The sequence below is a fragment of the Amphiura filiformis genome, chromosome 12 (genome assembly GCF_039555335.1).
Source record: "Amphiura filiformis chromosome 12, Afil_fr2py, whole genome shotgun sequence".
Classification (NCBI taxonomy): Eukaryota; Metazoa; Echinodermata; class Ophiuroidea; order Amphilepidida; family Amphiuridae; genus Amphiura; species Amphiura filiformis.
In genome coordinates this window covers 50,919,480-50,991,568 of record NC_092639.1, presented here as the reverse complement: position 1 = coordinate 50,991,568, position 72,089 = coordinate 50,919,480, and the positions used below count along the sequence as shown (strand labels likewise).

Below are 72,089 nucleotides of genomic sequence, written 5' to 3'. Positions count from 1 at the left end.
ATAATTATGTGAAAACGTGATTTCTCTTCATATAAGTAATGGAGAAAAAGGGCAAGAGAAAGAAATATGGACGGGGGAGTAAGAAAGAAGGGCTTCAGTGCCCTACAAGAAGTAAAAGAAGCCATCAAAAAGATGAACATAAATATTCATGTTCCACCATCCTGACCATCCCCTTTTAATCCAAAAATAATTTTGTCTCCATTCAGCCGTCTGTTGACAATCCTCAACTTTTCAGCATACTTACAGAAATAAAATTCAAAAATCTTACAGGTGACCAAAATTTACAAATCAGTCCATGAATGATAGAAAACAGATTTCAAATTTATTATGTCCACTATATCATCCAATTGCTCATGACAATTTTCAAAAATATGTTATGTGCCCTAAATGTGGGAAATTGTATCTATATTCCATTCTCACAGGAGTCAATCACATATAGTGAAATGCATAGTCCTTGAGTCTAATCGGAAAAAAGTTGCATAACAAAGCAGTACTATCTCTTTTACCATTATGTCCGTAGAACACAACAGTGAACTGGTCAAGACAATGGTGACCAAACTGAGTGACAAACAACCACCGGTAGATCAGAGAAGTTTACAGGAATATGTGCAGGTGGCGACGCCCGCATAACCAATGACACCAATGACCAGAGGAAAAGGTCATCCATTTTTTTAAACACACATAATTATGTGAAAACACGATTTCTTTTCAAAAAGTAATGGAGAAAAAGGGCAAGAGAAAGAAATATGGACGGGGGAGTAAGAAATAAGGGCTTCAGTGCCCTAGAAGAAGTAAAAGAAGCCATCAAAAAGATGAACGTAAATATTACCATCCCTTTAAATCCAAAAATAATTTATGTCTCCAATGAGCCGTCTGTAGACGATCCTGAAAATGGATTTCAAATTTATTACGTCCACTATATCATCCAATTGCTCATGACAATTTTCAAAAATATGTTATGTGCCCTAAATGTGGGAAATTGTATATTGTACCATTCTCACAGGAGTCAATCACAGATAGTGAAATGCATAGTCCTTGAGTCTAATCGGAAAAAAGTTGCGTAACAAAGCAGTACTATCTCTTTTACCATTATGTCCGTAGAACACAACAGTGAAATGGTCGAGACAATGGTGACCAAACTGAGCGACAAACAACCACCGGTAGATCAGAGAGGTTTACAGGAAAATGTACTGGTGGCGACGCCCACACAACCAATGACCAGAGGAAAAGGTCATCCATTTTTTTAAACACACATAAAAAAATGTGAAAACACAATTTCTTTTCAAAAATGGAGAAAAAGGGCAAGAGAAAGAAACATGGAAGGGTGAGTAAGAAATAAGGGCTTCAGTGCCCTAGAAGAAGTAAAAGAAGCCATCAAAAAGATGAACATAAATATTCAGGTTCCACCATCCTGACCATCCCCTTTTAATCCAAAAATAATTTTGTCTCCATTCAGCCGTCTGTTGACAATCCTCAACTTTTCAGCATACTTACAGAAATAAAATTCAAAAATCTTACAGGTGACCAAAATTTACAAATCAGTCCATGAATGTTAGAAAACAGATTTCAAATTTATTACGTCCACTATATCAGGCTCATGACAATTTTCAAAAATATGTCATGTGCCCTAAATGTGGGAAATTGTACCTATATTCCATTCTCACAGGGGTCAATCACAGATAGTGAAATGCATAGTCCCTGTGTCTAATCGGAAAAAAAAAGTTGCTTAACAATGCAGTACTATCTGTTTACCATTACGTCTGTAGAACACAACAGTAAACTTGTAAAGACGATAGTGACCAAACTGAGCGTCAAACAACCACCGGTAGATTAGAGAGGTTTACAGAGAAATGTACAGGTGGCGACACCCACACAACCAATGACCAGAGGAAAAGGTCATCCATTTTTTTCAAGCACACATGTGTGAGCATGCAATTTCTCTTCAAAAAAAAATGAAAAAGGGCAACAAAAAGAAAGATGGAAGGGGAAGTAAGAAAGAAGGGCTTCAAAGCCCTAGAAGAAAAAGAAGCCATAAAAAAAACTAGCATAAATATTCAGGTTCCACCATGCTGACCATCCCCTTTTAATCCAAAAATAATTTATGTCTCCATTGAGCCGTTTGTTGACAATCCTCAACTTTTCAGCATCTTACAGGTGACCAAAATTTACAAATCATTCCACGAATGATAGAAAAAATGGATTTCAAATAAGAAATCACAAGAGAGTGAGTAAGTCAAATTTTGTGTGAATTAGTCTTCACCATCTTCATCTTTGGAGTAATCCCTAATAAGCATGTAATATGGACTGATGAGCAGACGATAATATTTGTGAGTACATTTAGAGGTGTGATTGAGCAAAACAAACCCATTTCCATAGGGTTTATAAAAGAAGCTTTGGGGCATGGACTAGATGGGAAAACCGAGCAGCAAATATGGACGATACTGTCTTTCGGTACATTGGCAAATGTGTTTTCCACCATCAAGTTGTCTAAGAAATCACAAGAGAGTGAGTAAGACAAGTTTTGTGTGAGATCAGTCATCACAATCTTTTATAATTATGTAATATTTTGTGTTCTAAGTCATCAAAAACACAGATGGACAGATGAGCAGAAGCAAATATTTGTGATTACATTTAGAAGTGTGATTGACCAAAACAAAAGTATTCCCAAAGCGTTAATAAAAGAAGCTTTGGGGCATGGACTAGATGAAAAATCAGAACAACAAATACGGATGATATGCAGTCTTTTGGGAAACTGTGTTTTCCACCATTGAGTTGTCTAACATTCAGAAGTGTGATTGACCAAAACAAAAGTATTCCCAAAGCCCATTTCCAAAGCGTTAATAAAAGAAGCTTTGGGGCATGGACTAGATGGAAAATCTGAACAACAAATACAGACGATGCGGTCCTTTGGTACATTGGAAAATATGTTTTCCACCATCGAGTTGTCTAAGAAATCACAACAGAGTGAGTAAGGCAAATTTTGCGTGAAAGCTATCAGTTCGCCAAGGCCAAACGCAACAGATTGCCTTCACAGTTACAATTTGTTACTTTTGTAGTTGAGGGTAACATCGTCGTTGTTTTGCACCCTTTTTTGTTGAAAACCTCCAGCTATGACATTGTAATTCAGAATTGTAGCGGCAATCAATTTGGCTGCATCGGGGCTTTCGATTCTGTCAGTTTAAAGAACGAAGTCGATGCCATTTCCTACATAACAATCATCTCATAGCCAATACAATGCATTTCTCCCTAGATGTGCTTCTTCAGCGGTGCTGGGTGTTCTCTCTACTGTCTATGATTGCAGCTACAAGTACAAGGCAACACATGCACACAACAGTAAGGACAAACAACCACTTCTTTAGTTGCAGCAGATCTCTAGTACTTCCGTGGTTGCAGGTATGTCAGAATCAGTTATTTTCTTTGTTTTGTATTGGCTTTATTTGGTTTCATCACCATATCATATATATTTTTAATAACATTATGCCATGATGTCTGGTGCACCATATGTCACTGTCACTTCCCATTAACTATACAAGCAAGTGTGCCAATTTACACGCTTCGGTGCAAGTTCTTAAAACATACATCAGGACATCCACCTGCCACCAGGATACATATATTATCAGGAACAGCTAGATACACGATAGAGTATGTGGAGGAAGGTGTTGAGTACGACCATGCACATTCTAAAGTTACCCAAACCATCCCAACTCATCTAGTAACAATGATGCCCCTATACAGGCAGTAGATGTGCTGGAAGGTATGCATGGGAATGTATCCTACCCCTAACTGCAAAGGCATGAAGTACCCTTATGCAGATATCAGAGGATCAGGAGCTGATTCTACATTTTGAAGAATGATTGCTAAAGCACAATCTGGATATCAATGATCCAGACATCATCCTCCAAGTCACCATCAAATGATGGAATGGGGTCAGTGTACCAGTATAAGGAAAAAGCGGATCACCTAATACCAGACAATGCTTTTCGGTACACATTTGCTATCTCATAAATTACAGCACATGTCAAGAATGACAGGTTTGATGTTATGTAGCAGAGTATACCAACTCCATTAAGGTGGTTATGGAGGCATTATAAAGTGCTCTAAGCATGTTTTAAACAGATTAATTGAGTAGAGCAAAGTACACTGATCAATATGCCTTTTGTTTGAGTCAATTGGACATACGGTTTTCAAAATATATCAATTTATATTTTCTTTGTATCTTATTGTTTTTTATCAATAATCAATAAAGTTAATGAGCTAAAATGACTGGAGAAGCTCATTAACATATAATTTTTAATATTTTGCTAAAAATCCATGCATAAATTCAGGGTACTTTTATTTTGCATACTTTTGCCCTGAAACTTGGTCAAAGTGTTTCTAATATGTTCTAATGTATTATATAGTGAAGCCGCTCCCTCATTTGCATATTTGCATAATTAATTAGCATTTATGCAAATTAGCTCATTAATTATGCAAATATGCAGCTACTTTATATAATACATTAGAACATATTAGAAACACTTTGACCAAGTTTCAGGGCAAAAGTATATGCAAAATAAAAGTACCCTGTACATTTATGCATTGATTTTTAGCAAAATATTGGCAAAAATTACATATTAATGAACCTTTCCAGTCCTTTTAGCTCATTAACTATATTGATTATTGACAAAAACAATAGGATACAAAGAAAATATAAATTGATGTATTATGGAAACTGTATGTCCGATTTGCTTCAAACAAAAGGCATGTTGATCAGTGTACTTTACCCTACTCAATTAATCTGTTTAAAACATGCTCAAAGCATTTTCTAATTTCTAGAAAATGCATCCAATACCACCTTAAAGTGAATAAGATTGAACTGCAGGCAATTGCTGATGACGACAGCAAAGCTACCTTCACCACCCTTATGACACCAATTGAAGAAGAAAGATATATATATGTCCTTCTTGAAGGCATGGGTAGGTGCAGGTTTGTACAGGCTGTTTAAGATGAAGTTCTATTTCAGTATGGTTGACGAAAACCGAACTGGTTTGACGGGAGTGGCTCAAACTTCATGTGTACCATGTTGCTGTGTTTTTTCACCAGGTGAGGCCAGGTTCAAAGTTGGTGATTTTATAATCAGCAGGACATATGAAGACACAAAGAAAGCAGGAGAGTACAGGAAAGAAAGCAGGACAACCCTAACAAGCTGTCAGCAGCTGGCCTGAAGAGGTCAGTCATTCCCGGGCATAAACTCAATTCCACTCATTCGAGAAGAGAAGACGCCAAGTAGAAGGGGATTAATGCAATACATGCTCATATCAACTTAGCAGAAGTTTTCTACAAACTTATATGAACACCTGCTTGTCCTATTTGTAGAACATTATGCCAAGATCTATGGCAGGGAATCATTGGTTTATAATATCCATGGTCTTCTACACATAGCAAATGACACTCAAGAGTTCAGGCATCTGGACAGTATATCAGCCTTTCCATTTGAAAACTTTTTGGGAGGGTTGAAAAAGATGATACGAAAACCCGCCTTTCCATTGCAGCAGGTAGTCCGCCGTATTTCTTAAAGGAAACAACCAATGAGACGCAATACTCATATGCCTATTGATGCATTAAAAGAAGAACATGACAATTATGGCCCAATTCTCCGTAGATATGCTGCAGGTCAACAATTCAAGAAAATGTGTGTAGATTCATTCTGCATCGGAATCAATGCACCTGATAATTGTGTGCAGATTGAAGATGATATCTATTTGATCTACAACGGTTTTGTTTATAATGGGATTACCCATGTTGTGTTCAAGAAATTCAAGCAGAAAAGCAGTCACTTCGACTACCCTCTTGATTCACAGACTCTTGGTATTTTTCGGGTCTCAGAGCTCAGTGATGAGCAGAACGTTGCATTGGTTTCCGATCTCGATTTAAAAAAAATATGTTCTACTGTTGCAGAATGGTACTCAGCTTGCTGTTCCGTTGCTACATTGTTTCTGAATAACCATGATGCAATTGTCGCAGCTTAAGGGAAGTGGCAGGTATTCAAAGCTGGAGAGCTTCAACAGCCATCAAACCTATACTCCCAAGAGAGAACTTGTTGGGTTAGAAACTGGATTTCAAGAAGGGAAACACTCGGATGCTAATAACGCTCGCCAGCAGGAAGAGAGGATCCGAAATCTTTCAAGAACTTTTTACGAATGGACGTACAATCATTCAACAAACTTTTGGGGAAAATTTCACCAATTATTTCAAAAACTCTAACACAAATGAGACAGCCCATTTCTGTAGCAGAGAAATTTTCTGTGACCCTACGATTTCTAGCATCAGGTAGACCTCATTCATTTTCAGTAAATAACTAACAATTTAACAAAAATTGTCAATACAGTACATTAATTTAATTTTTCTTTAGGCCTGTTTGTTCATTTGTTTGTTCTCTCCTCTTCTTTCTTCCTTCCTTTCTTATTTTTTCTTTTATTTACTTGGGCTACTAGTGATTACAATATTGCAATGATTGATTTGGTCTCATCATGGATGAATTCTACATTTTGTTTTGTGATAAAAGTTGTGTCCAGCATCTGATGATCTGTAGACATTGATTACAGTTATCAGAATGTAATCATCTCTGGGTCAGGCAGCATCTCATCATGTGATGCTATACCAGCAGCATCGTATGAGCTAGGCTCTTTGGTTTCAATCTTCTCCAACTGTGTGTCTGCATATCTGCATTTGAAAAGCATGGAGTACAAAATTGGTGAACAGTTGAGCTTCTTGGATGTGATGATCGATGGGCAAGAGCACTCTTTAGAGGACAAGAGTTTTGTGTTGATACCAGAACATAATGTAGTGGACATTATAAAGCTTTGCATCGTGATTCAAATGAGAAGATAGTAAAAGATGGTGTGCATGTCTATGCCTACCCTAGTTAATTGAAACAGGTTGAGATTTCGCTAATGCCTGGTTTCCATAGCTTTCAGCCAATATCTCCAAGTGATATTAATTGTCCTTCAGAGAATCATTTAAGTGATGCTGAATGCTTTTGTAAGATAAATATCATGTTTGGTTTATGAAATCATCCTGCAATGCCGCCAAATATGTATGGGCGTAAAGATACGATAAAGCACTGTAGTAGCAACGCTTTCTGAGTTCCAAGCATTGATTGCAGAATCCTGAAAAGGAATCTCTGAAAGAGTGCCATCAGAACCCATCCCAAATGACTTGGTGTTTGATGCATATTTTAAGGTTGGGGCTGATGGACTTAGTGAGGTGAGCCAGAAGAAAGGGAAAACCTTGCTCTTCCAAAAATCAGTAAGGTTTAAGTTTAGGGTTAGTGTTAGGTAAGCTTAAAATTTGGACTAGTGGTGGTTCAGACTGACAGGGTTTTGGACTGACGTGGTGTATCCGTTTGGACCAAATACAGCAATAGGTCCCACTGCCTATCAGATCAGTTTAAAAAAAAGTTAGGCCAAAGGAACTGGTGGATGACCTTCAAGGAAACTATAAGAAGGACAATCAATCAGACCTATAACCAGCCCAAAATGGATAACATCAGACTACTCCAGTTGAAATCAACACACCCCTTACAGAAGACATGACTTTAATCTCCTTCACAGGGGGTGTAGATTTCAAATGGAGTCGCCCATTCAGGTAACCCCATTTGAAAATCACACTCCTTGTGTGGAAGATTCAAGTCATGTTTTCCATGGAGGTGTCTGGATTTCTGGAATAGTCAATTTAAAATTCATAGTGTTCTCTTAAGCTTGTAATAAATACACAAAGACAACTGTATGTGAAGCATTAAGTATAGTTCTTTATTTAAGTGACCATTATAATGAATGAAGTGCAAGTACAAGTGGGGGAAGCACAATATATTTTCCCTGCCGATGTGCTAGGTATCAGAGGAAATTTCACATCAGCAAGACTCAAAATGTTTATGGTAAATTTTCTTGAGAAATTACAAAGCAATGATGCAGTTACATCTAGTATATAGTGGGGGCAAGTATGGGGGATCAGGAGCTGTTTTATGATCAGCTACCTCTCCAGTCTTATCTGGGCATTATTGAAATTTCTATACATACAACATTTTACTTTAATTAAACCAGTGGGGTTTTCAAAACTATATAATCTACTAGCCCAACCATATGGTGAATATTATCATGCACTTTTAAAAAAAGCATGCATTGTCATGCTTAAAACTTTGCAATATGGATAGCATTTCATAGTTTCAATCAAATGTCCATGAGTAAGGTTGATGCTCATTGCTCATTAACATAACTGGGTGTATAAGAGAAAAAGCAAGCAAAATCACACAAGCTAGAAAGTAAATCATAATGCATGTTTGTCAATCCAACTAAGCTCAATGATATGTGACAAAATTAAAAACAGAATTCAACAGATATGATGATCACAGCAGAATATTACAAGTCACCAGATTATGATGTACAAGAAAAATAGTGAAGTTAGAACTTTTATGTGGTATATGAGGATATTTCTGGAAATCAGGAAATGCTCTGAGAATGTTTTCAATGGATTAATTGAGTGGGGCAAAGTACATTTTACATTTTGGATCTTATTGTTTTTATCAATAATTAATGCAGTTAATGAGCTAAAATGACTGTAAAAGCTCATTAATATGTACATTTTGACACTATTTTGCTAAAAATCCATGCATTTAATGTTCGTACGAACTGAACATTAAATGCATGGATTTTTAGCAAAATCATTGTTCAGGGTAATTTTATTTTGCATACTTTTGCCTTGAAACTAGGTCAAAGTGTTTCTAGTATGTTCTAATGTATTATATAGTGAAGCTGCCCTCTAATTTGCATAATTGCATAATTAATGAACTAATTTGCATAAAACTAGCTGATCACAGCATAATTATTACAAGTCATCAGATTATGATGTATAAGATAAGAAGTTAAGTTACAAGTTTAGAGCAAAGTATACACCCATATGGCGGCAAAATGAAGTCAAATCAAACACAAAGTTGGTTGTCAGTTAACAAATCATAGAAAACAGTTGAAGATGACATATGCTGTGTCCTTTTAGCAGAGATAAATGCAAATTAACCATCGAGAATAAACTAATAAAATATACACGTATATGAGGAGGAACAAATTAAGACTGTTAAGTCAAGGCAAGTACAGTGGTTTTTAACAAATCAAAAAAAAAGACCATGCTCTACAAACATTATGATTTATTTGGATAGTGTTTCATAGTATTGTAATAGTTTCAATAAAACTTATGTATGCTGCCCCCTACCCCCATGACAAGAAGCCCCCCCCAAGGTCTCATTTTCAGGGCAAAGACCTCCTCATTTAAACAACAAATTATTATAAAGGGGACCCCTTTTTCCTGTATAACTGTTTAACTAGCCCACAAAGGTCCATTAGTGAGGAAACCATTCATAGTCCAGGAAACTAAATGATCACAGCATAGTGTTACAAATCATGGATCATGTTGTATAAGAAAGTCAAGTTTGTAAATCCAACTTCGGTAGAGAGAAGCTCATGCATGTGAAGCTTAAAACACAGCAAGGAGTATCAATAGCCCGACTAAATCGACAAAAAGGGCCACTTTTCGGGACACTTTTTGGGACAGACTTCCAAATTCAAAGAAAAATATTAAGGGGACCATTTTTTCCTGTTAAATTGTTTGAGTAGTTCAAAGGTCCATTTTTAGAGGTAAAAAATTCCATTACCATGCAAGTGAACAGTTTTGAAGTTTCACAAAAGAGAAAAGACAAGCTCGTAAAAAAAAAAAAAGTAAATCATAATACATGCATGTTTGCCAATCCATCCACATTCATTAGTAAGCAAATTAAAACAATTCTTAGTCAAGGAAACTAGCTGATAACAGTCACAGGATTACGATAAGAAATTAAATTAAGTTGCAACTTCAAAGCAAAGAATAAACCGTACCATTGTTGAAGCAAAATCAAGTCAAATCAAGTGCAAAGTGAGTTCTAAGTTATGAAATCAAAGATAATAGCATGCTCTTCATATGGAAGATGATATAATGTCACAAACCTTTATGCAAAGGAAATGCAAAGAGAATGAACTATTGAGAATAGACTATAAAGTACTCATTTGAGGAGTGATAAATTAAGTCAAGGCTAGTCCAAAGTGATGTTTTAAACATAATCAATGAAAAAAACACGCTCTACAGATAAGGGATTTATACAAGAGATTTAAAAGCAACACGGATATCAAAGAAAATTTATTTACATTGGATTCTTCCAGTTGAAATCCATATATGTGACCATCCACCACAAACTGGTAGTAAAGTCGGCTCTATGTCATTTTCTGTTTATTGCAGATTTTGATAGAATTCACTGTCAGCTTTAAAATGACACCTCAACCAGCTTCATCTGACATCTGAAAGTGAAGTTATGGTTAATCAAAGGTCAAATTCCTAATATATTTTACATAGAAATCCATATACTGTTTTTGATTTATCTCAAAATGGAAAATGCCGACTTTACGACCAGTTTGTGGTGGATGGGCACATATCGTCAGCCTGCTACGCTAATTGACAAAGTCATTTTTTGTAATTTTGAGAACAAAGAACAAAATGTGTTTCAAGCATGCATCATAATCACCCTAATTATTTAGAACTATTCCCTTTCATTTGTTTCATTATCATTTGTTCTTGTGCAAAGATTGGTGAATAAATATGTTTAAATGCATGCTTGAACCATATCTTGTACTTTGTTCTCAAAATTACCAAAAAATGACTTAGGTAATTAGCGTAGCAGGCTGACGATATCCCCTCTGGAAGATATGATTTCACACAAGGAGTGTAGATTTCAAATGGAGTTGCCCATTCAGGTAACTCCATTTGAAATTCACACTCCATGTGTGGAATTTTAAAGTCATGTCTTCCATAGGGGGTGTAAGGATTTCAGCTGGATTAGCCAAAGGGTCACACGTTTTTGATTGCTACGTACGAATTACACTTGACTGTTTCATACTAGAATAACAATTTGGTTTTTTTTGCACAGCAAATACCGATCTTCTAAGCTTGATCATTATATACAATACATTTTTACTAATTTCCATCACCGATTCATAACATAAAATAGATTTGAATTTTGAATTCACTTATATTCATCTCTTTGTTTTCAACATGATTTACTGTAAATATATTTCAGATTATTTCTAGCACATTGCGTATCAGCTTGGTTTGGTTCATATTTGGTAACAATTTAATGGCTCCTCTTACACTTATTAAATGCAAAGCTCTGAATTTTGAATTAAGCAAAAGCTTTAGAAATTACAATCACACATTCACCTATGTTTTTAACATGATTTACTATCATTATAATCAGAATATTTCTAGCACAGCAAGTATCTTACAGTTTGGTTTGGCTGATATTCTAGAAACCTTGAATCCCTTTATCTTTACTATAATTATGCATATTTAAAAATGCTAAAAATGTTATTCTCCAAAGTGTATAATAACCAATTTTAACGCAAATATTTCAATATTTTATTAATTGATTTGAAGCATTCATGATTCATTTCTTTCAGTATTGTTCATACAAGGTCATGTGTCTTATGGTGGGACCACAAAATACCTGGTGGCGTTACATTTTTCTCTCCCCTTTCTGATTTAACTTGTTGTCACAAAGTTATTCTTTGTCCAATTGCATCAAGTTTGGGCTCATTATACAGCTTGATTATTCTAATTTTCAAATATGTTTCACAATTTGGAATTCCAATTCGTTTAATTAGTGAAAAATGTTAAAATGTTAACGAAGGTAAACCTGGTGGATAAGTGGTAGAGGATAAGTGGTAGAGGAGTATGTACAATCTCTATGGCAAATGCTTTGAAGACATGAAATCTTTTTGACTTTTAATTATATCATTGTCAAATTGTGTGCTATACATGCAAATCATACCTGAAATGAAAGCTTGTTTATTCATTATTCATATTCAGCTATTAATTTCATCTAATTGTGTTTACAAGTATTCACTGAGAACTGCAAGTCACAAGAACCACAATTTTTTACTATTCACTTACACACAAATGCCAAAATTTTCAGTCACAACATGCGTTATGGCTTTCAATTGTTGTATCTTGAGAATTATACACCCTAAGATAGGAAAATTATACATTTTTGGAAAGCTTTTTACCCCAGGCATCTAAATATGCAGTTAAAATAAATGTAGGATACACTCTAAAGAAAATATTTTCAAAAATGTAATCAACATTTTGTGCATGAAGTTACGTATATTTTCGCACCCTGTATCACTACTTTGGTCAATCGTAACATAGCATTTTATTAAAGCTCATAGTGTCGCCTGTCACAAAATTAGATTTCATTTGAGGTATTCCATATCAGTAGCAAATGCAGTAAATAATCAATTTACTAGTATAATTAAATTTTTTCATGATATCACCCTATATATTTTCTTACGCACCCTGTATGTATACCAACTTCAAATTTGCATAGTTGGATTCCTTGGAACATAAGCTTTCCAAAAATTTATAGTTTTGCTGGTGTGAGATGTTTAGTTTTAGTCATGTATCAATTTTAGTGAAAAGGAAGACATATGATCAAAATTAGTGCTTGTAACGCAAATGTGCCCCACCATAAGACACATGACCACAAGGGTTTAGCCAGTATCATAAAACTGCCAGTCCACATGCACACCCAGTAGTGGGATTTAAGCTTGCAGTAAGAGCGCCACCACATAGCGAATTAAGTGCATGTCCTTTCATTAAGTTGCAAAATCAAAATGGCGACTTAAACTCTGATCAGGCTGTGATAATGTATCATCTTTTTATAGACATTCAGAGGCTTTGAGCTGTTGAATTTAATATAAGACTTTTGAAAAGATAATGTTTATCTCATCAGGATTTTTTTCGGACAAGTTACATGAGAATTTTCATGTGGCCCATGTTTGCTATTACCTGTGCAAAACAGGGTCGCTGGCTAATCCCTTGTGTTCGTACCAAAATCAGTCATTGCCTGCTACTATTATATTATTTTTAACACCCTGAGCACTACCTGCTGATCTAACATTGCCTCTGATTGGTCAATTACATGATATCTTCATTTTAATCACCAATCAGAATGGAGCTTTGCAAATAATTCACCCAAATTTTTTGCGTGGTGGAATTATTCTAACAATGTTGCAGGTAGTTCTCATGGGGTTAACATTCGAGTCATTACTCGATGCATCACAAAATGCGACTATCAAGTTTCACGACATGACTATTTAGCATGCATATTACTATGAAACCTATCACAAGCTGAAGATATGAAAATATGTACAAAAACCCAAGAAATATGTTTATCTGCTTCTGTACTAAGATGTATCAGTTCAAAGTTCAATAACATGACATCCGATTCAATAAATGATATAATGAAAGAAAATGAGTTTTAGGGTTTCCATTTCAAGATGTTTGAATTTGGAGTTATGAGGCAATTGTAAAACCATATTCTTGTAACTATTCCTGACGTAGTGCATACATCATACCTTAGCTACTGGTTCACGCTTATTTTGCACACCTGTTAGCAACCAATGTGATCAGTTTGATTGTGCTCCCAAACACAGACAACATGAACCAGTTAAAGTCACACTTAAACGGCGAATGTGAAGCAAGGTCATGCTTCAATAGACGATATCAAAATGCACCATGAACCTATATGTTTCTGCCTTTAGTGGGCGACAACCATATGATACTTCGGTAATGTGTGTTTCTATGCAGTACTTGGAATAAGCCAAAATCTTGGCCTTAACCCTACGATCTGCTGATTGGCCAAAATGAATATTGTGTCCACTTTTGAACCAATCAAGGAGGGTATTAATAAGATCATCTGCAAATGCAAGATCTGCAAATGCAAGACCATAAATAGTTTAAAGCCTAGTCATAATTGGCAATTGAAATGAGCATTTCAAGTTATCAACCAATCAGAAATGCTGTTTGTTAGATGACCATCAATTTTCACAGGTCCAAACTCAATTATGCAATTGTAATGTTAATTTGGTCCACATAAAGTGACACTTTGCAAATCTCCAGACTTGCAAATTCAACAGTACAGCTAATACTACTGAGTAGTGACAATGTCTTACTGACTTGGGCATGCTTGATGACAAAATTTCACGGTCCCTGCAGTGATTTATATAGGTTTATGGCCAAAGAGTCCATCTTATTTCAAGCACTGCTTACTATGAAGATGCTTGGTTATAAGCCCTATTCACAGAAGCATTTTTTGCATTGTACATCAGAAAATTCCCAACGCAGTACTCTAAAGAATGAAATTATCGTGTGCATATAAATTTTCACAAATTTTGCAAGAGCAGTAGATTCACAAAATCTTAATGTTGCATACATTAAAATCTTTTCTTCCTATAGACCTCTAAGGAAATTAACCAATTCACAAAAAATTTGTGTCGCAGTAACACGGGTTCTCTCCAAAACGTGAAAATTTAATGCTGCGAAAAAATCATACTTTACAGCATGTTTTAACTTTACCTGTTACATTGGCAACTGCCACTGGTACATTCATGGCTAACATCTAGATGAATCCGTTGGCCATCTCACCTATACAAGAATGCTCTATTCCATCATACATACCGAGTTTAAAAGTCAAAAAGTGCTTCATATTCCACATAATGTATCAAATAATGCATACCTACTACTTCGGAACTTACAAGCAAGGCTGCACTACCATCAGTTGTCCTATACCACTTTACGAGTTGACACATTATTTTCAGTAGGAAGCACTTTTGGACTCCTAATCCAATGAATAACAGGTCATGCAGGTAGGTGGTAATGTATCTTGAAGTTAATCTTTTTCATAAGCAAAATGATCCGAGAGCAAAAATACCATTCATGATGCAATACATGGTTGTAAATGGGCTATTCTATTTGAAATTCATACACCCCTATGAAAAACATCCCCCCGGCCCCACGGGTACTACCGGGTAGTGTAAGTTTTCAAATGGAGTTGCCAATTCAGGTAACCCCATTTCATGTGTGGGAGATTAAGGTCATGTCTCTGGGGTGGATGAATTTCAACTGGAATAGCCCAATGTCTCCCTTTATGATCAACTTTCATCCAGATACATTGCCACAATAATCTCACCTTTGGTCTTGAACTGAACTTCTGCTCAGAACTTGTTCCTTACACACTGGGCTGGTAACAGAGCTGGAAATCTCTACTGTATATTCTGGATATTAAGTCTGCCATTCCCAGAGAATGTGCAGGTAGGAGGTTGAAATTATGTCCTTGTTAACATCAAACACAACTCTAAACTTTTAAAAGCTGAATGCATGCAAGATCCCAACCCTCAAGTTTCTTCCATGACTGACAATATAAGCTTACATACATGATACCTTGCTTTTTGATGAACAATAACACCGATGAAAATATTACAATTGCATCTTTAAAAGAAATTTAAAACTAGCTATACCAAAATATATCACAACACCCTTTTGAAAAGCACACGCCATTGCCATTAAAAACAATTCCCATTTGAAATTTAAACCATTTTGAGTCCAAAAACTGTCAAATGTTTATGTGCTGTTCTTTTAATACTGGCTTTCAGCTATGTGCTTTCCAGAAGGAGTTGCTTAATATTTCAATCTAGATTTGAAGCCAATTATTTTGAGCTAGGAAGTAATAGCCTAAGTATGCTGCCTAACATTTACAACTGTACAGCATTTTCACACATTTGCAATTACTCGATAACAAATCAGTTTTTTGCACAATTTATCAATTCATTTTTTTAAAATTATTTTTGCACATTCCAAGTTTTTTTGGTTTGTGTTTAGTTTACTTCTGTGAAGCTGGGATTGAAACTTTGGCTATCACAGACACTGAATAGGGTCCAATTTCACAACAGGTTTTGTGTTTGTCAAGTGGTCCTTGATGTGAAACTGGGCCAACAGTTCCAAACATTGGGTGCAATCGCTCATTAGATGATACACGATTCAGTCAAATTTCAGACCAATTTGGGGAAACACACAGGTTGGTTTGAGTGATAATACATGAAGGACTAACATTTAAGCACTAATCAAAAAGATGTGTACAGCTTGGATCACTCTGGTGCTCAACTTATCCAAGCATTCATGTACTTAAGTCATGGGGTAGGAAATAATTGGGCTTTTCCAGTTGAAATACATACACCTAGATGGAAGACATGACCAATATCTCCCACACAGGGAATGAATTCGAATGGAGTTACCCATTTAGGTAACCCCATTTGAAATTCACAATCCTTGTGTGGAAGATTTAAGTACATGTCTTCCGTAGGGGGTGTATGGATTTCAACAGGCAAAGCCCATTCACTGTGTGCTGCCCTGCTATTGGCCTCACTATTTAACTATGGCTTCTTCTTCTTTTTCTTTTTTTAATTGAGGGTGGGTATAAAATATTGAACTCAAACACTGAGAATCACACTGATATATCTGAAAATAACATTGAAATTGATCAAATAGAAAGGATCAGATCTGTTTTAGGTCTGCAAATGTTGTCGAATCGTACACAAATGAATTGAAACCAAAATCACTCTAAAGGAAATGACTGCCCCAGTCGATCATTGGCTATTGTTGCAGAGCAAGTTATCCACTATATTGCACCACCGGAAAACACCTCTGAAAATATTACTTCCATTCCGGCGATTTTCAGCGTTACTCCATGTTCAGTGTGATTATCAGTGCCAGAGTTTCATAAACGCACTGACTCTTTCAGGAAAGAGCATAGTGTGTCATATGATAAAATTTAACATTTTAACTCTGATGGTAAACAATAGATAAATACAGATGACAGTGTTAGTGTGCATGCACATGATACACCTTTTTCCCTATAACCTGTCATTAATGATAGGGTAATAAATATTCTCACCTCCAACCATGAGCTTGAGCATGATTAGCACAGAGGTAAGTCTAACGTGACATTCCAATTATGAGAATATTGTGATCAGAGGTACCCTCTGAGTGGAGCTTTGTTGGAGTATAGGGAAAAAGGGAAAACTTGTTATTTATGATGATAATAGTTGGCATTTCCAGGTAAATTCTGACTATGTTACACTATATCCACAATTAATAAAAAGTGTTTAATAAGTACAGCTTGTCTGTACGCAGTGCGATAATACTCATACATATGAGGCCTGTACTATTAAAGGAAGAAGAATATATTAGAATTACCTAACACTATATAGGAAGACGTGAGATAATAACAGATCAGATATTCATCCAGGCTTACAGCTGGAAGTGTACAGTCTTTAAAAATCTTTTTAAAAAAACAAAAAACATTTGTCTTACAAATTTTAATTTCTGTTGAAATATTCTGTTGAAATATCAGAAAGCATGGTACATTAAAAGGAAGATACGTGCATTCATTTGTAAGTCTGTAACTTGATTTCCACTGAAATGTGCATGCATTATTTGGATTCAATTTCCAGTCATGCGCATCATGTATGGACCATCAGCATTTAATTTCTGACTAAAATTCAATTCTTATCAGTGTCATGAATTTACCTGGAAATGCTCAAGAACTTGGGTAATAAATATTTTTGTTTAAAATGTGAGTCTTAACTTTATGAAATCTTAACATGTAATATCGATAAATGGCACTGCGCCATTTTGTTTTTAATATCCGTATAAACGTAATTAACATCAATGAGTTAGTTACTTCAGTTAGTATGTGTAATTAAGTAGCGATTAGAAGATACCGTGTGCAGTCATCAGATCGATTGCCTTTTTTGCTTGCTTGAATCTTGAATTCTTGTCCAAGCTTGAAATCTTAAATCTGAAACGTGTCCATGGTTCAGCTATGGCGCGGTAACCGCTCTAGTTGATTCCGGTATTCACATGATTGTCATGAATTTCAGTTCTAATTAGATGATTTCTTGCAATCTCTATATACAAATAGCATTCATACCTGTGAACAAAAAGAAATATTTTATAAAAAAGAAGTTATAAACTGTGTCAAAATCTAGTGTTATTTCCAGGGTTTGGAAAAGAAAAGATTTTGGGACCAGGGTTTCACTGATTCATGAGCTTTTTCTTACAACCAGAGGCTATTTTCAGTGTGCAAGGGGCTATCTTTAAATAGGAAACAAAAGAAATTAACATGAATTTCCAGCATGCTCATAATATATTCACAAAGCAATGATTTCAACAATAAAATACATGTATACATAATTTGAATCATGTTGTCTTATAAATTAATTGGCAAAAATTTCACATTTTAAACTTTCAATTTGAAGCAAGATTCCTGAATTATGAATTGCTTAAAAATCGTACGCCTTAAGGTATGGTCTAAACAACATGCATAACAATAAACAAACTTCATGAAATGGGATGGGATGAACATTTGCAACAAAAAGACACTAGTACTATGCATACAGCCCAAACTGTTTAGAGAGCTGGGACACATTATATTTCCGTAAATTACAGGAAGAACATACATTATGTCTTTAATGCACAGTTTACACGGTTTACACGTTTACTGGAAATTTATTTCCAGCAAGGGAAAGTCCTCCTGTATATTGGTAATTTTGCCAGGCAATACCCTTGGACCTCTGACCTTTCATAGTTTCCTCAAAATAGAACCCGGGCTATTTTTTCAAGACAGTACTACACTCTCCAGAGAGTTTCTCTGAATGTTGATGGCTTTTGCACGCTTTTGTTATGTATTTACCTGGTTATGGTTTTATAGGTCACATAGGGGGGCCCAGATATAGTTGATTCAGATCATATTGCTGGAAACAAATGTCCCCATGTAAATTGCATGGCCAGGGCAAGTCATCCATAAAAATCAAATTTATGGTTATTATGTAAGCAAGGGTAAAGTCCTCATGTAAATAGGCCTTAACAGGATCAAGTTCAAGATATCTCTTTCAAAGTATTAGAGCCCTGAACCTTGACATTTCCCTGTCCAGTACAAAATATAGGTCAGCTGTAATTCTATAACACTATTAATGGCTCCAATGACAGATGGGTGTTGTGATCTAGCTGTGTCCATGTGAATATCACATGCCTGTAACATGATTTACTATATGCTGAGCAGTGAAGGAATGGGCCAGGGTTCCCACTACATTACATTGGAGTCTTGGGATCTCTGTAAAGCCAGGCCTGGAAAAAAATAAGCAATTCAGCAATCTCCTTGTCACTGTCAGGAAATTTGGTCATTTTGAGGGAAATGTTTGCTTTTCTGGATGAAATACACCCAGGAAATACAAGAAATGGTAGAAAATTCTGCTATTAAGTTGCCAAGAAATGTATCTCACTTGCCAGATTTTCCAGGCCTGCTGTACACAGAGTAAAATCCACATTTTTCAAAATTTGAAAATTACCTGGACCCCATAATTTGTGACTAAAATATTTTAACAGTGTCAGAATTACAGCTGGATCCTGTAATATTTGGACCTAGCAGGGAACCCTGATCAATGGATTATTCCACATCCACATCCCCTCCAAAGATGACAATGGGATTTGATTTCCCACTCCTTGAATTGAATGGAAATTCCCATCATCAAAATGCTTACTTTTGCATGGGAGATTCCATCATGCAAATACCATTGCCTATGCAATGCATGGGAATTCTAACATGAAAAAAGAACTCCCATGGATCATCAAAATGCAGAGGAGGCTTAAAGGCATTCCTACAATGCACTATGATTGGGAAATTTGATCAATATAACCTAATTTTAAAGGCAAAGTCCCCATTGCCACACACACAAAATGGTCATTTTAAAACTGCAGCCAACAAGCTAATAGTTGAGACTTAGGACTGATATTTGATTTTCTTACAGGAAACATTCATATTGTCCCACTGCATTAATTTTATTCCTAAGTCTCGATGTTATGAATGTTAAATAATAGGATGAAAACACCAGATATTTGCACACAATTCCAATGCAAGGCATGATCAACTGTACCATATGTGTACAAAAGCCAGACATACAAGGTCAGAAACCCCATTGGGTTGTGGGAATGTCTTTAAACATCCTCTGATCAAAATGCCTATAGCCCAGTTTTTAGGAGGAAATATGCCTATGACACGGTTTCAGATTTGAAGCAGGTTTGACTGCCAAAAATGGCAAAATACAAAGTCTCAAAAAATATAGTTTTAAATATGTTTTCTAGACTGAAATTTTGTGCAGAATTCATTTCTGAAGTCAGAAATGCACAATCTGTCATTGTTTTCCTGATATGAGCATTACAGTAGAGGCATATGCTTTTGACGGAAATAAAAATATGAGATCCATAAGTGACAACATCATCACAACATATTTGAACTCTATTGGCACACTTATAAAGGCTCTGCAAGGCTCACATCATGTTGTAGTGCAAGTGACAGTCTGACATCTGATTGGTGCACACACATTGAATATAGGTCACATGATTGCGCAATATTACAGGTACTAATTGTTCCCGATTTTGCTCAAAAATGGGATGGCGAGTCAATTTGAAAAAAAAATTAGAACTCAAAAAATATGCATTTTAGCACAAGTTTGATACTATATCCCTGTAGTACTGTATCATGGGAATAACTGATAAGTTTTTCTGAAGTCAGAAATGCAAAATCTGTCATTGTTTTCCTGATATGAGCATTACAGTAGAGGCATATGCTTTTGACGGAAATAAAAATATGAGATCCATAAGTGACAACATCATCACAACATATTTGAACTCTATTGGCACACTTATAAAGGCTCTGCAAGGCTCACATCATGTTGTAGTGCAAGTCTGACATCTGATTGGTGCACACACATTGAATATAGGTCACATGATTGCTAATATTACAGGTACTAATTGTTCCCGATTTTGCTCAAAAATGGGGTGGCGAGTCAATTTGATAAAAAAAATTAGAACTCAAAAAATATGCATTTTAGCACAAGTTTGGTACTATATCCCTGTAGTACTGTATCATGGGAATAACTGATTAGTTTTTTAAACATGTCACCCTCATATTTTTTTTTTGCGATTTTTCGAAATGCCAAATTTTACGTAATTTACAGATGTCACAAATTGATAAAAAAATTAGAAAAGAAAATTGAGAAGGAATGGAAAGATATTAATGTTATACCCAAGTAGGAACTTATACTGTGCATAACTGATTAGTTTTTCAAGCCTATAGCTCTTGTAGTTTTCTTGTAATCCCGATTTTTATAAATGGCGGGAATTTTTACACACATCAAAATTTTAAGGGGTAGGGAAAACATTTTTACATTTTGCAAGTCTTTCCCTTAGTTAAAATGAACAATGTTAGGTATCAATTGAAAGCCCATTAAATACCGCATAGACTGGTAGGTCAACCATCACTGTAGCACCTTCCTATCAAGAGTTATACCTGAATCCATCAAATAGTACCCTCAGCTGATATGTTAACATTTTAAAGGGCCATATCTATGTATATTGTAGACTCTATGAGTATACAAAGTTGACATGTGAAAATTTTTGTCACCCAAAAGTGCGTTTTTCGGGCAAAATCGGCCACAAATCAACATTTTGTAGCAAAACGATGTACGATGCACGCGTTTTGACAAAAAAATCATGTTCTACAAACAATTTTACCCTAGAAAAGATACCTCAGAAATTAAACATAGCTATTTTCACTCTGGGGTGAATTTTTACACACTTTGGCAGTGAAACCTGCTTCAAATCTGAGACCATGTCCTATATAAAAATCCTATTTTGATCAATGACTTGTCCTAGCAATGTAATTTACATGAGGAAACACCCCTCCCCCCACCATTTAAACAAACAAATTATGATGGAAAAAATGAATGTTTACAAGTAAAATATATAAATTAACTTGGCACTACTCCCCAAAGCTATAAGTAGAAGCTATAGGCCCATTTAGAGAACAAACCAAAAGTTAGACCATGCCCTCAAACAAAAGTGCTTTTGTTTATAATTTAATGAAAGTGAAATTGTTAGCAGGCTGACCCCTTCCTACCTCCTAACTGAAAATTCCTCCACAAAAGATGAACCTTGACCAACATTTGTTTTTTACAACCATAATCGGGATTTTTGATCCCCTCCTTCTACCGAAGGACTTTCCTTTACTAGGACGTCATCCAACTTTTGGTTTGTTGCTTTGTTTGTTTAATATTCATTATTTTTATAAATGTGCACTGCATGCAACAAGGTACATCATGAATACATATGCTACATTTTACAAGGAAGCACCAAATTTTATACGATAGGCCTACCTGCCTCGTGCTGAGGCTGGACAAATATAAATTTTTGGTCACCCTAGTGACCCTACCCAACTCACCTGAGTGAAAATATTTATCGAGTGCTAAAATGTGAGCCAAGAAAGTCAATAATTGCATAAATTTATATTCCATAGCTCTTGTGGTTCTTGAGTTCAAACCAATTAATGCATCAAAACAAGAAGTTTTTGGCTTCAGTATTCCCCCTCCCAGAGCATGCAAAAGGGGTGGAAATGACACCCCTTATAATCAAGCCTTGAGACTACCTCCTAAAATCATTTTTCTTGCAAATCAGCTTTATTTGTCTCAATATTTGAGTGCAAACACCGCTAGGTCATGCTACCCTCCGACACACCTTAAACACCTTTAAGCAAAAATTCATGCACAGCTGCACCAATCACCATGACCACATGCCATTCTGGGGAAGGTATAGGAGTATTGTCCAGCCTTAGCAAACTGTTTGTAAATAACAATGACTCAAACACCAAGAGAAAAAAAGCAGGGCCGGATTTAACATTGAGCGAGATGGGCTCCAGGGCTCCCAACATTTGGGGCCCCCAAAATTGCCCTGTGCATGTTCCTTTTTAGCCTGAAAACACAATGTTTTGGACAGAAATATGGTAATATTACAAAATTTTCACTGGCCCTTTTCATAGCAAATTTCACCTTCATTTTGGGCTAAAATAGTCTGAAATTGAAATTATTCTCACGCAAATGTCTTAACTGTGATGCTTCCACCGCCACTGTTGATTTTATAGCAGGCACCCCTATTTGTAAAACTGGGCCACTTGATTGCACATGCATTACTCATGGTGAGTTTGGGGGCCTCCAAATTTTGGCCTGGCCCAGGGCCCCCCAAAAGGTAAATCCGGCCCTGGAAAAAAGGATAGGAATCATGACAGTACAAACTATACCCCCTGTACTCAAAACTATTATGGTTACCATGATTACTCTAAATGTCTCAAAAATTGTATCTTTTTCACACAATTGAGTTGTAAAACAAAAGAGTAGGACCTAATACTGTTTAAGTGTAAAGGTTTGTGGAACATACATGTTTGCACTTTTCATGCTTAATCAGCTACCACGAAAATAAAAATGTGCGAGTGTGTACTTTCATGTACACATCTATATAGAATAAGGAAACTCAAAATTGTAAATCAAAAATAAACGAGCAAAATAGTTCAAAAATCAGCAAAGGAAAAACAATTATACAATATACATGTATGCAAAAATTATGACTTATTACAAAAATTATGACTCCAATTATAAGGCAAGCTTCTGTAGGGAAGAAGACTAATTTCGAAAATTTGGTAACTTATGTTTTAAGCTATAAATGCACTGAAATACACAATTTGTGTGTTGAAATTGCATGAACAAAGCGGTGAATTTGGTGAACATTTCAAGAGTGATGCGGATATCACCTATAGTTTTGAGTGCCGAGATTAGCGGTGAACTCAGCAGTAGCAGTGCTTGTGGATAACAGATGAGCCAGAGCTGTACAGATGACTTAAGAATATATGTGACATGATCTGATCCATGGAGGCCAAGGGAGCAAATTTGAAATTGAGATAAGGGCAATAATATGGAGTAAAAAACAATAAAATACAAAAGAACATAGACCTCACAAAACTTCAGAACTTAGAACGAGGTATCGTAGACCTTGGCTGTTTAGTATATGATAGTTTAATGTTGATAAAAGTTATAACAAAGTATTCTAGTACATTTAGAAAATATACCTCACAAAACTTCAGAACTATGAACAAGGTATGTTAGACCTTGGCTGTTGAAGTATATGATAGCTTTTAATGTTTGTACATGATAAAAGTTATATAACAAAGTATTCTAGCTAGAATATAGCAACTCAATTTTCAAAAATGCCTCCTTTGGCCTCCATGGACCAGATCGTGTCACATATGAGGACGAATGAAAAGAAAGAATAACAATTTAAAATCTTATCGTACTAACTTTAAGGTGGCACACAATTGTGTTATCATGGGCTTACTCTCCAGTTCATTGTGGCAAGGGAAAGTCCATGGCCCACGGTCGTTCCGCTTTCTTTTTCTTCAAGTTGTATTTCTCCATACCTCCTCGGAAATGACGCGACCTGGATAAACGATTAACAAACATTTACAAAAAAATTGTCATTTTCAGTGAATTTTTATGTTAGCATATTTGGTGAGGAACCTACCTGCGAATCAGGATTCAGGAGTACACATTATCGTGCGATCGCGCCTTTACATATCCTCCGCCAGGACGCTTCGATTCAGACTTTTTTAGATTGTAGTTTTCTTGACCTCCATCGATGTTACAAGCCCTGGAAAGTTTTGAAAGTAAATTTATAGTTAGATAGTTCCCAGCCACCATCTACCTTTCTACCACAAAAGAGGAAACTGATGCTGTTAGTGAACACACCTCTGTCTGCGACTAATGAATATGGCAAGTTAACACACCAATGGTTAATTAGTCCTGTGGTTAATGCATAGACTATCTGCATGTTTCTACTGAGGGCCAAATTCCGTGCCATGCCATGCCGTGCCGTGCCGGGTCATACCGGGTAACAAGCCCAGTAGAAACGATCTGGGTAATCGGTTGCCGTGTCATGCCGGGTCATGTGCTCGCCTTTCGAGATCCACCTCTTGAGGTGGATCATGCCGGGTCAAAGCGTGTAATCCGGGCAGTAGAAACGAGCCGTGTGATCGGTTGCCGGGTCGAGGTCATGGGTGTTGCAAAAATAACGCGATTTATATTCTACTTGTATATATAGTAGTAGCCTAGGCCTATAATGTAGTAGGTTCCTTCTTTTTGATATTATATACACTGACATGATGTGTGACTCGCATGAACTTGATGAAGTAAAATGGATATATGACTTTACTTAGTCTAGGCCTACTTCTTTATAGTTGGTTATATTTTGGCTGTAAATTAAATATCATAATAGCCAATTACTAGATCCACTGGTAAATTAATGCAATTTGTATTTTACGAAAACACTAAATTGTGATTGTAGGTCATATGCCATGAGCTGCCATGCGTAGACATTTAAATTTATGATACAACGTTGAACCGTCAAATCTGTTTTCCGTACTTCGGTTTACAGGACAAAATGCCGTGCATCGTGCGAGACACGGCTTTCTGGTTTCAGTAGAAACAAGCTGGGTAACGGTGGCCGGATTATGATTGGTATTTTGTGCCCGGAAAATAGCGGGTCAAAAAGCCGTACGCTCAGTATAAACACGCTGTATTTTGGGCTTTTTGGAGACTGGAATGGAAAGGGAGGAATAAAGAGAGAAAATAAACAAAGAAGTTATTTTCTCTTGGTGGGATTTAAACCCAAGACCCCTCCCATGCCAAGCACTAGGTCACCAACACTAAGCCATGGGTCTTACGCTGGCCAGGCCAGGCCAGCGACAGCATGCCTATCATCACATCGCGATACACGCATGCGCAGTGAAGATGTTTGTCTGTTGTAGTATTTTGTAGTACTCTGGCCGGTTAGGGCTAATTATGCCTAATTTGAGTTTCTATAATGGTTACTTAAACCTAATGCCTGAAGGGCTTTTTGGCAACTGGAAGGGAAAGAAGGGAGGAATAAAGAGAGAAAACAAACAAAGAAGTTGTTTGCTCTGGTGGGTTCGAACCAGAGACCCTTTGTATGCCAAGCACAAGGTCACTCCCCGACACTTACGAAACAAAACAAAAACAAAATGAACAAAAAAGTAAAGAAATTTTTTTTTTCATATTTTTTGTTGTTGTAATTTTATGTAGGCCTACCCGATTACCCACCCGAAAAATGCATTGGGTACCCAGGTACGAAATTACCAGAAAATACCTGCCTTACTGCCCATTCAGCTTCAGCATTTCCTTGTGGAAATTTTGGTGAGGAAACAGTATGGGTTTCTAACTCTTTGCGTAACAAGGTCCTCCATCGCAGGGTTGTAACAGGGCGGTTAAAACCGGTTTAATTAAACCTGGTTTAAACCGGGCAGTGAATGGGTCAAGACCTATTCTGATACTTTAAAAGTCATTAATTTTATGCATTAGGTCAAGAAAAATAACTTCCTTGAAGGACTTAATTTACCAAGTTCATGAACATGAACAGAAAGGAACCCTTACAGATAATACATAATTTGAGCCAAATAGCATTTTGAACAAAGTGACATAATATACAGGCCTACCGGTACATCATGATTTTACTTACATTACAAGTTAGTGTCATTATAGTGTCTTGGTGTAGATTTATGCTAGCGCTTAAGTAGCTACCCAAAATAGTCAATTTTAAAAAGTTCAGGAAATTTAAGAGCAGTACAGACATGAAAACTTTCCACAAGAAACGTGGCATTAATTTAAATAAAGCCAACATTAAGCCTTAAGCTGAATTTATACTCAATCGCCGAGCGATTGCGATTAAACGCTTTTGAAAAGCGATGGGTAATCGCCGAATTTTGGGATGCATCGCTCGTCGCTTTTGCGTTTATACTTATCACGGCGATAGCGATTGCAGACGACAATTAAAATATTCTAAATGCCACAAAATACATTTTTAAAACATCAGTTGCTGTCAATAATTATTGCTTTGAATTAATTCATCACCAAAAATTAATAATCAAGAAAGGTAAATTAATTAGCAAAATAATAGATTCAAATGGTTGTATATGATTGGTTGACGCATTCACGTGTCAAGCGATATATCGCAGGGAAGTTGATATTTCTTCAACTTGCAAAAGCGACATCGTTTTTGCCTCTGCGATTTGAATCGATTGATCGGCTTGACGCTCTGGAAATGTAAGTAAACATTGAGCATGCGTGAAAATCACTTTTCTGCAAAAGCGATCGAGTATAAATTCAGCTTTAGATGCATGACTCTCATGACCAAGGTTTTCTGATGACCACCCCATGACAGATCTATGCTTTGATTCACAATATTTGGCAGTGTATGAGCTTTTAATTTGCTTCATAATGTTACTGTTAAAACTTACTCATGTAATATTTCCTTAGTGCAGCATCCAGAGACCTCGCGAGATATGTACAAAAGCCCATCATGATATTTGCATCAACATGCAACATGCCTAGCTCAAATTGATGCCATTAAACTGCATGCATGATTTCAACAAGTCACTCCAAGGGTGAAAAATGACTAAGCATATAAGCATGTACATGCAAGTATTTCTTGTTTTCAACATGTTCAAGGGCACATTCACAAGTGCTAGCTGATTGTAAATGATTCCAGTATACAATAAATGCAGCTGCCTATATCCACACAGTAGTAGTAATGTAAATTTTGACTTGAAGAAGTCAAACATTGTCTATATCACTTGTTGAATCAATTAAAATATCACATTGTCTTGCCAATACAATGCCAGGCATCATCTGGAGATTCTGTCATGGCTGTACACCATCTCCTTGAGCATCAGACCAAATGCCATAAAGCATTATAATAGTTTCCAAAGCAGGCAATTTGGAATTCAAGGATCAGGGGTTAAATCCGGAGTAATTTGCATAGTTTAAAGAACTAGAATAAGAAACCAGTTCCAGAAAGTCAACCAATGACACATGAGTATGGTATTGGTACTACTGTAATTGCATTAAATCTAAACTAGAGCTAGAACTCCAAAGGTACCGATGCATGGCAAAGTAGACCTGACAACTGAGGGCAACTGTCAAGTCCACCTAATCTGTGGTTTGTCAGAGTGTCAGATGCAGCCCAGAGATGATATTTTACACTGCCCACAATGAATTTCTTCCTTCAGTGCAACATGTGTCGATTCTGGCTCTGTTGGGTTTGTATACTAATAGTAGACTGGAGCTAGATGAATTCTGTGAACTGAAGTATTTCTTGTCACTATCGACCCCATGTTACACAGAATAGCAAATCAGTACGGGAAGAATTGTATTGTGGGAAGTGTACAATATATTCAGGCTATGGATACAAAGTCCATTTAGATGAGGCAACTTGAGTCACTCATGAACAGGGGCGGCACCAGGGTATTTTGATAGGGGGGGGCAAAACAATTTTGGAATTTTTGTATGCAGCGCTGGCCGTCGCGCTTGCGCAACACAGGGGGGTGTCTGAGGGGGGGTGTGCCCCCCTCAGAATTTAGAAAATTTTCAAAATAAAAGCACAAATGAAGCCATTTGGATGCACCATTTTCACCTTTTTTAGGGTTATTTATTTATTTTCCAACCACATATTTTTATGGATTTCATTCACGGGCCCGACTTTCAGCCCATGGACCTACTGAATTAGTAAATCCAGCACCTTTTGGTAACAAAATAAGTTCATGGTACAAGTGTGCACGAAGTGAAAATATGGTGGAAATGTTATATTAAGTTGCGCGAAGCGTGAAAAAATTAGGCACTTTTTAGGCTAAAATGGCCAAATATGAGGTTACTTTGGTCAGAAACCCACATACAGGCGTCAACATTGGGGAATGATTGTATGGACCATCTACCCTATCAAAAGTTGGGGGGATTTATACCCCACACCCGGGTCAGATCTACACCTCTGGTCGCAACGCGCGCGGTGTATGTTATTCAGTTGCATTGTATATGATATGCCGGGTTTTTTTTTAATAAATTGGCACGATAAAATGATATGAATGAGGGGTGTCTTGAGGTTGGAAATATTTGAAATTGAAAGCCGCAATGAAGAGCATAGGCGGGAGGTAGTCGCCCCCTATGATCACTAAAAGCTGAAAAGGTCCACTTTGCAGCGTGAAGCGGCTTAAAAAAAAAAAAAAAAAGTTTTTATGCTTTTTCAGTCAGAAAAGGACAAAATTTGCCCATTCGCGAGTGTAGCGAGCGAAAGTAGTTGGGAGAAGCCAAGAGAGGCCATGTGACTTTTGTGGGGGAATAATTTGCCCAAAATGGGCCCAAAATATAAAACCCAACAACTTTAAAACCGCGTAGGTCAGCATTCCATAAGGGGCAAGATGTCCGAAGGGGAGTTTCCTCCTTCTAACCATGGCCAGGAGGGAATGGCTCCTTTTCTTCTTCTCCTCCTCTCTTTTTCTCCCTCTCTTTTCTCTCTCCTTCTTCTCTTTCTCTTTTTCCTTCCTTTTACCTCTTTTTGAAAATCATAGGGGGGGCAATTGCCCCCTTTGCCCCCCCTGTGGCGCCGCCCCTGCTCATGAATAAACATCTGGGTTTTCAAGATTTATATGACAATCAACAGTTGAGTTTAGACAGTCAACTACCAGAAAATCGCGAAAGGTGTACCCTCAGTATAAACACGCTGAAAGTTAGAAATGGGACAATACCTTCATGCCTTATAAGAAAGGCATTTAATTGGGCAATATCTCTCAAGAACATTATCAGATTATGAAGCTTACCTTTAGAAAAAAACAAATCTAACATGTTTCAGTTAAAATATCATTTCAATGATCTCACATGATGTTTTAACAAGACTGTTATCATGTAGGCCTACATATGTATAAACATAAAACATGCATTAACACAACACTACATATTTCATTTGGTGATATTTTGATATGTGATATGTCCACTATTGTGCAAAATCAGTCAAACATTTCAATTCATTAAGAATGTTATGGTTACTGAACAACAATGACATTATGTTTGCACACATAGAATGAGTGAACGAACATGATCAAGTACAGTTTTTTTTCACAGCAAGTAACAACATGACATTTCAAGGGGGATCATATTGAAGAACCAATCAATATTGAACCAATGGGGGGATGAGGATTTAGAGGGGCAGATCATTCTTGCCAGGGCAAGGAGGGGAACACATTTTCCCTCAGAAACAAGACTGAGTTTATTACTCCATATTTTTGCCTTTATCTCAATTTCAAATTTGCCGCCTTTTGGCCCTCCATGGACCAGATTGTGTCCCAAATGAGATTCATTGAGAACAACTTTTATTTTCAGCCTGTTTTTAAGTCAAGGAAAGACTGAATTGGGGTTCATTTTGAATGAAGAATCTATTATCAGGTGCGGAGGATTAAGTCTCTCACACCCCCCCCCCCTTGTCAATTATTGATTAGTCCCTTCACATTCTTTCCCATATTCCAACATGCACTACTGTGGTGACATTAATGACAATCCCATAAGCCAGACCCAGAGGCCCCCTCCCTGACCTACATACTGAAAGGGTCCCCTTGTCAACACTTAGCCATGGTACCATGAACCTGACTTGACCAGGACTGACTTCAAAATGGGGTTATCCAACAGTACATGATATGGCATGTTATATAAGGCAACGGGCAATCATTTTTGTTCTTTTCAAAAGGTGGAGCAGCAAGGATACATTGGCGATTGAAAAGGGGGAGCCATTTTTGGCAGACTATTCTGGTTAAATTCATCCAGGGGAGCACTAATGGTACCCTTGAAATGTGCATGTTGGAATAAATGAAAATGCCTTGCAAAAACTTCACACATAGCAGCTATTCTTACTTTATGTAGCCTAGTTCTTGTGCCAAGAGCTGGCAGCCAGCACTTCTTAGCCCTTGCCAACTGATGAAGCCTATCTCATCCATGGGACCTGGTTTACGGCGGCCATATTGCTTCTCAAAACTTTCTGCATCCATCTTCAAAGCAAATCCAAGATAGCCCACTGTTGAGTAAATAAAAAAATAAAAAAATCTCTTTTATGAAAGGTCATCTGTGTTCCTATAAATCATGATTTTGATTTACGCCTAAACTTTTGATCCAAACACAAGAAATTAATTCCCACCTCGGAATTTTCAGATCGTACTTTCATCAGCGAGTGACTGTATCAGATTGTGATCTTTATGACCTTTAACCTGATAACAGACTCATAGACTCCTAAAAGTTTGAACCAAAAGTTTGAATACAAAATCTCATTGTCATGTTTAAAAATGTAATAGGTAGTGTCGCAGTTGCGGGATCATACCGCAGTTGCAGCTGTCCATTACCAAGCATATTCAAAAATTAGTCATTTTGCGATTTGTCTGAAAGTTCTACAATTAGGCCTACATTTTTAACACTTTGCTGACAAAATATTTCCACCTTTTCATCATTTCTAATAATAATAAGGGGCCTTGCAATAATGAGCCCCTGAGGGGTAAAATTTTAAAGGGTGTTTGGATGCTTTTATACGCCCAGGCAGTACATTATTAAAAATCCAATTTTATCATTATGTGTTAGATCCAATATTTTCACACACTTGGATTCATCAAAACATAATAATGGAAAAATGTGAGCTGATTTTGGACCAGTAGGGATTTGGGAATATTTATGGTCATGTGTCATATGGTGGGGCACATTTGCGTTACAAGCACTGATTTTGATCATTTGTCCTCCTTTTCACTTAAATTGTTACATCTCTAAAACTATACATCTCACATCAACAAAACTATACATTTTTGGAAAGCTTATGTTCCAAGGAATCCAACTATGCAAAAATAAAGTTAGTATACAGGGTGCGTAAGAAAATATATAGGGTGATATCATGAAAAAAAATTAATTTTACTAGTAAATTCATAATTTATTGCATTTGCTACTGATATGGAATACCTTAAATGTAATCTAATTTTGTGGCAGGCAACACTATGAGCTTAAATAAAATGTATACTTTTGCCATGTTATGATTGACCAAAGTGGTGATACAGGGTGTGAAAATATACATAACTTCATGTACAAAATGTTGATTACATTTTAGAAGATATTTTCTTTAGGGTGTATCCTACATTTATTTTAACTGCATATTTGGATTCCTGGGCTAAAAAGCTTTCCAAAAATGTATACTTTTCCTATCTTAGGGTGTATAATTCTCAAGATACAACAATTGAAAGCCAAAACGCATGTCGTGACTGAAAATCTTGGCATTTGTGTGTAAGTGAATAGGACAAAATTGAGGTTCTTGTGACTTGCGGTTCTCAGTGAATACTTGTTAAAACACGATTAGATAAAATTAATAGCTGAATTAATAATGAATGATCAAGCTTTCATTTGAGGTATGATTTGCAAGCATAGCACACAATTTGGCAATGATATAGTTTAAAATTCAAAAAAATGCCATGTCTCCCATAGAGAATGCACATACTCCTCCACCGCTTATCCTCCACCGCTTATCCACCAGGTTTATCTTCGTTAACATTTTGGTATTTTTCACTAATTAAACAAATTGGCATTCCAAATTGAGAAACATATTTGAAAATTAGAATAATCAGGCTGTATAATGAGCCTAAACTTTATGCAATTGGACCAAGGATAGCGCTGTGACAACAAGTTAAATCTGAAAGAGGAGAGAAAAATGTAACGTCACCAGGTATTTTGGGGTCCCACCATAAGACACATGACCTTATGTACCTTGGGGATTGGGGCTTCCACCCCTAGTGTCATAGCAAATGGAGAAGCTGCCCCCTGTGAGAAGTCTTACTCCCCATGTGGGATGATGGGTCCCATGATTGATATTTGAGATCTTTATATCTTTTTTGTACTTTTTAGCCCTTTTCTTACCATTTTCATTAAATTTTGCCCCTCCTTGAAAGTTGCTTTGCCTCCCTCATCCCCAAGTCTTTGCTATGCCACTGCTCTCCCCTGGCTACAGCCTGCTTTCCCTTGGCTACAGCCTGCATCACTAGGATCCACAACATGCTCATCTATCAGGGCCACAGTTCTTTAACCCCAATACATTTGTACATTCACTGAATGACCTTAGAAAATTTGGGTACAAAAACTCATACTCTGCAACTTGAGGTCAAATTTTTCACTATGATTGTTTAATCGAGGTTATTGAACTATGCCATTGGGATGAGGCTATTGTGGTCCATAGTGCGGCTTGAACACTCAACGTTTTACTTACTTGGTATGTTAAGTGCATTGGTTATAGATCCTTCTTCAACCACCTCCCATGGTTCACGTACATCAATCACATAGACATTATCTTTTTTGATCATCATGCGTAGGTCGTCATATTTCAGGTTTGTCCAATGATCTCTGGGTACACCGTGTTCGTAATAGGTGGGTGGTACAGGTAGGTCATTCTTTTCAGCCCATTCACGGAAACCGCCTCGGAATATCTGCACCCTTTTGAAAACAGATATAATAAGGATATGATTGTGTAACTTTTTTTCAACTCTGATGTGAAAGAAGGTGGTTATCAGTTTTGAGAAGAAATATTAAGTTTACATAGTACAAGCCAAAGTTTCCTGTGTCTCCTGCAAAGAAATAGTGCAAACAGAGTTCGCCTTAACTCGTTATTTTTGCAAAGCAAGAATTGCTATGCAACATTTGCTTGGTATAGCAATTCCCAAACTTAAGCAATTTTTCAAGGCAATTAGTACCACAATACCAATATGTTTTTTGCATCCAATATTAATTACTTGAATGTTTAAGGGATCTAGAATGAGCGTTTATGGCGTTTCGACAGTAATTTTTGTGGGACATGAGAGCACCTCAGACGTATCGAATTGCATTCTGAATATGAAGCATGTCTTTCTGATATCAAATAATTTTCATTTTTTGAAATTCACGATATAATACAAATTTTAAGACAAATTATTAAAATTTGATATTTTTCAAATTTTTTATATAACAGTCCTCAAAATAAATTTTATAAATCTAATGATATATTTTAAAGTGTATGTAGCTGGGAGGAAAAGCCGACGATCAATTGAAAATTTTGACCTTTTATATTGAAGATATGGATTTTTTCCCAAAAAGACCTTTTTTTTTTTTTGGTGTTTTGGAAAAAAAAAAATCCATATCTTCAATACTGAAAGGTCAAAATTTTCAATTGATCGTCGGCTTTTCATCCCACCTACATACACTTTAAGTATAAATCATCAGATTTATAAAGTTTACTTCAAGTACTGTTAAATATCAAAAATATCAATTTTTAATGATTTGCCATAAAATGTGTATTACATTGCTAATTTCAAAAATCAAAATTATTTGATATCAGAAGGACATTCTTCAGTATTTAGAATGCAATTCGATATGTCTGATGTGCTCTAATGTCCCACAATAAATACTGTCCAAACGTTCATACCCCTTCCCTCAATATGGAGTCAATGTACATTGACTAATGAGAGTATGAGACTAATGAGTTTTAATGAGTTTTAATGGAATGTCAAATTAAACAGCTGCAAAAAAGATGTTTTATCATGTCTGTTTTAATTGCACAAGTGAAATTAAAAACAAAATATCAATCAAGATAGTCATGAAAATAGCTTTGAATAATGTGCTCTTATACTCATACATGCCATGACATGTCAACCCAAAAATTTTACTTAAAAAATGAAAAAAAATTTCATTTCATTTCATTTCATTTCTATTTTATTTCTTTAAAATAAAATAAAATAAAATCAGAAAATGAATAAAACTGTCACGAAAAAAATGAAAAAAATTGATCCTTGTTTACTTTCAATGAACAAGTTCAGTCAATAAAGTCACGCCCACTCTTTCCTTATAGATAGCATGACATCATCATATTTGGGTCGTCGCATTTATTCGCTACACATGGCGAAGACAACAGTGACTTTCTTAGGTTAATTCGACCCTGTTCTATCCATTTTTTTTCACATTCTTGGACCCCCTATACCCAAAAATCAACATTGAACGTTGACCTACTTTCAGTATGCTGTAATTTGGCAAAGGTAAAAGCAATCTGGAAGATTCTCTTTGCCGTTCGCCAAGCGATCGATCCGGGCGATCTATGCAGGAAAGCTTTGGGATACATCCGGGCATTGTAGTTACCCACAATGCTGTAGGAATACACCAAAACGATCCATGTTACTGGTGATCGCTGTATCACGTGGTAGCACGAACAATCCTGCACAGATCGATGTGCAGTAGCAAGCATACGATCCCTAGTTAGAGCTTTGATTTGCAACTGAAAATAGCATCTAACTTTCATTTTTTACAGTATATTGTCTTGACTTTTCCTACTGAAAAATCAATCAATGAGCCAATACTGGCAATAGTATTGTATCTAGATATTTATCTCCATCACATTTGAATATGATGCATTTGTATTATTGCTTCGCAAGATTTGAAAACTTGTGTCACATTTTGCGATGCGACACACAAGGTAAATCGAACCCCGCGGCAAAACAAAGCTTGATTCAGGGAACTTTCTTACCACTGTAAGTGATTACCCCCTTCATAGGCAACACACAAACATGGCACACTCTCAGACTGCAGGGGGGTACTCAATACAAATGACCTGCTGGGGACCTGCTTCAAACATGGGCAGCATTTTTGGCCTTTTGGTATATCAATGACCCCTTTTTCTAGGCCAATTTTGGTATTTGGATGTGGAAAATGGCCCAATTTTGCCTCAATGTAGCCTAGCCAAAAATTTTGATAAAATGCTTTACATAAAAAAAAAAAATGTATGCTTTTGCTGATATTGCTTTGACTGCCTTGAATTGAACCGTGAACTGGAATATGCTAACGAGTTACCCAACCCAGTCTAGTTCGTAGTTGCAATACAACTTACTTGGTATAGCCCAACTCGTGGCTAATCCTTAGAGCGCCCTCGCTTCTGTTTCCCCTCAGGTCCACAATTACAATATTATCGTCTTCTTTGCTCGGCTTCGGTTTCTTGTATTTCTCTTTGAATTCCTCTGGGTTCATTAGCATTCCTGTCCTGAAGTGTATGTCTGCAGAGAAAGAAAAGACAGCTAAGTGAATAATGCCTAAATGTTTTGGTAGGCCTACTGTAAAAACTAGTACCAATAGTACAGGGTGATTTAAAATGAACTGTACCCAACTTCAAAAATTAAAATAAGATATTTAACGACATTTAAATAATTTGTGTTTGTAAGCTGTATCAGGATAGTATGTTTCCTACTATTGGTGAAAAAATCATGTCTTTACCTCTAATGGTTTTGAAGAAAAGTACATTCTTAGAAAACACACCAAAAACGATGTTGCACACGAATGAGTATTTTATTCAAACTATCTGTTCTACAGCATTTTGCTCACTCAACTGCCCTCAGACACTTTCAGTTCAACATAAATTCTGCATGTTTATTTAAACATGAAAATAAGATGAATTGATAAATAAATACAATTAAAATTTTACCGACATTTAAATAATTTTATATTGCAAGCTCTGTAATTGGGTAGTAGGCTATGTTTCCTATTATTGGTGAAAAAATCAGGTCTCAATTTAGTGTATTGATATTATACACCAGCACCATTTCTATATGAATTCAAATTGCCCTCTACAAATTCAAGTCAACAGGTCCTTTGTTCTAGATGTATTATGTTATCTTTGCAAACCTTACATTGTAATTGAATATCAATATTATTAATTTAATAATGCGAAATAACATTTGTCTTAGTTTTACTGTACATGCACGTAGTCATGGTAGTTGCATTTTGTTATTGCGGGAGAGAACACGGATAAACTTAGTTCCGTGTGTTGGTCTAAAAATGGGATGATAACTTGAAAATGCGATATCTTCTGACTAAAACCATTTTGCATCAAAATTCAAAATTTCTACTAAAGAACACTTATCACTGCTTTCTATGATAGTTTTTTGATATGTACAATCTCTGCAAATATATAGAAAATTGGATGAAGTTGGGTACAGTTTATTTTAAATCACCCTGTATATGCCCTACATACTGATTAGACTGAAACTTCTAAAGGGAAACAAATCCCTAACAAAATAAGGGGCTGTGCAATAATTATGAGCCCTGGGGGAGGGTAAATTGGGGGGGGGGGGGGGCAAGAAATTTTTGGGAAGCCGAAAGGGGGGGGGGGGGGAAGCAATTTTTGGCCAGCCAAGAGGGGGGCACCTTTTAAATAAAATGCTCTAAAAAGGCTTAAAGGAAAACAGTACAGAAACGCTTTAAAATGCACATTTTCCCACTCGCTACATATATGTGTACGTCCATATCAAAACGATGCACTTGTCGGCTGTTGTACATGTGTCTCATTTCACAAAATAGCTAGGAATAAATACCAGACTCATATCAAGTGTAGGTCACTTCAAATCATCCTCAAGTCAAATTATATAAGGAATGATCAATGTATTCCTAAACCATGTGACTTGGGATGATTCAAGTGATCTCCACTCGAGATGAGTCTGATATTATTCCTAGCTATTATGTGAAATGAGACACATGTAGCAGCCGACAAGTGCGTCGTTTTGATATGGATGTACACATATTGCAACATAATATCTAGACCATTTAAGGTTTGCAACTTGGGATCCCAAAAATTTGGCATGTGTAAAGGGGGGCAAAGATTTTTAGGCGGGCCGAGAGGGGGGAAAGCGATATTTTGGCGGGCTGAGAGGGAGGGAAAGCAATATTTGGCAGGCCGAGAGGGGGAGCAGGCGATTTTGGGCTCATAATTATTGCACAGCCCCAAGTGAACAGCAAGGGATAGTAAACATGGGATGGTGGGATTGTAGACCCTCTCTATAACATTAACAGACAAGTTATCATTGACCTAACTGCAGACCCTATCCAAGCCAGTTCATTGGCCCAAAACAATTTCCAAACATATAGGCCTAACATGCCAGGCCATTGGCCCAATCTGACAATTTGTATTTTGAGATTGAAGATCAGGAACCATTGCCCCCAGGCCTTTGTGTTTGTAACCATGTTCATAACATCATCCACGAAATCACCGTACCCTGGTGCTATATAGCCGGTAACTCGCTCTTCATATTATGTATAACTCGCCATTTTGTTACTTCATTCTTTAACAATACCTCTTTAAAATGGTTCTTGGAAATATCATTAGCAACATCTGGTGTTCATCATGCCATATTCACACAATCTTTCCTCTTGACAACAAACTCCCTGGATAGACCAAATATTTACCATTTCAACCTTCAACAATCCTAGAAACCTAATTGCCATAAAAACAATTTTAGATCAAATTCCCATCAAAATCCCACCATAGACCCTGCCTTTTAAACATGTTTAACCTTTGTTTGGCGCCATACTAGGGGATGGATAAATGGCGAGTTAAGTGACGGTAAGTTATGGGCGAGTTACTGTTAGACCATTGGGCGAGTTATTGGGCGAGTTACTGTTAGACCAATGGGCGAGTTTACTGTTAGACCATTGGGCGAGTTACTGTTAGACCATTGGGCGAGTTACTGTTAGACCAATGGGTGAGTTACTGTTAGACCAATGGGCGAGTTACTGTTAGACCATTGGGCGAGTTACTGTTAGGCCAATTGGCGAGTTATGGTTAGACCATTGGGTGGATAATTATATGCTAAGATGGTGGTGGTGTAGTGTAGGAACAGGGTGGAAAGCAGTTATACTGTAGCTTGGGGTGGGTTAAGGTGTGGTGGGTAGGGTAGAGCGTGGGAGTTGGGTTAAGGTAATTTTGGGGTCATTCAGGGTCATGTGCAGTCAAATCACTATAGATTGTCGTGAGGTTTATGAAATTTGGTGGGAACGAACACTGAAGCAAGACACAAAATGTGAAGGTCATTTTGGGACCATCCAAGGTCAAATCGCCATAGATCGTTGTATGTTCATGAAATTTGGTGGGAATGATTACTGAGCGAAGACAAGAAATGGCATGATCATTTTGGCGTCATTCTGATTATATGACTAAACTAAGCATCAGAACTCTATCAAAAAAACCCAAAAATTAAGTTGTTTTGTGTATGGGGGTGGGGTGTGTGTGCATGGGGGGTGGTGAGATTCACTAAACCCAAATAGTTTCTTGTGTTTTCATGGCACAGATCATGGGAATCAATAACATCAGATCTTTGGAATATTCAATAAAGACTGTAGGCCCCTATATTGGTTTTCTTAGTATCTAGTTCTAAGGAAAAGGAAGTAAAAGATGATATTTACTCAAATTTTAGTGCTATTTCACTACCGTACTGGTAGCTTCTTCAGATTGGCAGCCCATCCTTGTTTTCTGCTTGTTTTTATTATTGAAGACCAAAAAAAAAAGACTAGTTTTCATATGACGTCCTCTCAACTGGACCAAAATGCTGTACTGCGCAGATCAGCAACCCGATCAAGTCGCGCCCTAATACCATGACGTCCGATGCAAACTAGTCTTTTAATTCGGTCTTCAATTATATCAGCAGTCGCCATAGAGGGCATGATGCGTTGGTCAAAGATGTTGTTGAGTTTGCAAGTGTGGAAAAAAGTAAAGGTTGGAAATTTGGATCTTGGTCAGTTCCTTTAAAGCCATAATGTGTGATTTGCATAAAGAATAGATTCCTATTTTTAAAATGTTAGTTTTCACTGATCACATTGTCCTCTTTTAATTTTAAGCCAAACAAGTGAGGCAAAACGAGGAAAATTGCTATTTCATTCCAGCGCCTATACAATGTGTGTGTTAGCTTGCAGATCATCTTATTATCATGAATATTGGCGTAGTTTCACACAGCTAGGATGAACAAACAAGACGTAAGACTAATAGCGATATGCACACAGTTTATACGCCACTGATTGAATGATTCATTAATGCACGCAATGTGTTTAGCCACCACTCGATCAGTGAACTCTGAATAAAACCGGAGATCTCCGGTTTTATTATACAAAAACTTAACTTTTACTGTAATTAAAGCTCTTCCAGGTTAGTCTAAAGTTCACATGCTGTACACCATTGAGTATTACAAATTTACAATCATGCAAAAAGTACAAATTCAACTTCAAAAAATGTTCCCATTTGTAAATTTAAATTTGTAAATTTAAATTACAAATTAAATTCGCCAAATGGTCTAACCATAACTCGCCCAATGGTCTAACAGTAACTCGCCCATTGGTCTAAAAGTAACTCGCCCAATGGTCTAACAGTAACTCGCCCATTGGTCTAAAAGTAACTCGCCCAATGGTCTAACAGTAACTCGCCCATTGGTCTAACAGTACAGTAACTCGCCCATTGGTCTAACAGTAACTCGCCCATTGGTCTAACAGTAACTCGCCCAATGGTCTAACAGTAACTCGCCCTTAACTCACCGTCACATAACTCGCCAACTAACCATTCCCTCATACTACTTTGCTGACAAAATACATGAGGCAATTTGAATTAAATTGCCAGGCCTATCAATTTTATAAATAAGTGGGACAGTTTTAAATAACAGGTGGAAAACAATCAATCAGTGACAGTCACATCTTGCAAATCCTTGAGCAGGGCCTAGAGCTTTGTGCATCAAACCCCAGCAGCTGAAGGGAATACTTTTAGTACCCCATCATGCACTGTAGTGTATCCACTTGCTGCATAGCAAATGTATACAAAGAATAAGTAAGAGGCACTCTAGACAAATGTGCTTTTAATAGGGATGACCAATGAACCATCAACTTGATTAGAACACTCCCATAGACATGCAGTGAGCTCAACTGTGCACTGCTTGCACAGACATTTCTAAATTGAGCTCATTCTTTTATTTCTCATAATTTTTCTGTAAAAATTGGAGATATTAATGCCAATTATGTTTTGTAACTATCCTGCAAATTACAGCATCATAACTTATTTGGTTTTTCTGTAAGTGTGAGTCAAAATTGGTCCATCGCCACAGTGCGCTTAATTGCCAGTGGCCCAGTGCAGCACTGCTCAGAATGGCACAAAATATTTAGATGAATAAGATCAGGTGAACACCTTGACCTACTGAGCTGTAATTTGGCAGAGTTGTCGTTATTACCTCTATCATACCCTGTGTAAAAAGGTTTAAAAAATGGACAAGTAGATCTCGAGTTAAAAATTAAATACCAGCTTCCCTTTGGAATTTCCAAACACCTTTCGAATCATGTTAAATAGACACCTTTCTGAACATAAATGTGAAGTTTCGTGCTAATTTGTTGTATTATTCACCTGATCTCAACCCTAAACATTTTCTTATATTTATACCATCTGCCCTGACTTGCTGCTATACACGCACAGGAGCTGTACTTTTAAAATACGCGCCTAATCAATAGGGGAGACTGGGGTAATTCCGGCCCCCTTTTTGATATTTTGTATTATATTTTTTGAATGAAATAGTACAAATACTTTTCAATATTGTCAATATATAGTAGAAATACATAGGTTTACTGTACAAAACAATTTAGAAAAATAAGACTTCTCATTTGCATACTAATTAACAATATGTAATGATGCCGAGGGGCCGAAATTACCCCGTGGGTTGGGGTAATTCCGGCCCTTGTGTTTATGAGTATTTTTAGAGTCAGAAAAAGCAAGAAATAGTTTGTAAATCAGTCATATACTGTATGTATCAAAATGATTGGTACCGAAGACTTCTCATTTTTTGCCGATTTTTTTCACTATGTTTTGTGCCAGTTTGGGGTTAATTGTTTAAATATTTGTAATTATAGTAGTTTTATCTTTTCTAAGAATTTTAGATCATAAAGATAGCATATTCTATTCAGAAGTTACATGATTCTATAGGAAAGTAGGTGTTTTTACACTTTTCGTCGTAACGCTGGATCAGTAGCGCACCATTTTCAAAGCTCTATTTTACTGCAAATACCTTGTGAGGATGATATGTTGAAAATCATGGAACTGTTTTAATATTTTCCTTGCCTATTTCTTCATTCATAATATATATTAATGTAATAATCAATATTTACTGCTTGAGAGTAATATTATTGACTTGAATAATTTAGGTGGGGTGAAAGAAGTTTGTGTATCAACACCATCCAGGGCGGTAATTTAAATTGTATTTTTGAGATTATTAAGTAGATGGTGCGGTGTGGCAGAATGGCTATAGACTGTAGACCACAGTATTCCACACTTCAGTGTGCATTCATAGTTAAGAATCACTGGTCGACACGAAGCTATGGAGAAGTACAGAGGAGATTTAGGAGACAGTTTCTAAGAGCAAGGCGTACCCCATGCAAACATGCTATAACTTGCAATGCTTCAAAATTTGATATGGACAGTTACAGAATGGACCCATCCCACTTGTTAAGAGCTCTTGAACATAATTTTTTAGAAGTGGCTCTATACCTCAAAAAATAGATTTTTCTGATATTTTGTGCAATGATGCATGTTAGGGTGTTGACTACTTGTGTGACTAAAAAATTCAAAAATCGGCTCGTTGCCATGGAAACGGCCAAAACCCAGATTCTGTCATTTTGGGCCAAATTGGCAGTGAAATTAGTTAAAAAAACATGTTATTTCAAGTGTTCGCTGCAACTAAGCCATATAATGCTGGTACATTACATTAAGTTCTTGTGAAAGGACATCTATTCATCTGATGATCAGCATATTTAGAGGTCAATAAGTTATTCTTAAGGGTACGTGGAGAGCCCATCTGTCAGGTGTATTTTCACTTTTTCATAAAATGTCATTTTAGCACCTAAAATATCATCATGAAAATCAACAACCCGGTGTTGCCAGGACTTTGTCCATTCTAGTGTGGGTAGTACAAGCTAGGTACTTTACATTTGAGTAAAAATCAGCTTGGGCAAATGTTACTTCTAAATACAGTGTTGCCAGAAAAACCGGTATTTTTGCAAATTGACATTTTGTCAAATTACGCCTTTTTGTCACAATTATGTGCATTTTGACAAATACTTTCCTTCAAGGTGAATCCAAGCAACACTTTTTTGTCTCTGTAAATATGTAAATACTGAAAATTCAAAATTAGTGTTGCCAGAATTCTTGATAAAACACCCAATATTAGTATTTTACTGATAGTATGATTTGTTGTTGATGGTTTGGTTGGGAAATGATTATTTCTAATTTTAGATTATAGATATTATAGATTGTTATATGAATTTTTAAACACCTGAGCACAAAGTAAGTGTTGCCAGAATTCTTGATAAAACACCCAAAATCATAATGCCACGATCCAGTCCTCTCACGCTAAAGTTGACAACGTCAAAATTTGGTTTACTATCATCAATAGCTTGTCCTAAAGTTTTGAAAACCCCACGGTTCTAGTATTATCTAGTGCAAAGTTATAGTCAGGGTAATTATGGGTATTAATTTTGTTCTTTGTTTTCTATTGAATTTTGAACTGGTCACTCAAGCCTTACTGGACTGGATCAATAATAATCAAAAATATTGATATCAATTTCAACAATAATTAAAAAATATATAAATATCGTTATCAATAATAAACAAAAATTATTATCATCAATATCAAAAATGTTAACATCAATAATATCAATAATAATCAAAAATATTAACATCAATATCAATAATAATCAAAAATATTAATATCGATATCAATAATAATGAGAAATATTAATATAAAAATCAATAATGATCAAATATATTAACATCAATATCAATAATAATCAAAAATATTAATATCGATATCAATAATAATCAAAAATATTAATATGAATAATAATCAAAAATATTAATATGAATAATAATCAAAAATATAAATATAAATATCAATAATAATCAAAAATATCAATATCAATAATAATTAAAAATATTGATATCAATTTCAGTAATAATTAAAAAAAATATAAATATCGTTATGAATAATAATCAGAAATATTAACATCATTATCAATAATTAGCAAAAATATTAATATTAATATCAAAAATAATCAAAACTATAAATATCACTTTAAATAATAATCAAGAATATTAATATCAATATCAATAATAATCCAAAATATTAATAACCATATCAATAATAATCAAAATATTAATATTGATATCAATAATAATGAAAAATATTAATATCAAAATCAATAATGATCAAATATATTAACATCAATATCAATAATAATCTAAAATATTAATATCGATATCAATAATAATTAAAAATATTAATATGAATATGAATAATAATCACAAATATAAATATCAATATCAATAATAATCAAAAAAATATATATTAATATCAATAATAATCAAAAATATTAATATAAATATCAATTTTAAAATATTAATTGATTATTGTTGATATTGATATTAATATTTTTGATTATTATTGATATTAATATTTTGCTTATTATTGATATTAATATTGATATTTTGCTTATTATTGATATTAATATTGATATTTTGCTTATTATTGATATTGATATAAAAACATTTGTGATTGTTATTAATATTGATGTTAATATTTTTTATTATTATTGATATTGATAGTTTTGATTATTAGTGTTATTGATATTGGTATTAATATTTTTAAATATTATTGATATTGATATGAATATTTTTGATTATTATCGATATTGATAGTTTTGATTATTAGTGTTATTGATATTAATATTTTTGAATACTATTGATATCGATGTTAATATTTTTGATTATTATTGATATTAACCCTAGAACTACGAAGTACCACCCCAAGATTTCTTATCCGTCATAAAAAAAATGTGCGCATTTACGCTCCGACCTAAACTAATCGTAGATCCATTCTTTGCGCTCATATTAGTGTAAAAGTGTTTACCAGCACCTTACCTGGGGGTAGGACCGACTGTCAAAGATGACAATAGAGGGGGGGGGGGGGTGAGGGCCACCAATGGTTTCTACAGTAAAATAAATTATTTTTATTTCGCTCATGTAAAATTATTATAGTTTTTGTAGAATTTTTAGCCGAAAATTAATTTTGCCAATACTTTTGTACATAGCTGAAATTGCATGGGCGCCCTCACATTATGACGTCATAGCGATATTATGAGACGAATGTTTGTACTTATTGGTATCAATAGGGTAGAGGAGACCCATAGCACATTGATTCCAAATATAACGGTATATGACGTTTATAAGTGAAAATTAGGGGGTTGCAACCCCCCTTCGTAGTCCGTATTACAAAACATGGCTCAGTAGTTCTAGGGTTGATGTTAATATTTTTGTTGATTGTTGATAATGACGTTAATATATTTGATATTATTCTTAATATTATTGATGATAGTAAACCAAATTGATGCTAATACTTTTGATTATTATTTATATTGATATTAATATTTTTGATTATTACTGATAATGATGTTAATAGGCCAATAGGCCTACATTGATATTATTATTAATATTGACTCGATAGTAAAAAAAAAATTGAAGTTGGATCGTGGCACATATAAATATATATATGATTTTGGGTGTTTTATCAAGAATTCTGGCAACACTTACTTTGTGCTCAGGTGTTTAAACATTCATATAACATGGTCTCAGATCTATACTATGTACATTCGATGTTTGAAAATTAAAAATAAGCATTTCCTAACCAAACCATCAACACAAAATCACTAAAATGCTAATATTGGGTGTTTTATCAAGAATTCTGGCAACACTACTTTTGAATTTTTAGTGTTTAGATATTTACAAAGACAAAAAAGTGTTGTTTGGATTCACCGTGAAGGAAAATATTTGTCAAAATGCACAAAACTTTGACAAAAAGGCGTAATTTGCAAATTGTCAATTTGCAAAAATACCGGTTTTTCTGGCAACACTGTATTTAGAAGTAACACTTGCCCAAGCTGATTTTTATTAAAATGTAAAGTACCTAGCTTGTACTACCCACACTAGAAAGGACAAAATCCTGGCAACACCGGGTTGTTGATTTTCATGATGATATTTTAGGTGCTAAAATGACATTTTATGAAAAAGTGAAAATACACCTGACAGATGGGCTCTGCACGCACCCTTAAGAATAACTTATTGACCTCTAAATATGCTGATCATCAAATGAATAGATGTCCTTTTACAAGAACTTAATGTAATGTTCCAGCATTATATGGCTTAGTTGCAGCGAACACTTGAAATAACATGTTTTTTAACTAATTTCACTACCAATTTGGCCCAAAATTACAGAATCTGGGTTTTGGCCGTTTCCATGGCAACGAACCAATTTTTGATTTTTTTTTAGTCACACAAGTAGTCAACACCCTAACATGCATCATTGCACAAAATATCAGAAAAATCTATTTTTGGAGGTATAGAGCCACTTCTAAAAAATTATGTTCAAGAGCTCTTAAGTTCTTTCAAGATAGGGCTTCACCTCGCACTGCCAGAGTCGTAAGGCAGGGCCTTCAGGAACTATCTTTTTAAAAGCACATGTAAAGCAATTTTATGTTATGTATACTGAGGTGAGATATTGAAGAATATGTATGCAATAAATGGTTGAAGCAGTGAACCAATTCATCTTGTGTTGTGTAAGTCAAACCATGATTACGTCGATCTTCGTTTAAATGACAATAGCTCCAAGATGCATCAACCTATCAACTTCAGATTAATAGATCAATAAGTTAACATATGCCCCTTTCTATTTATAGTACAAAAACTATATTAATTAGCAATTTTATATTTTTGATATATTTTTGAAAATGTCATATAGCCCGGTACCAATCATTTTGATACACCCTGTATGTAATAAAGTAAGAGTCAAAGATGTAATAAGTTCCATTATGCAAGTTCCAATATGTTTACGGAGAGCAAGATCTGGGTGGCGCCTTAAAAATCCATAAATGCCAGTTGGAACCAGGTCTTCCATCGGTGAACTGATTTGGGATCTTTAATGTTCTGACATAGTCAGCCACAAGATCAAGTAGCTCCTATTTGATGAATCCAAGTCCCCAACTGGCAAGAACTCGAAGACACAAAGCCAACTCATCTTCAACCTCCTTCGACAACACCATACATGTAGGACGTCCTGCACCATATGCTTCCATTTACGTTTTTCCTGGTATTCGTTCCTGAAGAGTTGTTCTGGGAACTCCAAATGTCTTGGATGCTGCTTTTAATCCCATTTCCCTTCTTTGACTGCTTTAACTACTTCATGCCATGTTTTCATGTTGATAAGCATGTCATTTGCCTTTTTTAGGGTTGTATTTACGAATAGTGATCGATTATAGTTGTCCGTAGTCTTTTTTGATCTTCAACTGAAGATTCCAAAGAAAAACGTGTTTCAGAAAGCAAAACTAATTATAATACTAAATATTGATACAACAAAATAGTGTTTACTTATTTGGATAATCTTAAAATGTAAAATTATTTTATCCTGTTGTGTTATTTAGCCCTAAAGTGTGCAATTCTATGCTCTTCCATGAGGGGGCCGGAATTACCCCAAGGCACATGTTGGAAACAACAATCTTCTACCAGAAGAATTTAAAAAAAGATTTGGATTTTAACTTATCACTGGTACAAACATAGGTTGTCTTTACAAATAAACACAAAGAAAGTTGAAATTACATTATAGTTTAAGAACCACACTCCCCTATCCAAAGTGGAGAAGCCGCTTTTTTCCAGTTGATTTCGAGATGTCGTGTCACAATAAGTCCTCCTGGCTATATGCTTCAAGCTTTATCTGTGATTACTGCTGCAGGCAGTAGGCCAAAAGTTACCCATTCACATGCTATAGCAGTGAGTAACTTGGAAATTTTGCAGATGTTGTTAAAACTGGGTCAAACTAAAAGGGCCGGAATTACCCCAGGGCCGGAATTACCCCAGTCTCCCCTAATGAGTCTTTCACTCCATTGTTAAAGTACTGTGCTCCCTGTAGCATATGGAGTGACCAGGCCCTGGAGTGTGATGGTTTTGTAGCACATGACAGTATTCATTCAAGCCTATCAAGGTCAGTTATTAGCCACTTGCTGAATGGCTGGGCATTATCAGCAATCAAAGAAATATCTTATGCTGCTGCCAATCACAATAGAGGTTAAACATTTTGTTAAAACCCCAGAAGTGATATCAGGACAAAGCTGTGCATGTTGGTACTTGATTGTTTGGATTCCTATGTTGAAAATCCCTTGTAGTACATTAGTATTTTTCTTATGTGTAGTGTATATTGTTGTGGAAAAAAAGTTCACCTGGACTTTTGATTTTGTGCCACTTTGGCCATTATGGATGATTTTTGGCAAATGTTTTCTAAAAGCATGATTTCAGTGCCTCGGTTTGAAGAAATACTTAATGCTATTGACTAGTAAAGTGCCATTTCATAAGAAACCCCTTTGATACTTTCACAATATGCTTGTTTCATGTTTGCATATATATTAAAATAAAGAAATATAAAAAGGTAAATATATGCTTATACCAATTTTGCTCACATTGCTATATTTAGACTTTGTCAATTTATTTCGTTCAATGACCGGTCAGAATGGGAAACTTTGAAAATTCATAATTGAAAAGTTTTTGACCGATTTTGACCATTTAACCACCAAAATACTTCTGTTGATGAGTTCTTTCCAGAAAACAATCTTTTGTAGCAAAAGGGGCAACATGAAATTATGATGGTCATCCCTACTTTTAAGGCCCCTGACAGTCAATTTTGAGTTTCCCGTCACATAATTTCTGAAAACAAGTGAGGTAACTTTTTCATTATTCATTATTTGTCTGCCTTTCATTATATGACCAACACGCATGTAAAATGTGTTGTTATTTGCTGCACTTGAAGATGTATGTTTAGCCCAAATGAGATTCAAAAGTATATTACAAAGTGGTAAAACAAACACACATTATCTCACAACAGGGAAGGTTCACCAACTGCGAAACTGGACAAATTTTTCCTGGGCTAAAAAAAACAGGTCCTATTCATCGGACTAAACCTGGCTCAGAACATGTGATCATGTTCCACTACATGTACATGTACTAGTATCTGTGTTCCCGAACAGGTACACTGGCTATAAATACACTCTGTGTACATGTACATAACATAGTTTTATTTTTAGAGATTGGGTATTTGTTTTCTACTGCCCTGGGTAGGGTTATATGCCAACCAACATACCAGTAATATTTATACTCAGGTACTGTAGATTTTCGCACTACATTTATTTTTACGCTTTTTGCATTCAAACGTGCTGTCGCGAAAATAACAACGTGCAAATATATTCCTTTTGTGTACAGGTCAATGTAAGGAAACTTAAAATCATGAATTTAAAAACAAAGGAAACAGTTCAAAATTGGCAAATCACAAAAAATTAATCACGCGAAAATGTCCACTTTTGCAGTACCGTACTATAAATACATAGGCCTACATGTACATGTACAATGAAGGGCTTTAAACATGTAGTTGAACCATGGAAGTACTAGTACTTCCATGGTTGAACTGAAGTTCAGGTTGAAGTTTATCAAGGCATCAAATGAAAAATGGAATTTCATTTTTTGATCAATCCTTTAAATTCCTTATGGAATGCCCTTTGAAAATTTACTGTGCATATGCTGTCCATAGAAAACCTGCATTGGGCTATTCCAGATAAAACATGCACCCCGGCAATGGAAATCCAGATTTTTTGATGGTCTCTGGGGCTCGGAATTCCAGCCTATTATACAGTATGTTTGGTCAAATCCAGCCTATTCAATTTGAAAACATACAGTAATAGGCCTAGATAAAATCACCAAAAGACCCACTCATTCAGCCTTTTCCCTTATTTTGTGATCCTAGCATCTTCTTTTTATGACATTTATCAGTAGATATCCACGAAAAAAGCTCATTCCCAAAATTTCAGTTGATTCCGATTTTGCGAGTTATGCATGATTATGTGTAGGCCTACACAGCTCCATAGACAAAGGGTTGTAATTGAAATTTCACAATATCTTTGCTAAACGAATTAATCTGCAAGAATTTTTTTGTACATTTAACATTATGTAGCCAGAGGTTTCCGGCGGTATAAAAATCTCAACTTTTTTGAGAAAAGTGGGGGGATGATGCTGTGGATCACAAAATGCCCTTTTAACTCCTAAATTGCCTGAAATATTCAGTGAGCTTATGCAGTGGTGGCAACTCAATTCTAATTACAGGAAGATTTAAGTTTTTATACTAAATCCGGAGATCTTCGGTTTTATTCCTAGTTCACCGATTGAGTATGTAGGCCTAGGCCCTATAATTATAAAACTGTGTGCATATCGCTATTCGTCTTACATCTTGACAAATTAAATTAACTGTGTGCCTATCGCTATCTGTCTCATTATTGTTTGTTCGTCCCAGCTGTGCAAAGCTACGCCAACATTTCATGATAATAATACGATCAGCGAGTTAATAGGCCTACACGCATTGTAGGCGCTAGAATGAAATAGCAATTGTCTTCGTTTTGCCTTGTTTGTTTGGCCCAAAATTAAAAGGGGACAATGTGATTAGTAAAACCTAACAAGGAACATTTAAATAGGAATCTATTCTTTACAGGAATCAAACACTATTGCTTTAATATTTGCACTACACCACTATCTCTGCTGTAAGTGTGCCATACCAATCACAATATTGGAACATTATTTTGTGCACTTCCTATCCAGGGTCCTATTGCCCTGGCATATTGCCAACATGACACACCAAGTTCAATACATGTGACCTGAACTGATAATGGGGCACCAGGAATATGGTTCGGTCCATTGAATTTGTGTAGCAGATTCCGGGAGCAGATTATGTCCAAAATGGGCAGCATTTGTACTTTTTTTTTAAAAATTTGGCGAATATGTACCTCTAGGTAGCATAATAAAATGTAGGACCTATATGCAGAGCTGAAAACTTTTTGTGATGTAAAAAAGGGACCCTAAAACATTGAAGGGGAGATTTCAATTTTTTTTTGAAAAAAGCTTGTGTTCCCCGTTGCTTCCATACAATAAAGTTTATTGGCCAATGCACAATAAACAGATTTACCCCCTGCGAAATAGCCTAGCCCAATTGTGCTTAGGTTTCTATGCTTAGGTGCAGCATTCTTAAAGTCCAATCAGCATCAAGGCCTATTGTCTGAAGCAGCCAATAGGATTTGTTAATATTCATAAATATGCAAATAACATGGCACAAAACTCTACAGCACATTAGGCCACCATATCCAATCCCCATACCCATTTTTTCGTTGCTTGATTATTACATTTCAAGCTACAGAGTGGATTAATGAAAATGTAGTCAAATATGTAAATAAGCTCATTAATATTCATAAATATGCAAATAACCTAACACAAAACTATACAGCACATCAGGTCACCATATACTATTACAATACAAGTTTAAAGTTGATCGTTTAGTGTTTAAGTTGCAGAGTGGATTAATGAAAATGTAGGCAAAATATGCAAATCAGCTCATTTATATTCATAACTATGCAAATAACATAACACAAAACTATACAGCACATCAGGCCACCATATCTAATCCCCATACCTAGTTTGAAGTAGTCAAATATGCAAATAAGCTCATTAATATTCATAAATATATGCAAATAACATGGCACAATACTATACAGCACATCAGGCTACCATCCTATCACCATACCAAGTTAGAAGTTGATTGGTTATTGCGACGGGCTGCACAGTGGATTAATGAATTTGCTTCTGCCCCAATAGCCAAACAAACAAGCAAAGAAAGAACCCAACTGTCAGTCAAACCACAAGGCAGGCAGACAACCATCTGGATGATAACATAAGCCCCACATATGTGTGGGGCCCAAAATTTCTGCATAAACCCCTTATTTTATGACATTTCTCCATGGATTTAAAATTTAACATTCCCTCTTTCCTGGCAAAAAAACCTTAATATTCCCTCCCCCCTTATAGTCTAGTGCCTAACTAAGCCAAAAACCTGAAAGTAGCGTCCGTACAATGTTTTATTGTGTTTTCTATATCTCCAAGACTATATTACCAATTCAGAATCTGGTGGATGCCACCCTGGCACCCTTGGGCATTTTGAAATGAATGACCCCAAAATAACCCCATAGGGTTATACAGGGGTCGAAAATTGAAAGTGTTCAAATATCACTTCAAAGTATATCAAATTATTCGAATAGGCCCAAGGATCACAAATATGTAATTTTTTTCTCAATACGTTACGACCTTTGGTTCAGAAGTTATATGCCGGCATATAACTTCTGAAGAGTCAATTTCCAGTTGGCATAGGGGTCAAAATTAAAGTTGCTCCAATTTTCATGAAAGTTGTTGCAAATTGTTTGACCCCTGTATAAGCATATGGGGTCATTCTGGGTCATATGTCAAAATGCCCAAGGGTGTCAGGGTGGCATCCACCAGATTCTGAATTAGTAGGTCTCATAGATATTTATACCAAAAACATATTGTGTGGAGCTACTTTTGAGTCAAGTCAAATATTCCCATTTCAGCACCAGATTATTACTCACAAAAAAATTGCATTCTTCCCCAAACTAATCTCCCCCATTCCCCACTGCGGAAATAATGACCCCTCCGTAAAAAGGCTGCTTACATGGTATGTTGATGCTGTTCTCAATGCTGCCAGCAGATTCCAGTTCAAATGGTTCTCGTACATCGATCAGCTGGATGTTGCGACTATCCACCATCTTGGCAAAGTCTTTATAGTCAATGTTATGGCGATCTCGCCAATCAATGACTGGTTGCCTAATTGGCCCTGCAGGTAATAATGGAGACAAAATATAAACAACAACAAAATTAGCAACATGGTAAGTTGGTAACCTCTCTTGTCCAGCAATGATGGGAGTCACAAATCATTGGCCAGATAAGTGAAAAATCCGGACCAGTGAATTATACCAGCTTTGTTTTAACCCCCGTGGCTACAGGTCGGTGATCTTCTACATGGCATGCGAGGTTCAAATCCTGGGGATACCAGGTGTCTTCTTTGCCCATCTTCTCTTTATTTTTGTTTCTTCTTTCCCTTCTGATAGCAAAAAACCATGGGTTCAGTTAGGGTTGGTTAACATGTTTTTCCTAGATTTAGGCCTTCATAAAGTCCCGATTCTTACTCCACATCGCAGCGCGAAGCGATGCTGCAATGCTTAAAACATCACAGCATCGTGTGATGAAATTAAATACATTTTAATTTCATCACGCGATGCTGCGATGTTTTCAAAAGCATGTGGGGTCTGCATCTTCATTTATGGTCATTCTGCCGACCTTGAATTTCCAGCAGCCAATCACAAGCATGCACGGCTGCGATATCGCAGCGCGATGCTATTAAGTTGAACAAAATCCACGTCATCACTGACCGAAATTTCCACCGCGTGATGAGAATTTTCACTACCAAGCTCGTAAAAACCTGTCTCAGATTTCAGTTTTATAGCATGTGGAGTAAGAACCGGACTTAACCCTAACCCAGCCAGGTCACTCACTATTATTATTTCAAGTCATAGGCCTATAGGCCTACCCAAGAAATCACTGACTGGGACAGCATTAGCCCCTGTGACTAACCCAGCCAGGTCACTTACTATTATTATTTCAAGTCATAGGCCTATACCCAAGAAATCACTGACTGGGACAGCGTTTATAGCCCCCGTGACTATAGATTGGTGATGTTCTGCATGGCATGCGAGAGGTCCGAGTTCAAATCTCAGGGCCACCAAGTGACTTCTTTGTTCATCTTCGACTTCCCTCCTTTTTTGTTTTTTCCCTTCCGATAGCAAAAACCCACAGCAGCTGAAGGGAGTATCCCATCATGCATCTGCTTGCTCCATAGCAAATCATACATACAAAACATAAGTAAGAGCGGCTTAGATATTGAGAGCTATGGATAGTTTCACAATACTTTGGAGATCATATTTTTTCAAACAAAAGTCTTAACTCCCCTGATATAAGCGAGTACTTGAAAGTTGAAGTGAGGGATTTTGTGTACACTTTCTATGGCATGTGCAGTTCTACTGTGGTACTGCAGAGCATGATGGGATATACCTATCTGCTGCTGTGGCAAAAACCATAGGGTGAGAAAACATCTCTGCATCATATTACTTTTACACTATGGAAAATTCTTGAGCAGTTTTTGAGCTTGTTTTTTTTTTAAAAGTCACTTGTGCACACTGCGCGGGTGATATACAACTTGAAATAGTCGTAAAGCATTCAAATATTCTACAAGTTTTCTCATGAAGATCGCATCAATGGTCAGATGACTGAGAGACAGAATTAAAGGTACTGTACAAATTTGTTGGGTGTTTTGTTTACAGAAATTCAGACAATAAACATGATAAACACCTTGCCATGCTGAAATCTGAGTGCTTGTGAACTCTGGTCTATCTGTAAAATGTTTATTCTCCACATGTGGTATTATAAATCTACTGTGAAATGTGTCAGACCCATGTAGGCCTAATAGATAGTACCTTCATCTGCAGGCACACATAACTTTAGTACATTCAGTAAATTACATTGTGCCCTCTGACCTAATTGGCTTCCATGGTCTATGTTGGCATACACAGGGGCACTTTCATAACCCCCTTGGGGTCTGTCCAGTGTCTAATGTAATAGGAAGAAAAGAAAAGGCAAAGACCTATAAATAACTTGTCTCATATCCCTGCTTTTATTTTAAAACAACCACCACCCCCACTCCACCCAGCATTGACTGGCTACATTATAAATGTGTTTAATTATTGATTGACATAGAACACCCCCACATCATCACACCCTATCCCTACCCTGGCAATGTACATATTTATAAGGCCTAGATTTTAATTGTTAATTGACAGATAAACATGTTAACACAAACATACCCAACCCCCCAATCATCACACCCCACACCCCTACCCTACCCCGGCAACATACTTTAAGGTTTAATTGATGGATCTGGATACATGTTGTTAATACTACTAGCCCGGTGACTTACCCCCCATCACACCCCACACTCCTACCCCAGTACATAAGAGACTGGGGTAATTGTGGCCCCCATTATAATATTCATTAGTTTTATGGGCCACAATTACCCCATGCGTTGGGGTAATTGTGCCCCCCCCCCCCGAACAAAATAAAGAAAGGGTATTGTCAATCCCAATTCTTCCTGATAAAAATTAATAACATTGTCATTGCAATAATTTCAGGCCATTTGAACTGGTGACTTTTCCAGAAAAAGGGATTTTATAAAATACTTGTTAGCAAGTGTAAATTTGTTGCCACAAAGTGAAAATGGACTTTTATAATATTTTGAAGTTACAAGGACATAAAATTACAACAACAAAAAACCAGTTCTTACAATATAAAATCAGGGTAATCCATACCACTGTAATTGTTTAAAATCTAATTTCTTGACGATGTTGATCAGGCTTGTCAGTACAGTACTAAGAGGTGGAGTAGAATGTGGTGGAGTAAGGGTGGTTGGGGTAGGGTGCTGGGTGGTAGGGTAGTAGGTGGGTAGGATAAGGTGGTGGGGTAACGGGGTCAGGGTGTGGTGGGGTATAAGAGGAGTGGTAGGGGTAGGAGATGGTACTGGGGTAGGGTGTGAGGTAGGGTAGTAGAGTCAGGCAGTGGCATGGTAGGGTGGGCTAGGGTAGTTGAGGTGGATGAGGGTGGCCTGGGTGGTAGGGGTCGGGTGGTGGGGTAGGGTGGTGGGGATGGTAGGTTTAGTGCGGCTAGTTGGGTCAGGGTGTGGTACAACTAGGGTGATTTAAGGGTGGTGGTGTTAGGGTTAGGGTGTGGGGGCAGGGTGGTGAGGGTAGAGGGGTAAGTGTAGGGCAGGGTAGGGTGGTAGGTTAGGGTGCGGTGGGGTAAGGGTAGTTGTGGTAAGGGTGTCCCTATTCACCCCGGATTAGAAGACATTTACCCGAAAAAAATTAAAAAATTATACTGAAAAATCCTGTCAGAATAATCAAATAATCTTTTGGAATAACTTGTAACAGGCTAGGTCCTGGTTTATTTCCAGCTCATTTTCTAAGATAGTGGCTAGGAGCAGGAAAGTTTTGACCACCTCATTTTTCAGGGCTTTTTTAGATAGGCCTAATATTATTTTGGACACCTTGCTGTGTCCATCAGCTGAACCATTTTCTAAACAGCTGTTTGATCAATTGCTCTTTCAACCTACACAGAGGTAGAAAAAAAACCTTGTGTTTTCAACCAAATGTGAAAAAAATGAGATTTCAAACATTTTTCTCATTTTTGTCCCAGTATCTAGACAATACATGGGCGAGTGGCTGAATGCACACCAGGGGTAGCGCTAGAACTAAAAACTCCAGTGTCCGCAAGGGACCCCCGAACTTGCAGAAAATTCAAAAGTAGGGGGTCTGGAGTAGAGTTTGGCGAGTACCGAGTCCGAGTTGCACAAATGCAGCATAAATAGTATGTCTGCAATAGATTGAAAAACTGGGGGTCTGCAGGGACTCCTGAATTTGCAGAAATATTTAAAAACAGGGGGTCCGAACTCTATTTTGGTGGGTCCGGGACCCCAAAAAGCAACTTAGCGCTACCCCTGGTGCACACATTGGGAAACCATGTCCATTTGTGACGTGACTTTAATTCAGGGAACAGAATTTGGTGAAAATTGTCAGAAAAGAGCAACAAAATTTGGCGGTCAGCATTCAACCTGTCATTCCACATGGGGCCAGGGGTAAGGGGTCAGATTATCAGATATGGGGGGGGTGTTTATTTGAGTTTAGAGGACTGTGTACATGGTGTTGGCCTACTCCGATTCTGATGTTACAGAATTCAATTCAAGATGACAATTTTTGGCAAACACAAAATTAGCTCTGGTTCAGGCTCGGCCCAGACCCCTTGCATGCTTGTTTTTGTATTGCAACATCACAATAAAACTAAAAGAACTTACCCCCATATCCGCGACTAAAATCTTCATTCGCTTCACTGGCTTCGCTATAATGTCTAGCCAAAATAGATGGTAAAGTGTTGTTAGAAACATGCCTTGGTGAAGATAAAGTCCTGTCACATTTTAATCTGCTAGTAGTTCCTTTGTCAACACACGACTGTGTCAAAAATGTACATGAGGGTAATGCACGATTGAGAATTGGAGACTGGAAATTGGCAGACACGCGTCCCGATTGTTCAGCTCTTCCTGACCGAACCACATTTAGAAGACTTCTGCAACATTGCCTGGTGCACACAGCCATGGCTATTTACATGTACAATCAGGGTACAATCACAATGCAATAGACAACTCCGTAGGGGTTTATTTCCACATAAAACCAAAGGCAGAGCACGTCAGCCTTGACACGGATGATTTATAAACACAGTCGTGCACAAGTGTACAGCTCGATCATACGAGTTCTCGATAGACCAACTATTTATTCCAGTTTTATCTCGATTTATTTGCAATTTTGATGTGAATTTCTACAGACGCTGAATTTCACGCTTGACCTGGCCACTAAGTAAACAAAACTGGCTGTATATCGTTGTCGATAATCAAGCAAAAATGTGTTGCGAACTGCACGTCCCCATTGCCTTTGAAGGTCAATGCTTGCAAGATTGTTTTGCTTTTTTTCCCGAGGTCATCAACTGCAGCTGACCTGGTACATGTATGCAGCACTTGTATGGCAAGCCATAAAGGCCAAAAACCTGGGCAAAAATACGAGCAAAATACCGGTACCAGACAAGGGCGTCCAAAATAGGCCTACTTGTAGTGTTACTGTGTTATTTTGATGCATTGGAATCGGAATTGAATTTAAATTGATTTTGGGTCATTTTTACATTTCGCTTGATCAAGAATTGAATTGGAATTGAATCCAAATAACTTTTGAGTGTTGAAATTGAATTGGAATTGCATCAAAATGATTTTGTGAAACAGAGAATCGAATTGGAAACGAAAATTTAAGCTCAAAGGGAAAAAAATTGAATTGGAATCAATATCTTTAGTGCATTTCGATTCCATTTGTAACTTGCTCCAAAAGAAACTTGTCACATTTTGTGCAAGGTCACTCCCCGGGGGTCACTCATTAGCTCTCATTCAAATTCTCCATGATTGAAATGAACAATAATTATTTGATTTTGTCAGTTAACTTAAATAATCCAGGTGGTGGTCGCATTGCATTCTCTAAATTCAGTAAATTTTCATCGCCAACCGTGTAATTGAATGGGATTATTTTGAAATTTTAAAACGCTTGAAATATCAAAAACAAATAGGCCTATGTTAATAAATAATAAAAATACATGCTAAAAGTAAACCGTCGGGGTTCGATAATGAACTGAAAGGGAGCATTGGATTCAAACAGAATCAAACTTGAGGGGGTAATTGGGAATGTTTTTTAAAGAAGGTCATCACTCAGGTTAGCTTTGCTCCAAAGCCAACCTATTTTCCATCCAATTGAAAGAAAAAAATGAAAAAACCATGCCATATGCCCTCTGACACTTTCGCGGTTGGTGTGTGGGGTAGACCAATATCTCAGGTAGACAGTGATCTGTAAGTGGTCCTACCAAAGTATCCTACTTTACTTGTTGGTGACTTGCCTATAGTGAAGCTTGCCTTCGACAAGCTCTGTACAAATACATGTACTGCTGGGTGATGCATGGGAGTGGTATTAATTTTTTACAGAATGGATTGGCCTAGGCGCGAGGCCTATATACATTTTCTTTACTAATACTAGTCACTTGCTTGGGTTTATTTTACTTGGGGATCTCTGGATCTTCTAAGGTACTGCGAGGGCTCTGATCAAGAGCTACACTCAGGTATGACTTTTTAAAAAAGGAGATCATTCGACTTTTTAAAGTTGAGTCCCCCTGCCCCCGAGAGAAATCAAAATGAAGATTGTTATTTTAGTTAATTGAAATAAACAAAGCCCTCAATATTTTTGTCAATTTTTTTTTTTTAAGCTCAGTGCGTGGGTGCCGACCCCACCCCACCCCACCCGGGGGCGCTCAACGTTAGAAGTGACGGGTATGCGCCTACCTGCGTCGCGAAGTAGGCCTATCGGGTACAAAACGTTGTTATAAAAAAAAGGGGTGTCATTGGGTACAAACAAAATGAAAAAGGGGGTCATTGGGTATACTATTTTGAAGTAAGGGGGTCAAAAGATTTCTAAAAAGGGGTCATCCGGTAGAAAATTTTCAAAAATTGGAGCAGATTTTTTATTTCTTGTTCCAAATTTTCCAAATTCCCAATACAAATTTGCTAAAATAAGAGAATTTGAAAGTTTCCGTATTTACCGGTATTTTGTGGTATTTGGTAGCCGTATTAAAAAAAAGGGGGGTCATCGGGTATGAATTTTTTTAAAGGGGGTCATCGGGTATAGTCGACTTCAAAAGAGGGGCCTATATTGATAGGCACATACCGTCATTTTCTAAAGTTAAGTGCCCCCCCCCCCCGGTGCCTAATGAGCATCACCGGGACATCCAAGTTGTGAGAAGAGCACTTGTTGTGAAGGTTCGCACTGAACTGATATCTTTTGTGAACTTAAGAGTAGTATTGCGTACCAATCAAAGAAAATCAAAAATAGTTGGCAGACTTCAAAAAATGGAATTTCTTCTTACTTTATATCAGGGTGCAACTTTGGTCAAAGTCTACAAAAATCAAAATTATTTCATCACTGCACCTTCGTTACCATAGCAACGGCCAAAACATTAAAATGACAGGTTTTAGACTATTTCGGCACTTTTACAAGGCTAAAAAATAACAAGTTTCAGGATTCGCCATATAAAGGAAAAATAGAGGTAAACCTTGAGAGTTCCACAACATAATTGGCAACATCTAAGCTTTCTACAAATACAGTTGTTTTAACAAACAGTCTGTCCTACTTGGGATATTCCATTCTTTCAAATAGGGTGTTTTTCTTAATTTTGACTTTCTGAAATATAGCAATATTCAATGAGCTGTAACCCCCAAAGTGGTGCTTTTTATATGTTATATTTATCAGTGTGGCTGGACTAGATAGTACTGTACCCAAATAAAAAAAAAAAAAAGTTCTGGTAATTTTAATATAGGCAAACAGTGTTGCCATAAAGATAGGTATTTTTCCATAAAATAAGAGTTAGACCGCAGGTTAAAAATGTTACCACACATGAAAGGAAACATTCTCACAGAATGGATTGGCCTATATACATTTTCTTTACATATACTAGTCACTTGCTTGGGTTTATTTTACTTGGGGATCTCTGGATCTTCTAAGGTACTGCGAGGGCTCTGATCAAGAGCTACACTCAGGTATGACTTTTAAAAAAACTCGGGAGATCATTCGACTTTTTAAAGTTGAGTCCCCCTGCCCCCGAGAGAAATCAAAATGAAGATTGTTATTTTAGTTAATTGAAATAAACAAATACCTCAATATTTTTGTCAATTTTTTTTTTCTAAGCTCAGTGCGTGGGTGCCGACCCCACCCCACCCCACCCGGGGGCGCTCAACGTTAGAAGTGACGGGTATGCGCCTACCTGCGTCGCGAAGTAGGCCTATCGGGTACAAAACGTTGTTATAAAAAAAAGGGTGTCATTGGGTACAAACAAAATGAAAAAGGGGGTCATTGGGTATACTATTTTGAAGTAAGGGGGTCAAAAGATTTCTAAAAAGGGGTCATCCGGTAGAAAATTTTCAAAAATTGGAGCAGATTTTTTATTTCTTGTTCCAAATTTTCCAAATTCCCAATACAAATTTGCTAAAATAAGAGAATTTGAAAGTTTCCGTATTACCGGTATTTTGTGGTATTTGGTAGCCGTATTAAAAAAAGGGGGTCATCGGGTATGAATTTTTTTAAAGGGGGTCATCGGGTATAGTCGACTTCAAAAGAGGGGCCTATTGATAGGCACATACCGTCATTTTCTAAAGTTAAAGTTAAGTGCCCCCCCCCCCGGTGCCTAATGAGGATCACCGGGACATCCAAGTTGTGAGAAGAGCACTTGTTGTGAAGGTTCGCACTGAACTGATATCTTTTGTGAACTTTTAAGTTCACAAAAGATATCAGTTCAAATTAAAATTTTGCAACACGTTGATGAAATGCAATCATTGATTAATGCTCCACGCGTTACATTTTATTTTCTTCATATTCATGCCATTCATGGTAAAATTAACACTCAATGTGTTGAAGCCCCGGGTTTGAAGCCGGGCGACCGGGCGTTTTGGCTCTTGTGGCTTACCATACACGTTCAACATATCCCGTAGAGTTAAACCAGAAAGTTCATTACATGTACGCAAAAAAATCTCACTATCACTACTGATGATTAAGAAACTACACTTGTACCATTTAGGCTATTTTGTGTAGAGTGGTGGCGTGTGGAGAGGAAAAACTAGTGTCACTCAGTGGCGTAGCGACAGGAAGGGGAAAGGTGTGTGTGTGTGTGTGTGGGGGGGGCTGGGCGCCACCCTTAGGCCGGCCCCTATCTCAACACAACAGTTGACAACCATGACAGTTACCAAATTGTGCGGAAAAGGGGTTATTTTTTACCAGTAGCAAGGACCTTGAAATTGGCAAAATAGGGGCCAGGGGGTAGGCCTATTTAATTTGCAGTCTGTGAAATTTGACAGTGAAATTAGCAAAATAGGGGTAATTGAGAAAATCCAGAAATTTTATTTAAATATTTAGTGTCATTGATAAGGGGTGTTTGAAATTCTAATCATTGAAAGCGCAAAGGGGTCCTCGATTTTGCATGAAAAAGGGGGGGGGGTAAATTTGATGAAAAATCATTGCAAAAGGGGGCTTTTGAAAGATTTGGTAACTCTCATGGTTGATAACTTTTGTGTTGAGTTGGGGGGGCCGGGGACAGATGAAAGTCAATTCCGAGTTTATCGTCACCTTTTTTTTCCAGGTTGGCGTTATTTCATCAGATTTCATTATTGACCTAAAATGAGTGTTGATTTAAAGCAAAATGGAAATAAATGCGACGAATAAATTTTCACGAAAGGTAGGGACTAGAGAAGTTAGAAAAAGTTAACAAAAATATGTTTCCCATAGCTTCCAATTGCTAAACTGCATGGTGAAAACACTGGTTACTTTGAAAATAATGAATTATTTTGGCATTTTTTAAAATTAGATGCGGGTATTTTTGGTTTCCAAAAAGTGACTCGGGCGGGGGACGGTAAACTCGGAATCGACTTTCACATGCCTTAGTGGGCGCCGAATTGACAAAATCAGTATCGATTCTGCGCCCTCCAAGCGATGATAGTCAACATTTTCTTGTGCTTCGCGCGTACGTATTTAAATAGGACAAGATCATCTGAAATATCATTTTAAGGTGGTACTACACCCCTGCCCAATTTTGTGCCTATTTTTGCATTTTTCTCAAAAATTATAGCGCATTGGTGACAAGTAAGATATGTATATTATAGGGGCAAGGACTACAACTACTGCATTGGAAATTTTATTTCAACACAGACAACAGCTGTGGAGTTACAGTCAAAAATGAGGGAAAACTAATATTTGATCAATAAATCAATAACTACTTGCCTTGATTTGCTGAATTGTCAGTGCAGTAGTTGTCTGTATGAATGTATGGGGCATATGCACTGGTCAATGCTGTTTTGATATTTTTCGTAATTTTCTTGTATCGTGCATATGATTATTATTATGTTGTTGAAAGACAGCCCTGTGGTAGGGCTACTCTAACCTTGCAAACCATTTTGGTCACAGGTAAGGTAGAATAAGATACACATAAAACCACAAACAAAAACGAACAAAATTATTTATGAATATCAATTTTATTAACACTCTGCATATGTTTAATGTTGACAATATAGAACATTATAAATACATGCACTGTACAACAGTAAAACTAAAATACACAATTAAGCTACTTGCGGTTCGCCATTATGCACTATGTGCGGGAGAGCCTCGAACTGGCAGCATACATGAAAGGAAGAATTATGTAACCTTACACAGAACGTTATGACTAGTTCAATTCCCATTCATGTATGCTGCCAGTTCGAGGCTCTCCCGCACATAGTGCATAATGGCAGAACCGTGCAAGTAGCGAATATACAGTATTGATTACAAATAATGTAGTTCATGCTCATTTTAAAGGTTTTATATAAAATGCTACAGCCTTTCCGAGATATGGCGGACACAATAGGATGGCGTTGCACAAGTCTTTTGAATTTGCTGGGTTTTACCCAGATTGAAGACTGCACTTATTTTGTGTATTGCCATACTTTGAGAAGGCTAATTGTAATGTGACCCCTCAGCACAACTGAGCCCTGAAGTCGCCAATCATCATTTTTGAGATATTCAACCAAAATATTCTGCTTGAAATTAGCTTTAAAATGATGTATATCATGTCTATAGTACTTGACATTTAAGTATTGAAAAATCAATAAAACAGTCAATAAATCCTTTGTTTCCTATTGTTTATTGTGAAGTTCAATGGAGCATATCTCAATAGTGTATAGTGGCACTGGCGACATCCGGGCTTAGTTGTGGAGGATGGTCACATATAATAAAATATTTTGTGACAGGGGGCATAGGAGTTAGCAATTTTTTTCTCAATAAACTCCAATGCCCCCTGGAAAGCAAATGGTGCACCTCAGGGCCAAAAACATGCATTTTTCAGTTCCAAACAATTGTACTTTGTTTGATCCCATTACCTAATTCATTTTGAATTTTGCAAAATACTGAATAACAGTTTTTATAAACCGTCCCTATAAAAACCTGTTAGTGCCTCATGTGTTCACCAAAAACCATGGCATTTTTTTTACCATAAAAATTGGTACTTGGTGACGTCACACTCTGACAGATAATCCAAGTGATCTTATTTAAGTGTTGCAAACCTTTTTTTTGCAAAAATGTTTACCAAAAATATATGACAATATTTTGACCAAAAATGTTATTGCAGTGTTTATAAAACATTAATTTAAAAAAAACATTTTCATGACCTTTTATATAACCCAACATTTATAAAAATCATTACTTTGTAAATTAATCTTATACCAGAACTGAAATTTGCAACTCACTTTGCTATATTCTCAAACAACGGGAAAGTTGTAGTTCTAGTTCTCGTGTGACAATAGGAAGCTTAGTCATGGCATCATCATATAAATCAGTTGCCCGATGAAGTCCCAATGGTAGAGCCAAGTGAGTTGCAAATTTTAGTTTAAAATTTTACAAAATATTTACAACTGGATGAATAATCTACAAAGATACCAACACTATAATATTATTAAAACATTTTGACCGACACCAAAACACATTTAGTTGCAGTGGCGGCGGAAGTATTAAAATCGAGGGGGTCGGGGGACGAGCATATTTTTGTGCACATGAAGCCTATTTGAGCCCAAAACATGGTGTTTTTTGTGCTAAAAATGGAGATGCACAGGGTAATATTTTATCATTTCTTCTATTATTATTTTTAGGGGGGACGATTCCCCTGCAAAAATTTAGGGGGTCATTTCCCCCACTTCCGCTGCCAAGTTTAAGTGTGTTTGCTGGGAAACTTGTGCTCATTTTACTCACCACAAATCTCGTCCTCATTTTATTATCTTTTTGAATACATGGTACTCTTTTAAGTAAGATATGAATAAAATAATTGTTGCATACAAATCAGTGATACTTGATGTGATCTAAACCAAGCAGGGCAAAGGCAGCTATTTTGATATTGATATACAGGTGATAGAGGGAGGAGAAAAACACAATCATGGAAGTTAATCCTGGCAAAGTTTACTGGAAGGGGGATGTGCCCCACCTGTTGACAAAATGATTCAATCTTTGTTCTTTTTAGTCCATTTTTGATAATTCAGGTTGAATGCCCCCCCCACACATTTCCCAACAAGAAATAATGGAGAGAGAGTCAGAATTGTATCATCTGTTACCCAAATTCCCCGGATATAACAGCAAGACGGACCCAACAATCTGGTTGGACAGATTCGAACCGTACTCCACACAGAAAACCTGGGATGCAGAAAAACAATGCAATAATTTCCCACTCTACTTGAGTGAGGATGCCTATTACTGGTTAAGAGATTTGAGTGACGAGTCAAAATCAACCATCGCAAATCTAAAGAACGCTTTCAAAGACAAATTTGTTAAACAGGAAGGCCTGAAATGGGCACGACTTACGGCGCTGGCAGACAAACGCCAACAGAATGAGACAGTGGAGCAATCTGCCAGCACAATTGATAGACTTTGTTGCCAATTGAACAAAACAGATGACAACAGACTTGAAAGTTTTATCTGAAGCTTGCGCCCAGAAATACGCATACATCTAATCAACAAACAGCCAGAAACATTCCATGAAGCAGTAAACTTTGCCAGATCTGTAGCAAGTCAGATACCCTCAACAGCTATAAATTCAGCTTCCATGCACTGACTTGACTCTGAATGCTGTAAAATCGCTAGCAGCTCAGTTTGAGTCACTTGAACAAAGACTTACCTATATCACAGTATCTGCCGCATCACCACTGCCACAGCAATGCCAGCAATATGTACGACCACAACAGTTTCAGCAACGCCAACCAGGATTCGCACAAAGGAATGGACGACAAGGGCTACAACCAGCACAACAAACATACTACCAGAGCCAGAACTTCGCACCATGCAAAGGATACAGCAACAATGTGTAGCATTTGATAAGGTGTGCTTTAAGTGTAATGGAGTAGGGCATTTGCCAAGAATTTGTAGATAAATAACCTTGCTAAGACACCGAGATTTTGAAGAGATCATCATTCTCTTAGCTAAGCAAAACATACCATTCCGTGGACATTGTGAAGGTGATACCTCGAACAATAATGGGAATTTCCTTGAACTTTTTGTATTACAGAAAACTGAGCAAGAAGAGTCGTCGTCAGAGCATGAGCGCACCGAGCAAGATCCTGATGATGATGATGATGAGCATGATGCGGCAGACCGCGCTGCACCTGAAGACCTGAAGAACTGAAGACCTATTATAGGTCTAATAATAAACTGCACCGGCTAAATGTGTGTGTCGGGAGATGATGTCAAATATTTGAAAAAGAAAATGAATTTCCATGATATATTAAGTGGCATATGTAGGCCTATACTATGGAAAGCACATTTTCTATCTAAAAATTATTTTGAGACCATCTCCCAACACACCCCAATTAATTTTTAGCCAGTACAGTAATGCAAAACCCTACTAGTCTTGGCATTTCGTGAAAAAAAATCCATACTTTGAATAATGTCAAGTCTGTAGTATATAGCACGAAAAGAGGAACAACACAGTACCAATAAAACGAAGGATGAGTCAATAACATGCACAAATTCAACTGTTTTAAAGTAATTTTGTAATGTGCCTGAGTAAGGTAAACTTTAGATAACTACAGTGTGGTTCATAACATTACCCAACCCTCGCACAACGGGTCAGTAACGTTTTCTGAACGTTTTTAAAACATCATTCAAGACAAAGTCAATTTAATACATTGTTGTTTTAACGTTATAATAACGTGTTGGTAACGGTTTTTAAACGTCACATAAGAACAAACCGATTTATTATTTGTTATTTTAACGTTATGACATTTTAAAAACGTTAAAATGAAACAATACGAAAACGTATTCAAAACTCCACACATTTATGTTTTAAACATAATATTGAAACGTTTTCTGTACCAAAGCGATACATTTTTTAACGTTCCAAAAACGTTAGCTGGGTAGTCATATAGCCGATTACAAAATAAATAGAGCTTATTATTCATGTTTAACTATTTGTATAAGAAGACTGTACTTGGCCTAGCAGATCATCATTCAAAACGCAAGAAATGTTCAATATTTTCCAGCTCCTGCAACGCCCTTTGGACCCACGATGCATCCAATGCAGTAGTCCCCCGAGATGTGTTGTTCACTCATGTGTAGCAGCACAGATTAAACAAAAGAACAGCCATCAAATAAAGCAGCCTCATCAGCAAAACCTCATACAGAACCAAAACCTGCCACAAATGCAGCATCTTCCTCTATTGGAGGAGGCAAACGAGACATTAATACCGGCCGGCAGAGGGCACAGCCGCCAAACCACTCGACAGCGAGAACAGCCCATCCGTCCAGCTCTCCGACAACAACAACATAATACAAGAACTTGTGTGTTAAAAACTAAGTTAACAAAGGGCTCTACAGGATATGGTAGGTATTAAAAGTAAAACGAAAAGATAAGTCGAAGGTGCAAAATGATATCAGTTGTTATGATTTGGCTGTTGCATACTGATACAAGCATACAAAACAACCAAACAAATGAAAATATGGGACATATGTATATGATCATTTGTATTTTGTAGGAGCTGCATTACATTTGTACTGTTGTTTAAGAGATAATGACATCGTGAGCAAAGGGCTGTCCAGGCACATCCTTTAGTTTACAACCGTAATAGTTGATTGCCATGTTGCAAATGCCACAAACCTTTCTAAAAATTATGTTGCTTTTGTGGGAGTAACACACCAACTGTTAATTTACATTGCTGTGTAGAAAGAGCTAAGTTGAAAGGTAATATTTATTTTGATGTCTTTATGGTGATTATTTATCAGAACCAACAAGACCAACATTTGTACACCTAGTCAACCACAACAGGCGTCCAAGCACAGTTGAAAAGTTGATGGTGGTTGACGGGCGTCCGCATATATTTTTGTATGCACTGAAAAATATTAATGCAGGAGAAGAGGTCAGTTATGACTATGGGGAGAGACGTTCAGAAATTATCAAACAAATGCCATGGTTGGCACGGAAGTCGCCTTTAACCAAGACCGCAGTGTCCAGAGCATCACCCGCCTTCGATCGAATGTAATTGTGGTTCACATAATCCAATAGGCTCATATCATAGGCCTACCCTTCTTCAATCTCATAGCTGATTACAAAATAAATAAAGCTCATTATTCATGTTTAACAATTTGTATAATTGCCTTTCATCAAGTCAGATGTCCCAAGCGTAATGTTGTTTACAAATCATATCCTATGCAGACCAGCTTTGAACCTCACCCTATCACAGACCCCATTCTAGGTCAAATCCATACCCTGCTATGCTTAGAGCTTTTATTGTTTAGTACCCTCACCTAGAAGCTACAAACAATGCTATCCCTAGCAGTGTTATTGGCAATGGGAGACCAGATTAAGTCTGTCTTATCACACCAAATCTGTAAGTCAAATGTACCCTTCCACCCATTCCTTTATCATATAGGTATCTACTTAGATTCAGAAGTCCTTCAAATCCTAGCCTTAAACTGTCTCACACCCAGAGAGGCCCAGCATATTAATCCACTCTCCGACATATCTGGGTACCCCACTTGCATGAAAATTTGGAGCATGTATTCAACAATCACCCACATGTTTCTTTTGTACATCAAATTCTAATGTTTCTTGTTAAACACTTTCTGAAATAAAAGCTTATTCACTAGGGCCCCTTAGAAAATTTAGGGAAATACTCAAATAGTGCATTGCCATGTTCCAAATGCCACAAACCTTTCTCCCAAATTATGTTGCTTTTGTGGGAGCAACACACCAACTATTAAAGAGGATATAAGATTGATAAAGAATTAGGACGCCTCCAAATTTTTTACGTCCAACCTTGGTCCAGGCTAGTTAAAGCCTGTTGTAGTTGGCGAACAACTGTGTTAACCAATGAAAAGTTTGCATTGCATCTGCAACTATTGGTAGGCGTTAACAATTCACGAGAGCCAATGTCACGCAAAGAAAAAAGTTTTAATGTATGCATGTGCAACCGGAAGAAGCGGCGCATTTATTTTTCATCTTTGTGTAGGGGAGAGATACCTGAATCAACAGGTTTTACCACGGCGAATAACTTTTCCGTTTGTTCGGCATCCGGGGTTCGGCATCACCAAAAATTTCTTTTGTCAGTGTCTTGTGATTATTATATTATGGCATCAAACGAATCAATAGATTTGTCGTATAGTTTTAATGATATGTCGATATCTATCTCCGAAGATACGGACCCTATCAAGTGCAAGTGCCGTAACACTTGCGCGACAAAGGGTTGCCCGTGTAAAGCACTAAAAAGGCATTGCAACGTGGAATGTACCTGCGGTACGAAGCGGAAATGCTGTTCTAATAACAAACCGGTAAGTCTATGATTTAATCTATTTTTCAATATATAGTATCAATATTTTGATAAAACTATTCACTTGCTACCCTAAGTTTTATGATATAATTTGGATAAAATCGACGGCTGCCTATAGGCCTAATGAAGATGTGATATGCAGTTCGCCATCAAAAACATCCCCGTATATTACGCGTGCATGTTGCGGCACGTACTGGTCTTGTCAGAGGGGTTGTGTAGAAAGAGCTAGTCATATAACTGATTACAAAATAAATAGAGCTCTTTATTCATGTTTAACAATTTGTATAATTGCCTTTCATCAAGTCAGATGTCCCAAGCGTAATGTTGTTTACAAATCATATCCATTGCAGACCAGCTTTGAACCTCACCCTATCACAGACCCCATTCTAGGTCAAATCCATACCCTGCTATGCTTAGAGCTTTTATTGTTTATTACCCTCACCTGGAAGCTGAAAATGAAACCCACACTTCCCAAATCACATCTACAAACAATGCTATCCCTAGCAATGTTATGCACATATCAAATGCATCCCCGGCCCCTGGGGACCCGGGGATGGTCCGGGACTTGACATCATGTGACCCGGGATTTGACTCAGCCTGTGTCCCGGGGGAACCGGGTCTTACCGGGACTGGTATAAGAATTGACGTCGGCCAAAACCCGGGACATTGGGCTGGGACTTTACCGGGCAAGACCGGATTATGTAGAATAACTTACCCGGGTTTTCCAACCAGTAAAATGGGTCGTGAACATGGCCGTGGTTTACTAGTAAGGATGGCCGCGTTTATGGGCCGGGGAATCCTCTCACTTGGCCGTACTTGAGCCGTGGATGTATATTAATAATCCACAAAATCATGGCTGTTGTTTCCAAATTTTGCAGTAGGCCATGTACATGGTGTATCTGCTATTTAAACGTTAACGGGGCTCTAAAGTTAGCATGTTTAACCAGACCACACTGGCTTCTTATGCATGTGCAGACGAGGGCATGCTATACGCTTATTTATGTTGAATGTATTGGTTTTTATTGTTTACGCTAGTTTTAAGTTTTAACGACCCGAGATTTTTTTGATCACAAATCGTTGAAAGGATGTTTAAATATGCAAAATGGCAACCTCGTGAAACAAAATATTAATAACTTGTGCGCCAAAAGTTTGATAGATGGTCATTTGATTTTAAACAAGATTCAAGGTAGGCATGTTTGGATGGGGTATGGGCCTTATACAGAATAGCCTCATTATAATTGAAGTTGCATTTTGGATTGACATAAAAAATCGTATAGGCCTATAATACTATGTGCTTAAAATGTTTATGCAAAGATCGAACATTCGCCACTCCCGTATCCTGGACAGATGTAAATGTAGTAATCTGTTTCTTCATATCTTTGATGTTTTAATCATATATAGGCATACATCAATACGATATTCCTGGTTTATTCCCGGTATTTTCCGACCCGCCATTCACGCCTCGTAATATTTAAAACAAGCATGCATATTATAATTATATAGTGATGGCACACAGGTATCTCCCTCTTGTCCCGTGCCCCCTGCCACTATAAAGCATGAAAAATACGCGAAGTGACTAAGTGGGAAAGTCGGGTGACTGGGGTCCGACATTCATATATGCAACGTAAAATTCCTTCGCGAGTGTGCCAAAATCACCCCAAAACTGTGGCACGTCCCCGTACACCTTCAACCAGGAAGATCCCCCCGCCATGTCACGTCACACTCCCTGCACCCTCCTGGCCACGGGCATATCAAATCCGGGTATCAAATTCACCCAGCATGTCCAGAGCTCGGCAGTCCATTGAAGACATACCTGCCGCGAATTTTGAGCACGCATGACAAGATTGCCGCGATATTAAAACCATATTAAGATCAACAGGTCTATATCCTATGCTCAGGGCCGGGAACTTGGGCCGAGGAATACCCGGGTTTGCATCGGTTTGCAACGGTTATTCGCCCGGGAGGGCCGGGAGTGGCTGAGAGTTTTGCCCAGGTGGGTCCGGGACTGGTCAGGTGTTTACCGGGACTTGAACTTTTAAACCAAAAATCCACGGCCCACGATCCGGCCATCCCCGGGTCCCCAGGGGCCGGGGTTGCATTTGATATGTGCATTATTGGCAATGGGAGACCAGGTTAAGTCTGTCTTATCACACCAAATCTGTAAGTCAAATCTACCCTTCCACCATTCCTTTATCATAATGGTATCTATTTAGATTCAGACGTCCTTCAAATCCTAGCCTTAAACTGTATCACACCCAGAGAGGCCCAGCATTTTTATCCACTCTCCAACATATCTGGGTACCCCACTTGCATGAAAATTTGGAGCATGTATTCAACTATCACCCACATGTTTCTTTTGTACATCAAATTATAATATTTTATGCTGGTTTAACACTTTCTGAATAAAAGCTTATTCATTGGCAATGGGAGACCAGGTTAAGTCTGTCCTATCACACCAAACCTGCATGTTAAATATGTAATTCTATGTGCATTCTTCTGACTATCTACCCTTCCACCATTCATTTATCATATAGGCATCTACTTGGATTCAGAAGTCCTTCAAATCCTAGCCTTAAACTCTCTCACACCCAGAGAGGCCCCAGCATTTATATCCACTCACCAACATATCTGGGTACCCCACTTGCATGAAAATTCTGAGCATGTATTCAACAGCTACCCACATGTTTCTTTTGTACATCAAATTCCAATGTTTCATGCTGGTTTAACACTTTCTGAAATAAAAGCTTATTCACTAGGGCTCCTTAGGAAATGTAGGGAAATAGTTCATTCGGTGTTGCAAATGTGGATGTTGCTTTTGTGGGAGCAACACACCAACTATTAATTTACATTGCTGTGCAGAAAGAGCTAAGTTGAAAGGTAATATTTATTTTGATGTCTTTATGGTGATTATTTATCAATTTTTCAATAGTAATGTCTTATTTCATTTTAGCATCGATGCGACATCAGAACCAACAAGACCAATATTTGTACGCCTAGTCAACCACAACAGGCGTCCAAGCACAGTTGAAAAGTTGATGGTGGTTGACGGGCGTCCGCGTATATTTTTGTATGCACTGAAAAATATTAATGCAGGAGAAGAGGTCAGTTATGACTATGGGGAGAGACATTCAGAAATTATCAAACAAATGCCATGGTTGGCACGGAAGTCGCCTTTAACCAAGACCGCAGTGTCCAGCGCATCACCCACCTTCGATCCAATGTAAGTGTGGTCACATAATCCAATAGGCTCATATCATAGGCCTACCCTTCTTCAATCTCATAGCTGATTACAAAATAAATAGAGCTCATTATTCATGTTTAACAATTTGTATAATTGCCTTTCATCAGTCAGATGTCCCAAGCGTAATGTTGTTTACAAATCATATCCATTGCAGACCAGCTTTGAACCTCACCCTATCACAGACCCCATTCTAGGTCAAATCCATACCCTGCTATGCTTAGAGCTTTTATTGTTTAGTACCCTCACCTAGAAGCTACAAACAATGCTATCCCTAGCAATGTTATTGGCAATGGGAGACCAGGTTAAGCCTGTCTT

The 72,089-nt window shown here is 37.0% G+C and overlaps 1 protein-coding gene across 2 annotated transcripts; it reads right to left on the bottom strand.

Moving 5' to 3' along the window:
* Positions 1-17,249: 17,249 nt before the first annotated feature.
* Positions 17,250-57,096, bottom strand: LOC140166371 (uncharacterized). 2 transcript variants are annotated; one of them, XM_072189820.1, is made up of 7 exons: positions 56,426-57,096; positions 52,142-52,303; positions 35,593-35,755; positions 32,953-33,176; positions 30,579-30,738; positions 24,132-24,270; positions 17,250-17,881 (listed from the first exon to the last, which is right to left on the bottom strand). In XM_072189820.1, exons 1-6 carry the CDS (start codon positions 56,721-56,723, stop codon positions 24,177-24,179), a joined length of 1,101 nt encoding a protein of 366 aa, XP_072045921.1. In that variant the 5' UTR covers positions 56,724-57,096; the 3' UTR covers positions 17,250-17,881; positions 24,132-24,176. The 2 variants fall into 2 exon arrangements, with proteins under 2 accessions (XP_072045921.1, XP_072045920.1); XM_072189819.1 differs by lacking the exon at positions 24,132-24,270 and adding an exon at positions 24,355-24,480 and having other exon boundaries at positions 17,251-17,881.
* Positions 57,097-72,089: the final 14,993 nt, after the last annotated feature.

Coding starts and splice junctions, on each gene's coding strand:
- LOC140166371 (XM_072189819.1), bottom strand. CDS start 56,723: ATGGCTGTGTGCACCAGGCAATGTTGCAGAAGTCTTCTAAATGTGGTT. Junction 52,304..56,425: donor TTTTAGTCGCGGATATGGGG/GTAAGTTCTTTT, acceptor TATTACCTGCAG/GGCCAATTAGGCAACCAGTC. Junction 24,481..30,578: donor CAAGAACTAGGCTACATAAA/GTAAGAATAGCT, acceptor AAAACTTTCCAG/GGCTTGTAACATCGATGGAG.